Genomic DNA, 54,390 nt, shown 5'->3' on the forward strand with positions numbered 1-54,390 from the left:
GATTTCCGTCACGGGGATGTCCCACATGAAGGGGTTGTGGAAGGAGGGTGGGCTACAGGCCTAAGCGTAAACATGAACAATGGATGCCGGCTGTCCATGCGTAAATGCGTAATAGTGAGAGTGAGCGTATATCTCCATTCCAGTGGTATTTCCAGTGACCAGAGAGATGGCGAAACGCATGGAAAAGAAGAATTACACTGTTGAAGAAGTTATTGAAGAGTGTACGAGACGGGAAAGCGACTTTTCTGACGAGGATGTGTCGGATGCGCAAAGTTATGTGTCGTCTGTTGACTCGGTGGAGGAGGACATGTTCATTGAAGGAGAAGATATTGTCCATGACAAGTAAGTGTAACTTTTATACATGTTGCAGTTTTATAAATAGAATGTAGACGTTTCAAAGAATTAGTGAATACAGTGTTGTGTCCTTTGTTTTGTTTACCTGTGTGGGGGAGGTGTGCGCTTTTACTATTCCTCCAAAAGTAGTTGTGGAGGACTGATTTGTGAGGTGAACAATGAATACAGCTACAGTTGTTCTGTGAATGAATATCTGATATATACATACAACCATACATACATCTATAGTTATTTTGTTTTATATATATTTTGTGCATTTTTAGGCAAACACTGTGTTCTATTTCATTTACCTGTGTGGGTCCTTTGTTCTGTTTACCTGTGTGGGGGAGGTGTGTGCTTTTACTATTCCTCCAAAAGTAGTTGTGGAGGACTGATTTGTGAGGTGAACAATGAATACAGCTACAGTTGTTCTGTGAATGAATATCTGATATATACATACAACCATACATACATCTATAGTTATTTTGTTTTATATATATTTTTTGCATTTTAGGCAAACACTGTTCTATTTTGTTTACCTGTGTGGTGTGCACTTTTACTATTGATTTGTGAGGTGAACAATGAATGCAGATACAGTTGTTCTGTGAATGAAAACCTTATTTTTTGCATTTTAGGCAAACTGATTCAGATACAGAGTGGGAGCCAAGCACCAGAGCCAGAGCAGCCTCCTACTCCCAGTGTACAACATCACAAGCCAGTCTACATCTCTGGTGACAGTAAGACACCCATCAAGCTTTCTAGCTGTGCTTTGTAGCAGCCCGTGACTGTAACAGTGGCATACTGAGAACAACATGTGGCTGTGAAACCTGTGGAATTGTAAACATGTAAACAGTTTGCTGTAAGTAGTTTGGGTATTTGTTTAGATAAAGGTGTTGTTTTTGACCATATCTCTTGTTCTGAGTCTTTTCTTGTGATGCACAATTTCAGTTTCAGTAGAATAATGAGCATTCAATGTGTTTTTGCTTCACTAACATTATTTCAATCATACTAATAGTGAATCTGAATATGGAATGAGGTTCCTCTAAGTGGCACCTTTCATTAGAGCTCTCATTGATGTCTGTATGTTGAAGCATTCCAGAGTTATGCACTTTGGTGCCAAAGTGTCCATTTGGAGACTCCAAATGGCACTTTTTGGAGAGCGCCTGGGAATACCTACAGAAAAACCTGTCCCAAATGGTCATTTCTTGTCCAATTACTATCTACTTTTAACTGGGAATAGGTAAGACTTCAGCCTGTGTCACTATATTGTCATCTAATCAACATCACCATGCTCCAGTTGTCAAGCAGCCTTTTTTTACAAAAAAAATTTAGGCGAGCTACAAAATCTTTTTATTTCTCTGTGTTTAGACTTCTCTCACTGTTAACCATTTGCAATTGCAGTAAATCACACAGCTAAAATAAAAATTTCAGAGTGTTACCTTCACAATGAGACCAAGCTTTTGCACATACTCCTAAGGGCTGACAAACAGCTTGTAGTTTAATTTGGGTATGCCTTTGACAGGCGTTTCATCAACTATTGAGGGTGGTGTTAAAGGGTTTTAACCTTATCATCTTATCAGCTATTTAGGTTTACTTCTATTAAAAAACATGCACTATTTTGTAAGTTTGTATAACCGTAACAACTCAAGGCTTTCCTCAAGTTTGTGCCATTTTCTGGATGCCTTTTTTATACTATAACCCACAGAGCCCTACGATATTGTTTTTTTGACAGTTTTTCTCTGTAAGACAGTCTTTCATTCCTCTGAGTAATAACAGCTTGTCTTTTCTCTGTTGTGAGATGACATTTGCTTCCCATGATGACTGCTGAGTGTCTGCAGTCACTTTCACACACAAACACTGTTTGGTGCAGAATAATAAAGACAATGAATGTGCCACCGTGGCCTAATCCATATTCACTTTTTTGCACATGAACCTCAGCCTGCTACAAGAGACAACACAATACAACGCCTACTGTCTACAGGTCTATGTACTAAGATTTACTCTTGTATAAATGCGGAAATTAATAACAGATTGTAATCTTTGTCTTCAGGCTCAAACTTTAATGTTTACTCAATTTATTTGATAAGCAGAGAACACATCTCACACAAGTCTAGTTGCTTTTTTCTTTCATAAATTCACAATGATCTTGGACTGATAAACTTTACAAATGTTTTTTTTTTTTTAAGGATAGTCGAATGATTCTTGTCAACTGTACTTGGTCACTCAGAATATACTCAGGATTTAACAGTAAACAAAATCTAGTGTGTACTGTGTTTTACCAAAAAGCTGCTATATGTGTGAGTTTCAAAAACTCTGCTTCTGTACACCCACTGTGGTCACAGATGTATTCTGAACTTACAATTAGGGAAAATGTTAAAGTGTACTTCACTTCCAAATGCTGCAACAGCATCACTGTGGTTATCAGCAAGTCTGGCCTGTGGGAAAAGCATTACTGTTTGATGGTACTGCTGGAGTCTCTTCATTCTGTGCATGTGTGTTTAAGTTTACTGGAGTGTGTATGCCTGTGTGTATGTGAGGACCCATGGCCTGTGGGGCAGAGGGTTCTGTCAGGCTTGCGACTGAGTGATGAATGTGTGTGCAGTGAGGGGAACGAGGGGGCCAACTGCATTGACACTCCTCTTCTACACTGTGAGGGTGTGTGTGTGTGTGTCTGTATGTATGTGTGTACTTTGTGAGCGTAGGGATGTAGTTGTACTGATGCACAAGATGATGTACGGGCATGTGTATGTATCACCTATAAGTGTGTAGTTGTGCAAATGCATGTGTTGGATTTTAAAAGCACAGCGAGATAATACTTCTCTCTTTCTCATCTCCCTCATCCTCGCTCATCCTGACACCCCCCATGCCCTCTCCGTCACACTGCTGCCTCTCATCACAAACCTAATCGTCTCACCCCCTCGGCAAGTACGTGCTGTGCGAATTAAAGCGCCCCTGCCCTCTTTTTTGCTTTCTTTTTTCCCCTTTGTCTTCTTCCTCCTCCTCATCTTTTGCCTCCTCCTAATAATTTTCAGCTTTTGTATGGAATGGGTGTCTGACTTTAAGTGGCCACAGCGTTTCAATAATGTGTTTACTTATCTCCATTTAGCTATTGAGCTTCTGACATTTTCAATTTATGTTTACAAATTGCGAACATTAACATGTAAATGTGGAGGATGCCTCGCAGGGCTTCCGTTTTCATTGAAAAGGGGTCATGAAATAGGACAACAAACCAGTAATAGCATAGCTTGTTCCAAGCCATCTGTGTGCATCAGTGGTTGTTGTGTAGCACTATTCTGTTGCTAATGGGTCTAGATATTCATACAGAAAATTGCATGCGATGTAGTAGGTATAAAGGTCGTCGTTTATGTTCTCACTTGTTGATTGGGAAAGTGGGTTCCCCACACCATCGCACCGACAAACACACACAACAAAGCTAAACATATTACCCATTTGATTATAAAAAGTCATTAAATATTATCTTCTCTGAAGTAAGGATGTGTGATGGTTTCTGCAAAACATTGTTATCAGCAGATTGGCTTAAAACTCTAATTTTGGCACTAGACAGAAATGAGCAGAAAATGATGCTAACCACCATGAACCACCATGCAAAAGCACGCATTAAGAAGGACTTTGCAGGGCTGCAGCAGAAGGTTTTGTGACAGAACATAGTAGCAGAGGTGCTATTCCTCATCATCATTTCCCAGATTTTATCATAAGTGTAGGGGAGAAACTTGATTGATGATTGTGAATTACAGTACTGCTAGTGCAGTAGTGATTCTATGGGTGATTCTATGTAATAACCCTACAACAGACTCACCACCTGGGTGGGCTCCAGTCAGTATTGACAATTGTCCAAAAACATCTAATATGCTACATCCCAACTTTTGCGTCCCCCACAACTGTTATTCATATTTTTTGCTGTAACCGTTAGGGGTATCTCAACTACTACAGCCACCAAAATTGCAATTGTTCTTAATACACTGGAACTTCCCAAGCTCTACTCCATGCAGCTAAGCAGAAACACAAAAGCAAAGCGAAAGAGTGTATCATGAACCAGCTACTCAGCTCCTCTCTGAAGGCATTTCAATCAAGCAAGAAACCCTAATTCATTTTCTCCTTCAAGCCACAGTTGGTTTCAGTTGAAACCACAATTACATGGACAGACAGAGTGACTTAATTCTCATGAAAGAGAAATGAAAAAGCAAAGTCTATATTCAGGAGTTCAAACTGCGTTTGGTGCAAGCGTGGCTCTGTAGACTGTAACAGAGACTGCCTGTGGCTGGGGAGTAAGGCAGGAGTAATCTATAACTGAGAGGCTAGTAATGAGAAAGATGTGCCAGCCGTCTGCTCACTGTGATAAGATGAGGAAGTTCCCTCAGGGCCTAAAGCATCTCTGACCCAAACAACAACAAAGACAACAAACGGGTTACTGCCCAAACCATTTCCTTTTTTTTTTTTTTTTTTTTAAATTTACATTCCTTTCTTTCTTTTTTCTTCTCCTCCCTTCACCTCTTTGTCTGCAGTCTTCTTTCCCCTACTGTCTCTTCCTTTTCATCTCGTCTCTTCCTCTATCCTTCTCTCACTTTATATTCTTGCCTAAATCCAACTCCATACAAAGCCTGGCTGCCATGTAATCGGTTTCATCAGCGTTTTTTATTAGCTAAAGAAGAATACATGGTAATTAAGGGGAGTGTGGCCAAGCGTGACGGGGAGAGGCTTCACCCAACCGCTGATGTGGAACAAGAAGCAAAGAAAGAAAAAGAGACAGAGGGGAGAGAATGGGGTGTGTGGGGGCAAGGACAGAAAAAAAAGAAACACAGGAGAGAAAGGGCAAGAATGAAAACGAGAGAACAGAGAAAGAGAGAGATAGGGGTGGTTTGAATGGAGACAGGAAATGAAAGGCTGGAGCGTGTGGGTCACAATGATTTTGGTTGTACTCTCCAGCGTTGTGTGAAAGCACACGCCGTCGGAATGGAAATGAGACTAATGTTGTGTTAATGTGGTCCGAGCTACATTGCACCAGTATGAGGACCTTGGCTGCCATCAGCTGCCTAATCCCCTGTGTCCACTTAAATGGCCCATTCAGGACAAGTGCACCATGAGGGTGCTATCGGAACGATGACTCCATCGTTGTTTCACACTAGGTCGATCTTAATTTCTTCAGACTCGCTGAATGATATGTGTTAATGAAGTAGACAAGAGATGCTCTTCATTGTTGAGCAACTTGATGTTACACAAAAGCACTGTAAATGATCAAAATCTCGTCAGACTCTCATCGTATTGTTTTTGATTTTGCTGAAGCACCCTTGACACCTTTAAATGCAACAGAACATTTTGGTATCAGCAGATAAAAAGTGAATGCCATGAGTATCAGGAGCATCTTTACCGTTTTAATAGCCATTATGAAAAATGACCTGCACACTTCAATAAGTATAGCACCCAACCTCCCAAAGTTTCATTTGCACAGATCTTTTGTAATTTGTAGCAAAATGCTTGCGTGTGTGCACACAACAGCAGCACCCATTTCCCCAGTGCAGGATGTTCATTTTCTGTTGCAGCAGAAACCAGTGGACCAGAGAGACCCAACTCAGAGTATATTTCCTGAAACATGCCGACCGTTCTGCCGCCAAGCTGTGCTAACATTAATTTTCTGCTGAAACAGCCACTGGGCTGCGAGAGCAAGTTTGCCCAGAGCTGAAATATCAATTATACTGTTCTCCCTGGCAGAGAGTGCGAAGCTTTAATCTTCACACAACCAATCAAAATGTCGCCTGGACTGGACTGAAAGTGGGAATTGTTGGCCACGCTTAAAAAGGGCAGCAGTTTCAACCCATCTAGTTAATATTGACACAAAGGAGGTCTGTTGGTGGACCGTTTTGTTACCATATTTCTCAGCTACCCTATCACCATGCCACACAGAGACTTTCCAAAACACAAAATGTGTCTTCTAACCACTTCTAACCATCTGAGCAGGGTAATTGGGGTTGGAGCTTGTCGAGGCATGGATAGGTCACTAGTCACATTGACAAATGCTCCTATTTTGGACAATTTTGATTTAACCTAACCTTTATGTCTCTGGGATCGTACACATGAGGCTATTTTGCACAATTATAAACACATCCAAACAATTAATTTTCTCCTGATCAGTTCTAGGTGCTAACTTATAGGTAGCCTACCCAGATTCAAACCTGAAAGTTGACCTAAACTAGCCACTTTAAGAAGAGAAGCCTTTTAAACCCAACACGGACAGAAGTAAAAAAAAGAACACTTACTCTCTCTCACACACACACACACACACACAGAACCTCTCTACCACCACACAGGCATTATACACCAAACGTCCTCCCGATGCCTCTGTCTTCTTCACACAGCACTGGCCCCCACCGAGTGGCAGCAGCAGCAGCCTTACTGGCTGGCATGTGAAGACTGTAATTTTCCGCCACACTTCCCCTGCTGTTTGCTGGCTCTCTCCTTGGTACCGTGGAGATAGCAAGCGAGCGAGCGGTGAACAAGGTGCGGGCCTCGCCAGCTCTCCTGGCTCCCTGCGATTATTAATGCAGCAGCAGCCAGCGTGGCCACCAGGTTAAAGCAGCAATCAGTGCACACTAAATAAGATCATTCACAGCCTCTTTAAAGGCAGACAGACAGAGCGGCAGTCAGATACACACACACACAAACACACACTGGCTCACACATGGATGAAAGATGGAGCAGGTGAATAGAAGAAGGTACAGCATACATATGGAATGTAAATGTACAGACACATGCGCACAGGCGCTCACACACACACACTTTATTGAAAGCCTACATAAAGAAAAATGGGTGTGTGCATCCGTATCATAAAAAAATAGAACTTTTATTTATTTTTAAAATGTATTCCACACTTAAATACCCAGAGTTTTGTGACAAGCAGTTTTTAGTGTTGAAAGTGGAAGCACCACCCTCCACTGCCCAGGGGGTTGCTGGTTGGCAAAAAAATCTTTAAGGCCTTGCCAATTAGGACTTTTTTTCCCCCAAGAAATGTTGCTTAAGAAAACAAATGATGCATAATGCTGCTTCAGAGTATTCAAAATGTTGAGATTTATTGCTGCATAATTAGTATATCACTTCAGCCTGGCATGTTGTTGAAATGACATAATAATCTACATTTTTGACTTTTCTTTATAAAAGCTATACTGTACATGAATTACAAGTTATCCAAGAAATAGGGATGTCCCGAGCAGGTTTGTTTGCTCTCGAGTCCGAGTCATGTGTGTCCAGAGCGCCACACTAGGTGATTTCAGACACGCAGCAGCTCATCAAGTCCTCCAACCCAGGACCTCTCGCACCAAAAGCAACTGTCATACCCCTACACTACAAGACACAGAGCCACCCTGCACAGAAGGCGTTAACTTTGAGAGCCCTAATAAATATATATCTGAGTCCTGATCGGGAGGCAACATCCGATTCCGATCGAGTCTGAAATCACGTAATAGGGCCCGATTTCCGATCACGTGATCGGATCGGGACATCCCTACCAAGAAATACATCATATACACAGAAGATGCTATATGTCTTACTTACAAATACCAGAACAATGTACTGTTTACAGGTTTTATCAAAGATATGGCTTTAAAATGATAAACACTGACCACCAAAAAAACATCCATATGAATAAAACCATGTCTAAAACAACAATATAACAATTTTGGCTTCATTGTTTCTCTTGAAAGGCCTCTCCTGCTTCTAAAACTAACCAAAGTCCTTCAGGGAGGTGGTGCTTGTCAGGTGGTGCGTGCTATGAATGGAAATCAATGGAATGGGGGTTGAGGTGTAAATAGATTATTAACACTGTGTTCTGTTCCCATTTCACTGTATTACATACTTCTATGATTCCCAATAGATGACCTGAAGCACGATAGATTTTCTGATGTAAGCTCTGCAGAAATCCATTGGTAATTTCAACATGATCAATTATCCACTCAAGCTCATCACATTCTTGGTTTAGTTTGTTTTGTGTGGCTGTGTGCAACAATCCCAAACTACCATACTGCATACTCCAAGTCTTACCCAGACCCACCCACTGAGGTCTGTAACCACATATAAACCATGTTTCCCCACCAAACAGTTAGAACTGATGAAGCTGCTTGGATGAGCAGCGAAACGTCTTCTAGAAAACTCTACAAGTCCAGACGCCTTGCTTCAATCTTCTCTACGTATGATGACCTGGATGACTGAGAATCTTCATCAACATACTCCAAGTCTACATTTCCAAATCTGGTGATTAGTTTTTATTTAATTAAATTTAATTTAGTATAAACAATAACAGTCAAAATTAGTCATGATTTCACTGCCCAGACACTAAGGCAATGGACAGGAAAATTCAGCATGAAATAATTTAAGTTTCTGTTTTTAACAGTTTTATCTTTGTTTAATCTGAGTTTATAAATGTAGAGTATGTCATCAGATATAAGCAGAGTAGGCCAACTACCTAAATATGTTTAGTATGGAAAAATTTAAAACTACCTGTAGAAAGAAGGCACAATATGACACAGAAAGAAAGTCCTCTGCAATACGTTTCAGTTTTTGGCAAACACTGTGCTTCACAGACTAACTCTGATTTCCAGATAAAACTCTAACCTCTGAATTTGTGTGAACAAACCCAAAGCCCTTTCTAAGAAATCCTCTAAGCAACCAGGCATGCTGCGGTGTTTACACCCAACCCTGATGTTAAGTGAACAGATAGAAATAGAATACGCAGAGGAGGTGAAGTGTGGCAATTTTTCAGTACTCTGCACTTCTACAAATATGACGGGATTGAGCGATTGAAAGAGAGTAAAAAAAGCGTTTAGACAAAGAGCGATGTTGAGTGAAGAGATAGCATGAGCTGGATAGGTGGGGGGATAAAAAAGGCCTGTGATTGTGTTGAACCATCCATGGTGAGAGAGCGAGTGTTTTTCCTGCTTTGAGAGGGCGTAAGAGTAGTCGCTGGGCAGATAGATGGGAGGAAAACGTGCTGCTGTGGCACTGATAAAGTGACTGAGGACCACGGCTGCCACACTTGGACAATTCCAGACACAATCTTTTCCCTTCTTTTCTTCTCTTTTCTCTGCTGCCAACCCCTGTTGTTGCAGGCATAATAATGGCTGCTTCTGTCCCTTGTCCTGCTCTCTCTCCCTCTCTCTCTCTTATACACAAACACACACACAAAAGATGGATAAAAGTAGGAGGGGACCTGCTTTAAGATGTGTTGAAGCCCTGACAACCTTTCATTAAAGAGGCCAAATTAGAGGTTTGTAAACCCTCTCCTGCCGCATCCACCCAAGCTCATCCACCTCCACCTTATCCTTTGTGTCCCCAGCCTGCAGATTCTGTATCTCATGATTGCAACTTTTGGAGCTTGTGAAGTAGAAACATTTTCTGATATGTGCTTGCACATTATCACTGGGATGTAAAAAAGCCTTCTGACTGTGCACCACAAGCTCAGCTAAAGTGGGAGGGGGAAAAAAAAAAGACATTAGCACAAAGGTTCACAGTTGACGGCATGCAGATTTGCTGACGCCTGTAATAAAATAAGGCCAGCCGGGTGTGCAAGAGTTGACATTGCGTATAGGTGTACAGCCGGGCATCTGCATAAAGAGCCTATGCTTCTGCCAGCAGCCATCATGGCCTCGACAGATTAGAAATTGTGTATGTAAGGATTCACCGCAAATAATGAGAAATGAGTTTTAAATTGTAGCTCAGGCACAGTGAAAAAATGGGCCCTGTCAATATGTGGTGAGTGTGATGCAGAGAGAAGGAGGGAAGGAGTGAGAGAGTGAGTTAGAGGATTTAAGGGTGAGAGACACAGAGAGAGATGGGGACAGAGGGAGAGAGAGAATGAGGGATCAGGGGATGACTTTGTTTTGGTTTACTGCTTATTACCATCATAATCCTTTGTCCTGTTTTCCACTCTGCAGTCCGGGCACACCTCTCGCCTCGTCTCTGCGTTAGACACTGTGATTGCCTTGTATTTAAGAAGCCTTCTGTGAGCCTCTGTTCCGACAAATGCTTTTCCAATACCAATCACAGCTGAGTGCACCTCATTTGAATCTGTGAAAAGGGTTTTGATTCCATCAGCAGAATGCTCCTCCAAGCGCGGCACAGACCATTCAATAGTGTGGCAACGTGTGAAAGCCTCAGAATATTCTCACCTACTATAGGCATACACTGTAATGGGTTTGGGCGAGGGCTGCCGAGTCTCTTCAAACCGTGTTGTTCATTAATCCCCCTTTTATTCTCTACATAGGGCCTCATTAGCTGTTCTCCTTTACGGCATTTGGAAATTCTAAGCTGTGCTCTTTGCGAGTTTCAAATGTGTGCTGAAACAGAAACATTTCACTGATCGTAAACTTTGATGAGGAGTGAAAAAGGCTAATTTTAGTATTTGATAGTGTTTATGCCACCTGGTCACCCACTAATGTGTATGTATGTACATAAGTGTGTATTTCACTGAAACTTAGTGCTGGTGGTACACACACCAGCTGCTGATATCTCCACTGCAGCAGCTTGTTGACCTTCAAACTTATCAGTGCATATCTTTTGTCTGAGCAATTGCCTGCCTTTTGGTCTGTAAGGAGTTCGGATAATGCATCCAAATTAAAATCTTTTGTAAATCCCATTGCTTGATTGCTTGAGAGCCACTGAGAGTTGTTCAACATTAATGGTGAAGGACTTCCTGATTCCCAAAGTCATTTTCTCTTCATTATTCAGCTGTGTATTAGCACCTTTTGTTTTCCACACAGAGATAACACTCTGCTACAAAACTGCCTCATGCACTGTATGTCAAACAGGTCATGCATGTCTGCACATTATCTGCTTCAATGTGTCCACAAAGTTGGGTTTGTATCTATCATTATGTAGATTAGACTTATTACACATTCTAAAAGCATAAACAAGAATGGTGTTTATCAATATATGAAATCAATATTTTAAATTATATTCATGAAATTTCGATACCTTATTTCTTTATATGGCATATGGATATCAAGCAAACTTGAAACTTCACAGTAAACCCAGTGACTAAAGTCCTATGGATAACAATAATAATCATGCACTAGGATGTCATGTATACACTTTCAGCGACATGCTGCGTCGAGAAACAGGGACAAGCCGCCTGATATCAACGATACCCATAGTAGCTGCCTGCTGTCTTAGACTCAGCTGTTTAAAGATATTAATGTGGCATGCACATTGTGTCAGTGTGTAGTTACCAGGGTCATTTCCCTCGTGGGTGGCAAACACAACAGTCAGCATCTCCTTCTCCTATTGTGCATTTGCAGGGAAAAAAATAGCAAAAGGCTGGTTTGCAATAGACTGAACAAACAAACTGAAATAATTCAGTCATAACTTGTCTTCTTCTTCTCCTTCTTCCTACAAACTGCTGACGGCTAAACAGGAAAGTAAATGAATTGTCCATAGAGAGCCATTGTACTGTGATAACTAGAATTAGCTGGAATACTGTCATTTGAGTTCCTTGTGAATTTGAGCAGTCATGTTGTGTTTTGTGTCTTCCCACCAAGACTCCTGGAGTCCTTCAGAACAAAAGCATCAATGACTGTGATTATGCAATTAAACATCTGCATCCAAAAAGCATGCATTTATCTAATAAATAAATAGAATTTATAATTTTCTAAGTGGACTCGTCAAATAAAAAAACAGCTCTTTCCAAAACAGTCAATGTATCGGTTTATGTACTTCAGACCTATTTCAAAGGTTCCTGTTCAAAAGGGTACATTTTCTTCTAAACCCAACATATATGTTTCTTTTGTTTGTTTTACAGGTGACCTGCAGTTTTCAGCTTGATTTCTCCTTATAAAGTGTGACAAAAAGAAGCCACAGAATTAAAAAAAAAGGCAATTTAAGTTGCACACTGCTATATGTATTTATTTTGTAAAAGTACAAAAAATGTATTGAATTACAATCACAATGGTCTCCTTTCATAGAGATTAGTGGGTGAGAGTGTGGGTTAATCTGGGTATTCATGGTGTTATTTGTGAGCACGTTTCTCACATGTACTGAATAATGTTTTTTTTTTATACTGTATGAGGCAACCTTTAAGTTCATAAATGTGTTTTGTTTAGCTTGGGGAAAGGATTAAAGACAGGAAAATAATTAAGTTGTATCCAGATAATGTTTGCCTGTTTTACTACAAACTTCATGTGCAAATCTTTAAATGTATCTAATTAACACTTAGGTGTAAATTATGGGCTCCCTGTGATGTTCCCTTGTCATATGTCATATCAACTACTATCAGGTGTACAGTACTTTAAGAACCAGAGGCATAGACTGCTTGAGAAAATCCAGTGAAACAAAATGAAATGCCAGTGTGGTACAAATACAATCCGTCAACTGCATTAATTTTTCTGTTATATCAAACACAATTTCATGGTTGACATGGCGGAAGAGGATTAACACCCAATTTATATACCTTTAAAGGGAACAGACTGCTAATGCTGTAGCTTTTAATCCTCCCTGCACTCCAGGCACGGATGTGTTCAGTCTGCTAGTTTGCCTCCAAGTCTACCAGGCTGGCCTGGATAGCTGATGACTAAAGTAGTGACTGAGGGAGTGCAAAGGCTACAGGGAAATCAAGAGCTGTTGTACCCAGCAGCTAGGAGAGGGACTTGACAGTGTCAAAGGATTATGTACTGTGGGGCTAACAATACTAATGGCACTTCTTTTGCATTATGATAATTGCCAAGACAAAATTGCCACCTAATTTCTCCCTGTTTCTAATTATTGGGCTCTTCAATGCAAGCAGGCAGTGGGAGCAAAGCATTGGCAGGCAATTAAACTCCTGCAATTATGGTTCTATTGTAAAGCACAGCTTTACCAAGGATTTGTAGGGCAGAGAGTGATTGCTTTCCAATGCAATTAAATACAGAATAAAATTGGTGTAGACCTGTGAACAGATCTTTTAAAGTTCACTGCTGTGTTTCCTAACAGTCAGTCACCAGCCAGAAAACTGGAACCAAGTCTGTTCAGGAGGTCACTTCCCCAGTGAGCCACCCTATCGACTCTGTTACAGTATTGCTACTGCCTGCACATGTTTGCAATGAAACCACTCTCACAATCATTTGTGATTGGAACTGCAACTACTGCAACTATCACTTGTTTAAAACCACATAAAGCAAATCATTAAAAACACTTCAATCACAGTAAAACAACTCAACTTCAATCAAAGAGGAGTAGTTTAACCTTTTACAAACACTGAGGGAGGCTGTGTCTATTTAACAGGACTACTTTCTCACTACATACACTAGTATGTCTCCCATGTACAGTTATCCACTTCAATGCTGGCATCCAAGCTGACGTGGTTGTGATTCATTTTGTTTTTAATACAAAACAGGTGGCAACAAATAAGGGCAAAGTGTCAAAACATAAGATTGTTCCTGAGGAAGACAAATGTATAAAAATCATAATTTTTATGTGCATGTAACACAGCGGTTCCAATTTAAATGCATCATGAGTAAACATCAGAACTCACATACAAACAGAATGAAAAGACTGCAGCTTACACTTACACAAAACAACAACCATTTGCATAGATAGCATTTCTAGGGAGGCATGCTGGGAAGGATCAGGGCTCTTCTTCCTGTAGCGCATCGGTGTGAGCAGTGACCCGATACAAATGTGTGCACTAGGAAAGTTTAGAGCTATGAACTGTGGGATACAGAGGAGCATGGCCATCTGGAAACTCAGTGACAGGGAGGTGTTTATGAGAGACCAGAGGGAAGAAAGTGCCACAACCTACTTTGTCTCATTTTGTTGTACAGAAGCCACTGATGCAGTGCATTGTTAAAAGGCTGATTTGGGACCCGCATAGGAAAATTTGAAGTTAAATTGCGTTAAAGTAAAAGCTGTAAGGCCAATGCAGAAGGTACTAAATAAAACAGCATTATTGCACCAAAAATGTATCCCCAGTAAAAAACATTTTGCCTATCTCAAACAATGTACTAGAAAAGCAACCATTACAACTTCTACAGAGTAAAAAAAAAATTCAGATTAAACTCTGATAAACAGCAAAGCAAAACCTCCTTATGACTGCAAAGGTGCAGCATAGATGCACATTTACCATAACAGTCCAGGAAGATTTCAACACAATGTGATTATAAATTACGTAAAAAGCAACATCTGGTGGCGATGGTGAACAAAGAGCACCATCTACTTGGAAGAAAATATCCTGCGATGATGTTGTGATGCACTTAAGAAGATTATAATCGACAAAATTCACCATGACATATGTCAAAAAATACACAAGCTAAAGGCTTTAGAATGACCCTCTGTCCAACTGACCACTGACATACTACGTCTAACATATGGCTGTATGATCCTTTAACCAACGGCAGCATATTTAACCCTCTGACGCCCATTACTCAGTGGCTCTGAGTCGAGGCTTGGCTGCTCTGCAACAGTAAAAGATACAACTCTGAGACCCCTGTAAGAGGGCAATCAGTCAACGGGGTAAAATTATATTAACAGTGGTGTATGCATGGAATGTTTACATTAAAGGCTATGCAATCAAGAATTAAAATCAAGGGGGAAAATAGAAATATGTCGACTGAATGCACAGAGCACTTGATGCTTTTCATTCTCGGTATTGTGGCTTACGGTTTGTCTACAAACACACAGTAAGTAGCATTAAGATCCTAAATTTAAATATATCAACAAAATTAGCATCCTCTAAGGCATTCATTTGCTTTTTGTGTTTTCCCAACATGGCTAATTAATTCTTGACATAACTTATCAAAAACTTTTTTATCATGAAGTCCATTAACTTTTATCCTGAGGCCAGACGAAAAAGAAACACCAAACAAATACTATTTTCAGCCGCTGCTACCGATTTAAATTAGAGACAATGCTTTTAATCGAACTGTGTGCAATAATACACCTAAAAGCATAAAGCAACAGGGTTCAACTTTTCCCAATTCAATTAAATGAAAATACTCCCTCTTTTATCACTGTGGTACTTCAAAAGCATCGAAACAGCTGTTGGGTGGTGCGATAGCTTGGAAAAGCTGTTTAACCGATGATGATAAAGACACAATTTTCATTGACAGAGCCCATAAATCAAGAGCTGTTATTTGTAATTTGCCTACTATATAATAACACTTTTTTTTTCTTTCTACCATTCTATATTTCTACAGTCCTCTGTCCCCTTCTACCTTTGGCTTGGTCTGTTTCATGCCAGTCCCTCCTGTCTTTCATGTTCCTCTTTCCCAAACATCTTCAATGGAAGTTTCCGCTACTGTGTGACACACATCTGCATTGCAGTGCTAAGGGAAAGCAGCAGCTGGAGTTGTAAGGGGGTAAAAAAAAAAAGAGAACAAGGAGTCTGGCCTGTCTTTTGCAAATTAATGGATGCATGAGTGACAGGAAAACATCACTTCACGCATCATTTGGTATATTATACTACCATGCTTTTATATGTATTCTATTTTTTTTATCCTTGTGACACATACACATGCCCATTTAAGCATCCAAAAAAAATCTAATACAAACACAACCATTTGCACCTCAAAGTGCTGTCACAGAGAAATCACTGAGAGGGTCATCCACCCCCACCTCCCCGCGAGCCTCTGAGCCTCTCTGTTATTAATGGCGTCATCATTTTTCCTCTGCTCACTCTATTTCCCTTCTGATAGTGGGGCCTGCTTCATCGTGTTCTGCCATGTTTCTGTAATTGCTCCAACAGCCTGCCTTATGCTGAGCATATAGTTTTTTGTGTGTGTGTGTGTACGCTTGCCTTTCTAGTGGGTATGTGCGTGTTTTCAAGTGTGTGCATATGCATGTGTGTGTTGCTCCCCCTCCATCCCCACTAGGGCCGACTGTGAGTTTGTGGGGCAGAACCAAGCCGCGGGCGAGCTCCACACGGAGCAAAATGACAGCCTCCAGGCCACCATTGGTTGATGACCGTGAAAACACTTGCGGTTAACGTAAAGTGAGCAACCGGCTGTCACAGTGAGGCACCGCACATATATGCAGCACTGACAACAGAACAACAAGCTGCTGTACAACTAGACTCTGCAGTGCTGCAACAACAAAAGGACAGCCCTACAATTCATAACAGCAGTCATCTCCGACACTTGAAGTGCAAAGCAAAGAGGGAGAAGAGCAAGACATAACCACTACAATTTGTCACAGTCTTTGGGAATAAATGGTTTTTCTTTACTTATATTCTGGTGGGCAGGAAAGAAAGCTGAGGGTGGCTTCTGAACGAAGAAGGGACTGTGCAGGAGAGAATTCCTAGACTGTCACAGATGCCAGCCAAGGTCAGATAAAGTGAGGTATAAGTGCTTAGAGAGAGCTACAAGGGCAGAGGCCAGCACTGTGGAGGAGGTGTGAAGGAGTGAGTGACCGAGCACGAGCACCAGCTCTACCCATCATTAAATGAAGCCAGTTAAAGGAAAAGGCTCAGCTCAAAAAAAAGGTCAATACACGGCACTTCTGCAAAGCCCTGATGGTTTTATTTAGCCTTCCAGAGAACAGTCTTTAATGGAGACAAAAAATGTTGTGAATATGTAAGTCTGTACTCAGAAGCTGTATTGCTAAATCTAGCATTATTTTTAGCCAGCAAGCAGCTTCCAAAAGCTAAACTGAGAAGCAATAACTGATGTGCCAACATCATGTTGTAAAGATGGATGATTAGAAAGCTGCTTTTATCATCAATTTTAACCTCTGTGTGGTTAAATCAGACTTCTTTTACCCTCTGCCCTCTTGCATTTCTTTCTTCCCTCCTCTCACTCTCTTTGCACACACAGACACACACGTGCAAACACAGTTTATTATGCAGTAACATTACCAGATCCCCTTAGGCAGCTGTGCATCTCTCTATGACTGATGAGGGTAATTTCTCCCAAACAACAGAATGATCACTTTGGTGGTGAGTGCTACAGACCCTCCCTCCTCCCCCCTGTCTTCCCTGTCTCCCATCTTCTTTTTAGCTTACAAAGAAGGCAAGAAAAAGAGAGACATTTGTTACTATGTCTCCTGCAGTGTCTGGAATGGCTCCAGTGATAAACAGCTTGCCTTATACATATGAATTACACAAGTCAATCAATTCCAAGGAATCAACTAATCCATTGATCTCTCAGTGATGACTCATTATTATTTATTTTTCAAACTCAATAATAAAAGATGTTTGCAAGTTGGCAGTTGAATTTTGGGATAACGCAGGCTTTCCTTACTTTTTCCTTGATTACCAATATAAAATACTTGCCAAAGTGAATTATCCTCACAGTAAGAAGATTCATGGTGAGTTTATAGTGTCTGTGTACTACTGTGTGCACCATAAACCGAGCTGAGAGTAGTTAGGAGTTGTCTGTCTCTCTCTCTCAGCCTCTTAGGTTCAGCCTCAGTGGGCTGTCTTTACCTATTCTTCCATCTGTCAGTCACACACAAAAACAAATCCACCTGTCGGTCGGGAGACTGGGCTGAACAGGGCGATGCTACAGCTGTCTGGGCCTGACTCAGAGCGGGAGGGAGCAAGCCAGCGCCCTCCACTGGTGATAGAAAGCCCATTAAGGTGCTTATAACCCCACCTGTCAAGCCCATCTCTTCACCTGCACAGATCCACCAGACTAATGAAGACGGTCATCATTAATACAGCGCCTCGAACATAGAAGTCATGCTTCCATGCATTTTGTGGTCCTTGTGTCCTTGATCACAAGGGCTCTCCAGGCTTGTAACAATATAACAATCCATGCGTTAAGAGACAGCCATTCTTACTGCACCACTTGATTGCCTCAACAATGAAGCTATTAATGCTGCATTATGTAAATTGTAATGGTCACAAACATCTAATAGGATAAAGGCTAAGTACAGTGCAATTTTATGCTGCTGACTTTCAGCAGCTCTTTGAAGGATGTTTTCAATTATAACAGGGCTAATTTAATTCATTGTTTCGTAGCTGAAAATGCATTTTTAAAGGTTGACTGAGTCTCTATTTCAGAACTCAGGTTTAATCAGTCATGTACATTGAACACCGGAACGTCCTCTAAAGAGATTGACAAAGTTGCCGGGGATCTGCAATCTAGGTTTTAAAGGGACCTAGTAGCCCTACCCTTCTCTTTTCCTCAAATGGCAGGCTTCATTTGTGGAGGGGTGGGTGTTCGTCTAAAAGATGAAAAGACCTGCGCCTTTAAGAGGGCTGTCTCCCCTTTCCCTCATGCTCCCCCTCAACCGCACAGACACTCCTCCTGTGAGCATTTGTGAGGCAGCTCCTGTCCCTTATGTCTCTTTGTGAGGAACAGAACAGACTTCCCAGAGCATCACTGAAGACAAGGCAGAACTCTAGGGACAACACCCCAGTTGAAGACCTCTTTGCAACCCTGGCCTCAACTACAGCGGATGCCAAAATGGGTACCATAAGAGGAGACGCAGACCAACTCAGCCTGGAGTAAAACATCCAGAGGTTCAAACCACGAGGTGGAACTTAACTGCTGGACATTTCAAGAAGTCAATTTTGAAGTGAAGTCAACATGATCAGCAGATCAAAATCAACACCGCAGGATTGGATCGCTGAAAAAAAGGTGGAGTCTTGATTTGAGCTTTTAGTTTTTCTTAGGCAAAGTTTTGTTAAAGAAGAATCATCAAAGCACTCCTTATCTTTTGCAGCTGTTAAGGATAAAAAGAATCACATGAAATGCATACAAATGAAGGAAAGTGGATAATTTAGCTTTGTATTTTTAAATCCATCTCAAAAACACTTTCCAAATAGTCATTTATGGTATGAAATTGAGATGCTCTTAAAAGAACATCTTGAAAGGTCCCAGCAGTGCTCTTAATTCACCAGCCTGGCGTTTATCTTATTTCTCCAGCTCTTTCTGAGAGGGAGCATTAAAGACTTTGTTGATAGTGCTCTTGGGGAGCGTGTAATAATTCTTATATGAAGTCTTGAAACTTTACAGCTGTTGACTGGAGGGAGAGTGGCATGCCACATGCATTAAAAAATGTTAAGTCGTATTGCATGTGGAAGAATTGTGTGTCTGGACACACTGTAGCACTAAGGGACTGCAGAAATGTTCACAGGGTGTGGAGTAGTTAGTGGCCAGAACCAGTACCTGACCAGAGATGCTGTCAGGCCCCACCCAGGACTGGAGGTCAACAGACCCATCCAATTAGAGAACGTGGTAACCGCTGGTACGTGCTCTATATACCAAGGTCAAGCTTACAGCAATGCTGGCCAGCCAGCGGTGGTTAACAATGTTTCTAACACACTGAAACCAGTAACGCTACCAGTCGCTCCACCTGCACTCAAACTAGGACAAGAAGGATTCAAAAAAGTGTGCCGAACAGAAGAAGACAGCCCCTGTCCCTTCCCAGGACTGGCTTCTGGAGTGCTGGAGATGCGTGTGAAGGAGGGAAGCAAGATCCGCAACTTAATGGGATTTGCAATGGCACGGATGCAGGGAGAAAAAGGTGTGAGTGGTGGTGGGCTCAGGCAGGTGGTCTTCACGGGATCAGGTCGAGCAGTCACAAAGACCATCACCTGTGCGGAGATCATGAAACGAAAAGTGGGCTGTCTGCACCAGCTGACCAAACTGCGCTACAAAGTGGTGAAAGAGGTGTGGGAGAGCAGTGAAGGGGGGGCATCTGAGATGACAGTGCACAGGACTGTACCATCCATCAGCATCCTTCTTTCCAAAGATCCTCTGGATCCCCAGGAACCAGGCTATCAGCCTCCAGAGACTCTCGGTGCACTATGGGAGGAGAAGGAGGGTGCGGAACCTGCCTCGCAGACAGCATGTAAGAGACCTCTTGGACCTTTGCCATACAGCAGTTTCCCACACTGTAAGAGAGTGTGTATAGGGGAAGGAGTCTCAGTCATCCCCCCTCACTGACGGGCTAAACTGGTGTCACAGTGGAGAGGATTGAATCAGAGGAGTTCATTTGGCGCTGCACTCCACTCAAGCACAATGCTGAGACAATCAGAACATTCACTCAGACAGAACAGTGCTTCTCAGATGAAACTGACTACCAATTCGAGCATCCAAGGGTCAGTTTGACTTGAAGCTAAAGGCTTGCCTCCTACACACAGCATTTACAGGACGTCGGTCTTGCTACGTCCAACACGGTCTCTCATCCACAGACATGTGATGATGATGTGTGCAATGCGATCTTAAAGAGATTAATATCCCATATCTCATTGACGAAAAGCCATGAATTGCACACATTTCTGCTTTTATTAAACTATCCGCAACCTGTGGTCAAATCATTTATTGGCATTATGTTACAGTGCTTTTAAATATAGCCTTTCAAAACACACAACGCAGACTAAAAACTGCTTAAAGTCAGTAATGATATTACAAACACATAACATATTTTAGTCTTTTGATTATTAGCCCTCATGAAAACAAAATTAAATAAACAGTTTTTTTTCCAAAGGAAATGTTCTTTTGTATCTCATCATTCTTACTTGCACATCACTGAATTTGCAAAGCTCTGATTGAACAGAAAATCACAGTGTGCTGATCTTCTGATAAAAATAACGGCAGTGAAATTTGTCTGTAGAAAAAGCTGATTTAATGACAAAGCAGTTGATAAGGCACAGCTCCTAAACCAACCCAGTCTGACAGAAATGCCTCAGGCAGAAATACAGGCACAGATTATCATTAAGATAACAATATAACATCACACAACACAGTGGAGAAAAGGATTAAAACCAGGCTTGACAGAGCTTCACGCTAAACTCGTCCTTCAAAATATGAAACCACGGCAACAAGCTACACTTCTTTCCATTTCAGCCCATAGGCCTACCCACCCACCTTATCTATTGTAGTCTACACTCTCCTGTATTCTATTTCTCAAGCAAAACAATGTGCTGAAAATGCAGCCGAACAGGATCCAGGTTTTCAAAGGAACGCCATGCACTCGTAGTTGACAGACGTAACAAATGAAATAGGTGCAGACTTTTCCTCCCTCAATTTTCATACCATTTAGATACCTCTTTAGTTACAGAAGAGCTAGCTCTGAAGCTTAACTAGAAGCTGCAGACATCTATGGCAACTGGATCAAAATTCTACTCCAAGAGGGAATGCACAGTGATAGAGAAGAAGAAAAAAAAGCCGTCTTGCAGTATATGTATTGAATTTTAAGGATTAGAGAATTCTTTAAAAACTTGTGCTAAACCAGAATTATTCTATTCAGAACCCTTTTCTCCCCCATTTAATCAGCCATATGTTCCAAGGATAATAACTTTGACTTGTCTGAAGCTTTTACTGTTGATCTTAATGAAAATCTGCAAATGCAAATGTCGACCTCCTAAAGTTAATTAATCAAAGTGACTCTGAATAGGAGAGGCAATATTGTTACTTTGTAAAATAGGAAAATAAGAGGGAGAACTTCATGGCGGTTGCTTTCAATTCATCTTTCAAAATTACAAATAAAAACTGAAATATTTAATATAGTGGTCAGGCAGCACTTTAACAGTCTATGGCGGATGTAGTGATTAACCTCCCCCTCGATCCCATTAAATGAATCAGAGCACAGCAGAGCATCCAAAGTTGAATAAGAAATGCTGTGACTGCAATACAGCACATATGTTGCAAACTCAGTGTCCTCGAGACTGCTGGAAGGTTATCACTTTAGGTCGTTGTTATCACAGAGTTAACAGCTTTCACCCAAGAGCCTGTGGGACAGTCAGCCTGCGATTCAGGTCAAAAAGATAATGCAGCTATAAGTAAATTTCAAATCGACCTGCATCTGTTATCAAGCATTAAGAATTCTGGGCCAAGTGTGAAATGCAGCAGGGGTAATTAGGGATAACGGCAGAGCGTACCTGAGTGAGAGAACAGATAAAACACACTGACAAAAGCATTATCCCAGAGCTAAATCCAATGTGGCTGGCACGAAATAGCATGGTGGAGGAGTCAACAAAGTGTATTAGAAGAATGTGGACAAGGTTATTCACAAGCCGAGACTCTGTTTGCCAGTAATGTTTGTTTTCAAAGGTCCAGTCAAGGTAGATTTAGAGAATATAGAGGCCGCAGCATGAAATGCTCTGTTTGTGTTTAGGTAATGCTGCACGTATAGAATGGATAACATCAAACACTGAAAATGCAGACAACACTATTTTTTACATATTAAATACTACTGATCACTGAACAGTTATCAAGATATAAAATAAACAATAAAATGATGCCAAAACTGACTGATCATAGTTTTCTGCTATAGCTCACACAACAGTAACCTTCTGTTTACCAAAGCCTATAACTGCATGCAGTGCATGTGAATAAATTCATTTTGAAGTTAACATAATGAAAGTGTTGGCACTCTATTTTTTCTTTCTCCGCCGCTGCGGCAGATGAGAGTGAGGTCTCTGGGATGGCGTGGGAGTTCGCTATCTCCCAGCCTCCAGATGGCTCCGTCTTCTCTTATCTAGAAGAATGGGTGCTGCCTCAATTTTTCAACTCGCCTTATCTGGGAATCCTTTAAATTGAATATTTACTGGGCCTATGTTTTCTGCCTGTGTTAGCCCTCTAAAGCCGACATTCCTCTTGCTTGTCGAGACAGGCCAAAAGGTTTTTCTCACTCATACACTGCCTTTGTCTGCCTTGTCAAGTAATGGGACGGTGATTGATTATGTGATTGCTAGGAGAGAATGGAAGGTTAAGCAGTTAAGCAGGGAGCAGTGGAGACATATTAACGAATGGCCATTGAGGGAATATGTTGAACAATAGTGAAATGTACATTACCCGAAGTTGACATCAGGCACTGCCATTATTATGTCAAGGGTAAAACAGATTAAATTAATCATTTTCCAAACAGTCTATTGTTTCCTGCACAGTGTACACTAGAGGTTAAGAGAACACTTAAGCAGCCATTGAAAACATCTTATTGCCATTTGACTGGCTGTGGTCTATCTGCATAAACAAGCTGTGCCACAGCTACTCCCTAGTAAGTGTCTGGAAATGTCTTTTCAAAACCATTTTGTGAAATGCCTCCATGTTGGATTAATCAGTGCAGCTGAGGATGTAATTGCTGTGCTAAAGTCAAAGCTGTAACAGCAGATAATGAACACAGACTACAGAGCTGCCAGAATCCAGGGCAAAAGAAACAAGAACTTTGGAGACTAAAATGTCTTCAGCATTCTTTGTCATAGAAAATTAAGGCTCACACTAAATAAAGACTATTTTACAAAATAAACTTCACTTATGTGGTTACTATCATGGAAATGTTGTGGCCCGAGATAGCTGCATCTGGCTGTTGGTATTTAAAAGAAAACTAAAGTAACTTTGGACATTTGGGCATTATTTTTTTGCCTGATTTATCTTTTTGGAATCAGAGCTGCATATTTCCATTCTAGACATTGTTTGCATGATTTATTTTTCTGTGTGGTAGATGAGCTTAGAAAGCTGGAGAAAATCCTCCAGAGGACAGCAACTGAGTGCTGCTGCCCTCTAGTGGTAAAATAAATTCAAAGATGGCAGAAAAACACATGGTTCAAGAGTGCTATTACTGCTATTTCTGTCTGATATTCATGACCCTGTGCACTGGAGGATTTGCACATCAATGCTAAATGGTCACAGAATATACTGACATTATTTTTTGAACTCATTATATGTAATCATGTTTTATATGTGTGCATTTACAACAAGCCAAAGGGGGTATGCTATTTTTTGGGTCATTTAATAGCAATCTTAAGCCTGGCATGCTAAAACCTTGCAGAAATACCACCTTCATCAACTGCCCTGCTAATGAAAGGACACAGACATAATAAAGAACTAAACACCCGGAAAACCCACAATCAACAATCACATAATATACACAACACACTACTGAAGTGTTGTCCAGCACAGAAATTAGTTTACCACGTCCAGTAATGCCAAGTAAACTATGGCTGCAAGACGCACAACAGCACTATGGTGATTAAGCATTAACCCTCATGCATTGTTCGCAAACACTACCCTAATGTGCTGTTTGGGGACAAAAACGTCCCCTAACTTTAACGGTTTTAAAAATATATTAGATAAATATTTTTTTGAAATTTTTTTGCATAGACCTTTTAATTAACTTCAGTTCTAATCAACAGTAGTGAAAAAATCATTTTCCCCCAGGATTTTAACCCTTTAATCACCAATTTTATAAGGGGTGGTGCTGAAAATTGAAAAAAAAAACACACAAAATGGCTCATTTTTAATAGAAAAGGTGAATGTGGACTGGATTCTTTTTAACCTTTATTACAGTCTTGGTCATGTCAAACATCAGTAAAAAAATTGACTTGATTGCATTATTAGTTTTTGCACAGCACTGGATTTTCTTTTTTTCTCCCTAATGTGTTGTTCGGGGACAAAAACGTCCCCTAACTTTAACGGTTTTAAAAATATATTAGATAAATATATTTTTGAATTTTTTTTGCATAGACCTTTTAATTAACTTCAGTTCTAATCAACAGTAGTGAAAAAATCATTTTCCCCCAGGATTTTAACCCTTTAATCACCAATTTTATAAGGGGTGGTGCTGAAGATTGAAAAAAAAACACACAAAATGGCTCATTTTTAATAGAAAAGGTGAATGTGGACTGGATTCTTTTGAACCTTTATTACAGTCTTGGTCATGTCAAACATCAGTAAAAAAATTGACTTGATTGCATTATTAGTTTTTGCACAGCACTGGATTTTCTTTTTTTCTCCCTAATGTGTTGTTCGGGGACAAAAACGTCCCCTAACTTTAATGGTTTTAAAAATATATTAGATAAATATATTTTTGAATTTTTTTTGCATAGACCTTTTAATTAACTTCAGTTCTAATCAACAGTAGTGAAAAAATCATTTTCCCCCAGGATTTTAACCCTTTAATCACCAATTTTATAAGGGGTGGTGCTGAAGATTGAAAAAAAAACACACAAAATGGCTCATTTTTAATAGAAAAGGTGAATGTGGACTGGATTCTTTTGAACCTTTATTACAGTCTTGGTCATGTCAAACATCAGTAAAAAAATTGACTTTATTGCATTATTAGTTTTTGCACAGCACTGGATTTTCTTTTTTTCTCCCATTTTGTCCCATAGACTTACATTATAAACACACTTTTTTTGACTGCACAGCCATGGCACTACATAATCATGCATTCTTGATTGTTGGTGGTTTACCCTGTTGGTAGGAGGTAAAATTTGTGATTTTTACAGTTAACAACTTAATTACCATATTAACCCTTTACCTGCAGGCCTGTGCTCATGTAGTGTAGTTTCTGGCTTGTATATGGAGTTATAGGGAGTATTTTAGCACATAATTGTGTGTCTACACACTGTGTGTGTATGTTAGAGAGGAAGAGAGCCATTTGCACACTGATCTTGTTGTCTGTGAGTACACACAACCACAGAGTCTTCATAGTAAACAAAAACAAAGAAAGTGTTGCTATGCATGTGTGGCCCTTTGATGTCTACAGGTGCAGACTAAACAAAACAAAAAGGCAAGTGGTCTTACATGTGACCTTGTGGTCATTTGATGGTGAGAAGAGCAGAAAGCAACATGAAGAGAGGATTCACTTGTGCACAATCTCTGGAAATGATTGTGCAGCCTGGCTCTATGAAGGGCCAGGCTGTGAAGCTGTGAAGGCTGCACAAGTAGATCCGTCACTTGTTCACAAGCGAATCCTTCATTCGTTCACAAGTGAATCCTTCACTCATGCACAGGTGAATCCTCTCTTCATGCTGCTTGCTGCTCTTGTCACCATTAAATGACCAGGAGGATGCATGCAAGTCCACTAGTGTTTTTGTTTTGTTTAGTCTGAACCTCTCAGCATCAAAGGGCCCGGCACTTACTTTTAGGGCTGCAACAAATTTACTTTACTTTACTTTACTAAACTACTTTTAATACTAATTTTAGTAGGGGACTAAACTGTAGATTAGATTTGGTTAGTCAATGATTATTTATTATGTTATCAAGTTATCTATCTATGGTGTCTATTTAGTAACATGCACATGTACGTATGGTCGTGTGGAGCGCAACACACCATGGAAAAGGGGCACTTAGACTTCACTTAGAATAATTCAGTGATCTCAACTGAGACACTAACCTAAAAGTAAAGTCACTCTACTGGAGGACGTGTTTTCCGAAAGCTAAAAAAAAAAAAAAAACAGCTATTTTACCCATCCACAACTTCAGACGCCAGAACTCCTGGATGTTTTCATTTTACATGCTTATGCATCGCCGTTGTACGTCTGAATTAGGTACACTTCAGTTACTTAGTAACTTTATTTTCCTGACTTTCCTTCCCTGACAGTGTGCAAATGGCTCTCTTCCTCTCTAACATACACACACAGTGTGTAGACACACAATTATGTGCTAAAATACTCCCTATAACTCCATATACAAGCCAGAAACTACACTACATGAGCACAGGCCTGCAGGTAAAGGGTTAATATGGTAATTAAGTTGTTAACTGTAAAAATCACAAATGTTACCTCCTACCAACAGGGTAAACCACCAACAATCAAGAATGCATGATTATTTAGTGCCATGGCTGTGCAGTCAAAAAAAGTGTGTTTATAATGTAAGTCTATGGGACAAAATGGGAGAAAAAAAGAAAATCCAGTGCTGTGCAAAAACTAATAATGCAATAAAGTCAATTTTTTTACTGATGTTTGACATGACCAAGACTGTAATAAAGGTTAAAAAGAATCCAGTCCACATTCACCTTTTCTATTAAAAATGAGCCATTTTGTGTTTTTTTTTTTTCAATTTTCAGCACCACCCCTTATAAAATTGGTGATTAAAGGGTTAAAATCCTGGGGGAAAATGATTTTTTCACTACTGTTGATTAGAACTGAAGTTAATTAAAAGGTCTATGCAAAAAAATTTCAAAAAAATATTTATCTAATATATTTTTAAAACCGTTAAAGTTAGGGGACGTTTTTGTCCCCGAACAACACATTAGGGGGTAAAATTTGCCCACAGTGTACCGTTGACCTATGAAAAATTTTAAAATCATATTAACAAAATTTATGTAAAATTAAGCTTATTGAGGAAAAATGATTCAATTTGTCCACATATTGACAAAGTTATGGCCAAAATAAACAGAAAAATTTCTCTCAGAGGACAAAAATGTCCCGAACAACACATGAGGGTTAAGCTCCTCTGATCTCTTAATGTACAGACAGAACAAAATGATGAGCAGTTGATGTTCTGAGCTGGAACTAAACACCTCTTAGAATATCCTGTCGCCTTAAAGAAGAGGCAAACACACCACACCGCTGTGAGAGTTTGTGGATGGTAACCATATTACAATCTTCAAATCAGTGTCAAAGGTCACTGAAAAATAGACTGAACCAGTTTACTTGACTGACAACTCCTACAATAATACAAATCTCTCCTTATGACAATTAGTAATTCTGACAAACAAGAAACAATGGTGCTAGTATTTAGAAGAGCACACTGTTGATGCTCATAAATGATTAGTCAAGCGTATTTTAACCATTATATTTGTGACATGCCACACAGCCATCTGACCAACAATGATTACTTCATGCATTCACAATTATTCTACAAAGATATTTTTCTTTTTTTGCCCTAATCTGCTTTTTGTTGGCTAGTCTGACCTGTCTTGGTTTTTTTACCGCTTCCATTTTGCTTGAAAAACCACTATAAACAGGCTGTGGAAAAAAAGCCATCTCTGCACCCTTTTAGAAGAAAACCAACCCTGAAATGGGTTACATGATAGTGACCCAACCCCTGCACCCACACTTCCATGACATTTATTCAAACAAATACAGCAGGCAGCTATATGCTAATAAGAATTCGACTACTCTCCCTCATCAAACTCTAATCTCAGTTTACCGTGAGAGAATTTCATCTCTCTTATTGCCATTCACATTCCACACCAAGGTCGACATTATGACTAAATGATTTGGTTAATTTGAATTCAAACAGAGTCAGCTGGGGGTCCACTCCGCGCAGTGGGAGGATTGGTAGAGTAATATCAACACAGTTGTGATTACTCCATTGAAGCAGTAGGGTGCTCCAATCAGAGCCGAATCACTCTCCTCATTACAGACTACAAGGCCAAATCTCAGTGGGTGGACCGCAGAATCAGGCTTCACATCTTCCCACTGAAATTAATTGAAATTCATTTGTGGCGCCCTGATGCTCCCCATCAACACCAGGCACCCATTCACATTTGCACAGTTCACCCCAGTTTCATTAACTAGAAGCACATTTCAAGTTCAAAAGCATGTAAAAGCACAGGTTGTAGTCCTGTGACAAGGACTAATTGTTCCGTACCCTGCAGTTCACAGCAGCAGATGCACTTTCTGAGCATGCTTATTGTTAGTTATCTGACCAGGTACTGCTCCAGTAGAGGGGTGCCGATAGCCTCAGACATGCACGGCTGCAGTCTTGGACAGCAATAACAGAGCAGAACAGAAAGACACACGATACAAATAATCCTGCCATAATAATCTGCAAGGAGGCACCAGAATTATTCTTAAAGACTAGAAATAGTAAAGCACCTGTGTGTGCAACACACATCAGACTACTGAATACTGAAGTGATGGTAAGCATTGTCTTCTATACCTGTTACGTGTACGCTGCTGCTGACGGTGCACTTAAACAGATTATCTCTACAAAGAACTGTTCACATGAAACAGTGAGGGTTTTCTTCTCCTCTGAGCAAAACAAGCACAAAAACAGCAGCTAATGTTTCCACCATTTACATCACTGCTCTCGGAAAACCTGATTTGTTTTTCAACACTAACCCCAAACAAGTGGCACCAAACTTGTTTGTTACAGACAAATGTTGCAGTTAGCACACGCTGCGCCTCAATTTAATCAATATCAATATACTATCAAATATAAATGCACTGCTACCTTGGGGTTTGGCGTGGCAGACTTCAAACTTTTTTCCTTGAGGCTTGAATCAATGTATATTCCGTCTCCATCACGCCACCATTGAAGCCCCAGAGTCACCGTGTTGCTGTTCGTGTGAAGGTTTATATCCATAACGATGTCTTGTTAGTACATCAACGCCTCTACTTTATTATTTAGGCCAAGCTATATTAATTTCTTGTCTGTCCAGAGCAATGGCCGACTTTCAAATACGGTCACTTCCGGTTGCCATACTTGTGAAATGATCTTGGTCATTACCAGTTTATATTTTGGAAAGTAAACAAATTTACAGGGTAACAAAAAACATCAGCTACAACATTAAAAAAACAACAAAGATATACATGATGTTGACGGCAACAAACTTTCATGGTAGAACTACCTTTATTTGTCCAGCAGATGGCACCGTCAAATACTAAAACGGGCTTATACGTGTCCCTCGTAATCCAACCTTTAGAGCTGATAGATTTATTCATCAATACCGGGGATCATATCATTTAATCATTGGTTCACAAGCTTATAAACGCAAGGAGTGATTAAAAGAACGGGAAGGAAGCGTGGGTAGCAACGACAATATGAGCAAACCATTTGTCCCGACAGTACGTGAAGGCAGCACGCAGCACAGCTGCCAGTTTTGTATGGGCTTGTTCTACGTTTGTCTGGGTGGAGAGCTGGAAAGTTCGCACAGTTACAAACTGTGGCTTTAGTATGCAGCCGCTCAGCAAGGTGGTCAACAAATAACTATTTAGCGACCTGACTGGTAAGTCTTATATTAAGTCGTTGCTCGCTTTTTATAGAATCAAAGTGTCGTGCATGAGTTATTTGTTGTGCAGACAATTGTTATTATTTAGCAGTCAGTTGAGACACCCCTAAATTATATCACTGAAAACTGTAATTCTGTTAACAACCTATTTCTGTGTCGACATAACAATGAGAATCCCCTGTCACATTGATCTTATAGGATATGTTAGCCATGTCATCATAACGTGACATTTTATTGTTATGTTTAGTTGCAGGTCAAAGAGATCTCTATTTAATACTAATTGTAACTCTGTGCTGTGATAGTCTAAAATTAATTATATTAAAATCTGTTCTTTGCATGTGTGAGTGTAAACACCTCTATAATCCTACATTTTTACTGGTGTGTTTTCTTGTCTTTTAGAATATGCTTTCTGGAAAAAGTGCCTTGTGGTTGCAGTCCCTTAGGGCTCTGGTGGTATTCTTTTCTCTGTGTCAACCAATAAGTGGATACTCAGAAAGAGACAGAGCTCATGATTTGATGACCAGATATCCTCTTATTGATGGGTACACAGAAGTTATGTTGATGAAAGTAAATTATTAGAATCAAATTACAGAGCTTCTCCCTCTTGTCCGCCTCACTTTCCCTTTTTTTTCCCATTTATCAGTCATAATGACCTGGCTCTCCAGCTGAGGATCCTTCACAACAATCGCCTTAGCCAAATTGACCTCCACAATGTCAGTAAAGTGGCCACCGACATCTCCCGCCTCCAAGCAGGTCATGTGCAGACACAGGTACTGTAATTCAAGCGGCATGTGTTTTTAAGCAGCGACCTGTCCACTGTTCTCTTGTGTGACACCTCTGTCCCTTTGTCAGATGTTTGCAGTTTATGTGATGTGTGGGGCCCAGCAGAAGGATGCTGTGAGGCTGACTATGGAACAAATAGACGTGATCAGACGGATGTGCACTGAGTACCCAGACTTTGAGCTGGTCACAACTGTCCAGGGTATAGTACACCTCACTTATGATGGGACCTAAGACACAAAAAAAACAACTTTAATATTTGAATTTTGGAACATTTCACTTGTACATCTCCATTTGTATTTGCAGAGCTAAAGAATTCTGAGCTGAGGCGTAAAATTGCCTGTGTCATAAGTATCGAGGGAGGCCACTCTATTGACAGCAGCCTTCCAGCCCTGCGGATGTTTTACCAGCTTGGGGTCCGGTCCATGTCCCTCACACACAGTTGCAATACTCCCTGGTAAAGCATATTATAAATATGCAGGATATACACTTTCTATAAAAGGACATGTTCACTGTGCTTTTGAGTTTTTTTGACCAGCTTTTATGTTAATGAAATAATGAGCAAGTACATAAGAATGAACTACTGAGCCAGATTTTATTTAGAAAAGTGTTTGTGTACCTGGATGAAGGATTTCTGTTAAATTTCACTTTGCGTTTTTATGTTTATTTTTTCATAATATTTTGCCAGTGGTTGTAAATGTTTGCTCATGGTTGCTGTGGCTGACCTTTATAAATGTAAAACAGTCGGATGAAAGACACGCCTGTTCCACTACACTACATTATTTAGACACAAACAGCTGTACAATAGTGCATGTGTTGTTGTTTTTGGCAGTAACACTGTTATTTGTTCAATGCAGGGCAGAATCATCCTCGAAACTTTACAATGTCTTCCAAAGACAGAATAACAGCTTGACACAATTTGGGAAGGTAAGCCAGAACTTTAATAATATCAACACTTAGATGTGTTGGATTTGTGAATACGGTGAAATTACTGTTTACACATCTAGTGATTTGAAAGACCTGAGACACACGCTTAATGAATTAAGCTATGTAAATTTTGTTATCATGCATATGAAATGTTCAATGACTGGAAGCTGTAGACAGAGAGGCTCCCACATGTTGGACTTACACAAATACTTTAATGAGTATTAGTTTTCTTCAGCATTAGCTGTTGTACAGTGTAAACACCTCATTTTAAAGTCATAAAATCCTTTCTAATGCTTTTCCAATTCAGTTGGGCCTCTCAACAGCAGTGTGTGCATGAGTGTGTGTACCTGTAACCACCTCTTGTTGTCAGCAGAATTAACTTGCTTCCTTCCCATGATTCTGTGTCAGTTTAAACTGTTGTGAATGTGTCTTTGAGGCCGTGGTGGAGGAGATGAACAGACTGGGAATGATAGTGGACCTCTCCCATGCTTCTTGGGACACAGCCTTGGCCACACTGAAGCATTCCAAAGCTCCTGTTATTTTCAGCCATTCATCTTCTTACTTCATCTGTAACCACAGCCGCAATGTACCTGACTGGCTACTGCAGGAGCTGGTGAGAAAAATGATTCAAGAAGTGACTGACTAATTGTGATTGAATATTTATCTGATCATTCAAGTTAATCATTAATTGATTGTAAGTTGTAATGCTAAAAAAAGAACATGCATTATGTTTTTGTTGTGCATCCTTTCATGGATGATGCTACTGATGAATCCATGAAAGGATTTCCACCATTAAGAAGTGATTGCATTTCAGCCCACTAACAGCTGGGATAATTGATTCTGAATCCTGAGGGTTGCATTATTGACATTTTATTGTTCCATAATCATCATAATTTTACAGCCAAGTTTACTTCCCACCACTTTCCTCCATCACTTATCTTTGTAGTCACACAGTACAGAGTGCCATCTAATGCTGGATGAAGTTTCAGTAACAACTCAGCTGCAAGTGTGTAACTCTAAGCTCTGTATGCTGTTGTGCAGTGTTTCTAAAACTCAAAACATTTATTGGGCAGACAAAGTAAACATAGCCACTCTTAAAGCTTTTTAGCTTCTGAGCCAAATTATCTGGTTAGCATCAAAACTGCATGTTGACATTTATCCACCTTAATAAAAACCAGAGATCACATGTGTAATCTACTGTATGACTCAGTCAACTGAAGTCTGGCCCCATCGTGAGCAGCCATTTCTGATCTGTTTTTGTGTAAGCCACAGAGAAGGAGAAGTATAAGCTTGATGTTGTCAACATCTACTTCTATAAGTTATGAAACATATTCTGCATAGCTGTTTCTTCCAGTAATGTTTTTCACTGTATCTTATCTCTGCACTTTGGTGTGTGTGTGTGTTGTGTTCCAGAAAAAGAATAGAGGGTTGATCATGGTGAATCTCCATAGCAAATTCATTTCCTGCAGTGATGCAGAGGCTAATGTCTCTCATGTTGCTGGTGAGGCTTCTATCCTAAATCATCAAAATGAGTTTATATTTGTGATGGCTCAGTTCATATTTCATCTGTCATTTACAGATCACTTTGATCACATTAAGAAGGTGATCGGAGCAAAGTTTATAGGAGTTGGAGGGGACTTTGAGGGTGCTACAAGGTAAGAAATGCTCACTTGTAAACAGAGATAACTGAAAGTACTATATAAAAGGGAAATGTTGCTTGCACTCAGACAAGCTATTATATCTGCCTTACATGTTCTATGAGGGCTGAAGGAGACATTTTAGAAAACTGAGCACATATCTACAGCATAGCCCTCTCCTACATTTATATATTTAGTCCATCTGTCATGGAGCATTTTTTTACCTCAAGCAAGGTCCTCACTGTAAAAAGGTCACTGTGAAAATGATGACCACTTAGGTTGAGAGACACTCTCTTCTAAGTGTTCCTGGGTGATATGCCCAGGTAGTAGATGTTCTGACATCAGGCGTTGTAGATAATAATATTAAATTGCATGTTTGTATGTACCTTCAGTCATCTTCTATTTGCCCTATGGTCTGAATGAGCAGAATCTCTCGAGAGAAAACACAACTAATGCCAGTAGGTTACACACTTGTCTCTAGCATTCTCCAGAAAACAGATTTCAGAAGCTGTTGTTGAAGCAGATCAATTTTGAGCTTTTGTTTGCCTGTCATGATGTCAGCAATTTGGCTGTCCAGCTGTCAGCGGACTGAAAAAAAAATCTTAAAATCAATAATGTTACACTGCTAACAGGCATAAGAGGAGGGCTGCTGTGGTAGATTTTCTGCAGAATGGTGGATATTGAACTGTTTGCATTCAGGAAGGCTGCAGAAAAGTACTGAAAACATGTCAGAGTGATTGTTTGCAATAGTATACATAAAATAATCAGTGTATCACAATGTTTTTTTTTTTAACAGCTTTCCTCATGGGTTAGAGGATGTGTCCAAGTATCCCACCCTAATCCAGGAACTGCTGCGGAGAAACTGGACTGAGGATGAGCTGGCTGATGTCCTCCGTAGGAACTTCCTGCGAGTGTTTGAAGAGGTCGAGAGGGTAAGCTACAGAATCCTTTTGGATAAAACATCCCTCTCTAAAAATAGAATGGTACATAGAAATATTAGCAGTCCGTGTTGGCAAAGGCAGTGACTTTGCATTGGTAGAAAACTCACTCAATCTGTATTTTATGTGTCAAATATTTGACTATACCAAAACATGGGCACCAACCACCTTAGTTTTAACTGAAGAATTTCTGGCCTTTTTATTCCTTTTTACAACTTATTATTTTCCCTCAACATGTTCAACGATTTATTGGAATGAATACTAAAACATATGTAAAGCTTTTTCGCATTTCAGAAAATGCTCAACTATTAGCTTTCTTCCTTTTTCTTCTGTGTATCCTGTCAGGTGCGTGATAACTTAGTTTCGACCCATCCCAGTGAGGTCCATATCTCCTTAGAGGAGGTGCAGAACCCCTGCAGACTGGTCCTCAGACCTCCGAGTCCAAGAGGACTCCCGTCTGACCAGAGCTCCTCTTCCATGGTTGAACATGGATCACCAGGTCTGCTAATCCTGGCTACAGTTCTGCTGCTTCTCAGCTTATTTTTTGATTAAAAAAGGTTTTTTTAGAATCTCACTTCATTTGCTAAATTGACTTTGCCTTGCATAAAAGTGCCTTTTATGTATTATAAAGCAGGAGCAGGAGTTTGCTGTAGCCATTTTAGGTTGTTATGACATTGTATGTCACTAAAGATTAAGAAGAATGAATCACTTGTTTACAGTACAGCAAAAGCATTAAGTGTTTAATCTCCATAGCATACCTATTAAATATACAGAAAGCTTCAATTGGGTATATTCAATACTTATTTTGGTGCTGATTTTCATCATCATCATTATTATTATATTCAATATGATTTCTATGACAAAATACAATCACTTCTATCATTAAAACGCTTTCATTTTATTCAATCAGGATATTATGGAAGTGTACACTGTGCATTTTATTATCTTTTTTTTTTTTTACATATATTTGGCACATATAAATAGCTGAATCTAAATCATTAGTATAGTGTTGACTGAAAACAGCAGTGTCAAAATCTCCCTTATATATCAGACTCAGTACTGAGTGCCTACAAAGTTGGTAGAACCGGCTGGTCTTTGCAGCATGAAAGCCTGCCAGAGTAAGTTTCAATTAAAGAAGTAAACTGTGCTAAACTTTAATAAGCAAAAACACATTTTGTGTTGCTTGCAGTGAGTAGAATATGCTTTTTTTCTGAAATTGTGTGTGGTTTTGTGCTATCTTCAGAATACCTTAAAGTTGGAACCCTTGTAGGCTCTCAGTCCTGGGTTATTTAGTGACAATTGCAGTTACTGGAAAACTTAGAACAACAGTCAATGTTACCACCTTTGTCCGAAAAACAACAGGATGTATCTGATGTGTGTGTATGTATTCTCAGAAGTAGGTATGTATGTGTATCCCGAGTTTTAGCTCCAGGCAGGAATGGCTGATTAAGTCACAAATAATTTAAGTTCCCCTACAGATATGTACAGAATGTGATTTCACTGAGTGGCAACTGCAGGATAAAACAAAAACAAAGTTGGGTTTGATTTCATAAAAACCTTAAGGATTAAAACTTTTTTTTTTCACAAAGATAAGCTCTTCTGTAGAAAAAGTACACATGTAACACAAGTACAAGTGTAAGCCTTTTCTTAATACAAATATCTTTTAAAAAATTAAAAACATAAATTAAAACTATTTTCTTTTGTGCACCCAACACTGTGTACATTACTCAAAGTAACATTATGTCAAACCTCAGAGGGGAAAATGTTTGGAGAATAAATAAATAAATAGAAATGTGACTTTAAAATAATCAAACAGCTGTTTTAGATTAAAAATACTGGTCTAACAGCATTTGTAATACTCAGGACAACTCCGCCTGTCAAATTGACAGAGGAGCTATTTGTGACTGATAAATAATAAAAATACTTTGTGTTTGATAAAAGATTCTAAAAGAGATCTGTAACAGCTTTCATTTGTACAGAGAGGTATACATGTCCCAATATTCTACAAGAATAGAATAAAGCATTTTTGTACTCAAACGTCCATACAAAAAAAATGTCAAACTGGTGCATCTATTCAGAAATGTCTGGAAGCAAAGTGGGTGCTGCCTCCGGTCTACAGGTGGAATGAATTCTGATGAGGCCAGATCCCCTGCATAGCAGCTCTTATCATGAGTATATAGTGATGACCTCTCGCCCTCCGCCTCTCACCAGCAAAACTCTTTCCAAACCTTCAGTCAACACCTCCAGAAACTCCATATCTGATGTGCAAGTGAAGGCAGTAAAACCACAAAATGCTCACACACACACACACACACACAGCATCTATACTGCGGCCCCAAACACACTTTTAGGCCATAGTGGCAAAGGATACAATTCTCATCCCCGTCTGTGTTTCTTGGAGGTCCTGGCATGTTGAGCAGCACTAATCGAGCGTCATGGGATCTGTTGACTATTACCTCGTTCAGCTTTACAGCTGTATGCATCCGCCGCACATTAGACTGATCCCTGGAGTGCAGCAAGATAGGAGAGTTCATTTGAAAGAAACTTTATTTTGGAGTAGGCCTATTTCAAAATCCCACACAAGAACATACAGAGATAAAATGTTCCATATTTTACTGCTGAAGATAAAACAACTCACGGTTTGAGGCTCATAAGCTCTCTGAAGTTCTCCGGTGCATTGTTCCTGTTCCTCCTCTCAGCCTCACACTTCTCTCTGGTCCATGTCATCTGAACCTTCTCTGGAGGAGCTTCTACCACTTCCTCCTCCTCATCTGAGTATAGACTCCCCATACGCACCAAGGAATGCCTGTCCTTAACCAGCTGGGCCTGCAGAGGATTTTTATAAACAATTAATATAGTTTATAAATTGCAATTTTTTAACTTTTATTGTGGCACCACCAAAACAACAGCATACCTCTCTCTGTCGTTCTGCACTGGAAAGCCTCATTTGTCTTAACATTTGGGACCTCTGCTCCATCATTAATGTTCGCTCATAGGTGTAAGCTGAGATGTCGCTGTCATGCTGAAATCCCACAGAAAAAAAAATTACAAATCTATAGCAAATGTCAATTCAGGTCTAAATATTTGGAGCCAATCAGCATTTATAAACCCTCTAATTTTGTTGAAGCATCTATTTGGTGTCAGTGTACAGTAGCACTGGTGGCATCTCATTTCAGCTGACTTTTTCTCAAAACAGTAGTTGTGTAAGTAACCTCACCATCTCCACCACTTCTACCTCTGCCTCTATTCTCAGCTGATAAAGGAATGTGGCCAAATCTTTCTTCATCTGAATGCTGTTGTCATCCATTTGGGCCACAGTGAAGATGCGCATCTTGCATTTCCTCCAAACCTAAAATGCAAATAAAGCTTTGCAGTATTGCAGTGGATTTCCTTGAATGAACAAAAACCTGTTATCTAAAGGTTGTGTGCATTTTTAAATAAATCATTTGTTTATGAAAATAATTTGCATCCATTCTAGCCAGAGTCAAACTATGCTAGTCATCTCACCTTATGTTGTTTGAGTAGGAAAGGCAGCAGCATCAGCATGCCCCCATCATGGACAATCCACCACACGTCAATGTTGCCATCTGTGAAGCGTTCATGGTTGCTTGGATAGAAGGACACATTTTTGGGCACCATCAGGGCCAGGTGGGCAGCTGTGGTGCAGCGGACTGTGTCTGGGTAGAGATGACAATGTGCAGGCTCACACATTTACATAAATTACACATAATATACCTACTGCATACAAGGTAATGCAATTTAACAAGAGTACTGCATATGTCACTGCTTATTTCTCTCACAACAAGCCAAGAGAATCACATCTCAGAATGCATTTGAACATCCAAATAATAAATTCACATTATACTATAGCCTCAGTAAAGGGAGTGTAAATTAGCATTTAGGCATTAAAACACAATTATAACGGTGGTCATCAGTACAAATACAGCAACTGTTAATTGAAACTCTTACTGATGAAAGTCTTCCAGGCTCGAGGGTCCTCACTCTGCCTCCAGCCATATGGCCAGCCCATCACCACAGTGTTGTGTTTCATCCCCCCCAGGCCACAGGACTGGATCAGATGAACAATGCCCTCCCGCACTTTAGATGCCACTACAACTTGACAGAAACCTTTGACCCGCTCAATCTCCATCATATTCTTAATCGCCTGCAAGAGAAAAAGTGGGCAAACAGAACCCTTATTTTTAATCACAATATAAACAACATAAACACATATTAAAAAACGGCTCAACATTAAGTGAACTGAGGTAGAGTGATTAATCCCTCTATTATGCTGGCACATAAAGTACAAGGTTTCACTTGTTTATGTGTGGAAAAATTATGCAGGATATATTCTATCTCAACTGCCTCATTGACATGACCTTGTGCTGCTCACAACAAGCTGTTTGCTCCCTTTTATTAAAATGTCAAACATTTTAAACATAATAAGAAATCAAACTGTGGCAAAAGAAACTTGACATATGTTCAGCACATTAAACCTTGTCTGTGCTCCACTGTGCTTTTCACAGAATCACAAAAGCTGTTCATTTTTAACAATCAGGTGAGGCACAGTCAGCAGCGTTGAACAATAGAGTACAATACAGTATACATCATGCACCATGTTCTAGTATTTACCTGTTCAGCTGCCTGCATTTCCCCGTAGCTGTCCAGGAAGTTGCCCTGGATGACAGAGCCAACAATGGTCAGACCCTTTCCTGCCTTCAGCTGTGAGGCAAAGGTGAGCAGTCGAGGATATTTTACATGTAGGTCCTCATCTAGCTTCAACAGCACCAACAGCTGAGGTCTGCGGTGCACAGAGTCACAAAACCAGATCAGAATGGATATCCATAGGACATAATGTATAACTGGTGTTATTACAGAGAAAAACACATATTACTATTCAAATAACATATGGCTGCTGGTACTAGAATTTATAGTCAACTACTATTTCATTAACTACATCCAAACCTTACAGTAAATGGTAGTGTTTAGTTATGTATAACACCTAGAATACAACTCAATACAAGCATCATACTTTGCAGCTGACATGTCCTCATTATATGAACTGTACACAGCTGCTAGTAAATTTCACCTCATCATGTTTACGTCGTATGATATTCACATCACTCTTTATGACTGCACTTAGAGAGGAGCCATCTGTGTACCATACAATATGTCTACCAACAAACATAATAATGTCTATGAGCTAATGCATTTTAACAAACACACTAACTGGCAAGTACTAGAATCATAACAATGTCAATATTTGTTTGTGGGAACTTCCACGGTTGTTGATTTGTGGTGTATGCATTCTTCTCATGCCTGCACATAAACAAACAGGCAGCATGCTGCACATAAATGCAATCCACATGTGTTTGTGAAGAAACACGTCTGAAGTACCTCCAGTTCTTGGTGTGTGGGGGTCCAACCTCCAGTCTTAGCAGGGCATAGCGTGCAGCACTGAGAGACAGTCCTCTTATTCCATCCCCCCACTCCTTCTCTGCTCTGTTTTTGTCAGTGAAACATAAAGTGATACATTGTCTAGAGAGACATCCACTAGAAACAACCATCATTAACCACCTGAACATTCAGCATAGTTATTGTAAATGAGGATTTTGTTCTGCACATACCCCTGATACTCAATGTACTTGTAGATCATCCCAGCAATGCCCATTGCAACAATAGCATAGTACCAGGAGGAGATGAACATCAGAGCCAGACACATGCTCATGCCCAGGAATGACAAAGCCCTATGGGTGTAAAGCCCAAAATTACACATTTGCATTCCAATAACAGATGCGGTCTTGTGACAGAGAGCTAGTGAGGGACTCTAGACCAAAACAAAAACCCCTCACTCTGACATGTTACCAACTTAATATTGCACAGTGAGAGCACAAAATTCATTTACTGGGGGAAATAAACAGATTAAAGGGTTTAACATCCTTCAAATGAGTGAGTGAATATCAGAAAATACTGAACACGATATTTGAGCTTAACTCACCAGTGGTAGTATTTAAACCTTGGCCTCCAGTTGGGTGTGCGTAAAAGTGTCTGCACTGCACAGGCCAAGTTCACAAAGAGATAGCACATCAGGAAGAACCTGATGACAATATGCAACATAATCAAAGAAGTGATTAAACAGTCAGGAAAATCTGTTTATACAAAGGTGTTGATCAAAGGGGATAGGCCTGTTTGTTTTAGGATGAGTCAACATTGCAATAGACATTTAGTATGCATGTATGTTAGCTCACATGGAAAGGATAGGAGCCACCATATCCAGTGAGGCAATAAGGATCCCCAGCTCAGCTATGAGACCGGTGAGCAGCAGTGCCCATGTCGGCTCTCCATTGGTCTTTCCGTGACCAAACACCTTGAAAAAAGCAATGGAAATTACCATGTGTTACAGCTGTGTCATATTCAAATAAACTTGCAAGTCAAATATGACAAAATGCAAATATATACAGCACAGCATATTACAGTATATTAGAATAAGGCGGATATCCTTTTTATAGGTGGATGTTGTTCTGTTCAGTTCAAGTATGAGGTGTTTTTTAAATGCACTGTCTCACCCTAAGGAAAGGAATGATGTTGTCCTTGGCAATAGCTTGTAGAAGTCGTGGTGCTCCGGTGAGGGACTGCAGGCCAGCACCAACAGTAGAGAAGAAGGAACCAATGACAATAACCCATGGAGATGGCCAGGCAAGAGTCCCAACCACCAAGTTTTTTCTTACAGCATCCCCAAACCTGCAAATTCATTCTGACTGAGTATGACTGACATTTATGATCAAGTAAACTTTATGTCCATGGTGAAGCTTTGATAGTAGAACAGTGGTAACTCTGTAAATGAACTTACTTGTCTCTCAAGACGACGCCTTCAATACAAGACCCAAACAGGACCACAGAACTTAAATCTGAATACAACAGGTCAAGGAGCTAAAAGTGACAAGTGTTGTTAATTACAAACCTTCAGACTGTGTAGAAATTTAAAATGAGGATACAAACAAGGGATGTAGTGGTGATGGCTAAGATAGTTCCCACTGGTATAGACTTCTGGGCGTCTCGCAGATCACCAGATCTGTTGGAGCCTGCCATAATGCCTGCACAGAGGACAGTGAATGAAAACAAAGCAGAAACACATGTGCACACACAAACACACAAAATAGTTTAACAGTGCCCCCTGGTGGCTACATCAGAGAAAAGCATCCTTCTTTTATATCTTTTATCGACACACCAATTTTAACTCATGTCTATTCTACAAAATGAAAGGGTGGAAGGTGGTGAACTTGTATTTTAAGGCTTTGTACCACATTAAAATATGTAGAGATTTCATATTAATCACACTGATAGAATTCTATACGCTGTATAAAACCAGGCCTTCCTGCATAGCCATACCTGTGGCAGACGGGAAGAAGATTCCCACCAGAAGTGTAAAGGATGTGGCGATGTCTGCTGACACATACATCCCAAAGTGCTCGATTGCACTGTGGGCATCCACTGACTGTAGTCCTGCCTTCTCTAAGATCTCCCCTTTCTGCACGTAGTTGGCCCACATGTTTTCTATGAAAGAACACAGATGTTTGAATAATTACATTTTTAGACAGTATGAATTATTCATAAAGGACATTCGACACAGAACAAATACTGATTTGAGATTTGATTTTGGGAAACTAATTACACCATGCAGAGTGAAAAATTGTGCTCTATTTCTATTTCAGCCCTCCAATTCAGACAGATAACTGCCAATGAGCATGTCTGAAGCGGCACTTTGATAACGAGGAAGTAGATATTACTGACTACGACTTGTTCAAGTACATCAAGCTAAACCACAGGTCACCTGTTACAAATATGTGTTTCTGGCCAAACATAATGTATCTTTCAAAATAATACAGTGAAAGTGAAAAGCAAAGCTCTGTGGTGATCTCAGAGGATGGATGATAAGCCAGCAAACCACTGTAAAAACAAGTAGGTGATGGAGAAACAAAAAGTCTTTATGAAAAACAGTCATTGGTACAGTGTATGATACCACAGTGAATTAAACCGTGCGTAAAACTGTGCAATGTGGGCACTGGTAATATATCAACCCTGGGTATGTAGGGTAATAAGAAGCAGCAGCATTCCATCCTTCACAGATATGTTATACCCTCTGGTTTGTATGATGCAACAGGAAAAAGATGAGCCCAAACCCTGCATACAACTGTGGAGAACTACCAGAGGACTGCTGACTGCCAACCCCATTAAACATTTATTCCAAACCTGACACATTACATGAAGCTATTTGGACCACTGTCAGATCATGCTTGAATATTATAGGCTATCAGTTCTGAAACGGGTGAATGCTATCATCAACATATTCTGTTTGAAATCCAAAGGTTAAGCTGATATTATTTTTACCTCTAATAATTCCACTTCCCAGTCCAGGGATCCCCTGTATCTCGGTCACATTGTTCTGGATAAAGTAGTCATCACAATGAGCGCTGCTCATGTTCCCAGGCAGGCAGAACTGGTCCCACAGCTGACTGGGACCTGTGATGTTGCCTGTTGTCACAGTCTTGGCACACACGTCAAAGCGATCTCTCACCAAAGTCTTGTTGCCCAACATGCAGATTCTAGAGATTTAACAAAAGATGACATGATTAATAATCACTGATACTGACTGTCATCTTTGAAATACTGGACAAAGAAAAACAAAATTGTATAAATACAGGAAAAAAACATGTAGGGCTACATATACAAATCCATTATATTACCAATCTCTCTAAAACAGGCAACTATGTCTATATTTAAGTTTCCTATAATACATCATTTACAATAGGCACATGATTCTTATGTTATAGTCATTACAACTTACGGGAATTCTGGCGGATGAGTCATAGATTTGATCGCCCCAGCATAGATAGAGACGATTGAGATGATGACGCAGGCCAGGAAAAGTGAAGCCAACTTGTTGACATATTTGACACCTACAAAAACCACCACAGCCATCAGGCTGAGGCATAAAGAGCCGTAGACCCGCATATTGTTCAGCATGGCACTGTCACTCCCAAGGTGGTCTGCGGCATGAAAGATGGCTGCCTGGGGCAGCATATATTTCTAAAAGGGGAAAAAAACATGACAGAGCTACTGAACAGAGTTACTGCAACTACAATGAAGAAAACTGATGTAACAGGAACATTTTGAAACTATAACTGTGGGCTGGAATGTAACAGCAGAATATTTATATATTATATTATAAGAGACTGACCAGGAATATTTCAATGGCTCCCAGGATGTACATGGCAGAAGCAAAGGTGGTGCCCAAGTAGAAGCACAGCCCTACAGCTCCTCCAAACTCTGGGCCAAGAGAGCGGGAGATCATGAAGTATGCTCCTCCAGCTACAAAAGTTAAACAAATGTTACACAAAACCACTACAAAGCACTTCTATTTATACATACAATGAACACACCACAGTGAAATGTGTCCCTTTGCACTTTGGACACTGAAACAAAATATCTTTGGCAAAACAGACTACCATTATATTTATAAAACTGGTTGTGAAACATCAGGGTGGAGTGACTTGAAAGTGAACTGAACAGAGTTCCACGTTACCTGGAACAACACCATTGGTAGCAATGGCACTCATAGATATGGCTGTCAGCATCGTCTGTAAAAAAGATGAGAACGTGTGATGAACATGGAGAAAGATAATCATACAGTGTAGACAACTTGCCAACGTGAGGGTGTAATATTAACATGCACTGAATATAGTGATAATTCAAGCAGACCCCTGCTTCTATCATGCATGTTTAGCATGCGATTTGTATAATAGGGACATAGGGAAAATAAAACACTAGTAAAAAAAAACATTTTTTATTTAATATGAGTGTGTAATAGTATAGTATGTGTGCCATTTGTGTGCAGTGTGTGTGTGTGTGAGTACTAACACATGCGCAGCACATGAGGACGATCAGGAGGGACTGCATGATGCCAGCCATCCCAACGATCCATGTCAATCGGAGGAAAAGAATGACACCAAAGATGTTCTGAAGACACGGTAAGTAGACGCCCATCAGAGTTCCCATGTTAGGAGACTGAGACAGAGAGTGAGAGACAGATAGAGGGACACAAAGGGTAGAGTATTGGACATGGCATTTCAGGAAACAAGTGAGCTGATCATTATTATTGAGTGATGTACTTTTTTAAAGGTCATTCAATCATGTTATCAGCTCTTACACGGCCACAGTCGATTATACAAAGGCATAAGCAATCAATCAACAGGCTTTAATAACCTGGATAAAGAGAGCCAGAGGTGGAGTGTAATGTTTCCAAACCTTAAATGACTAAAGTGTACACATTATTAAAAAAAAACAGTGAGGCATAGTGTTCCCTTCCTGCTGCTGACCTTGGGGGTCTTCCTACGTGAGGTCTCAGCACTTTCTTCTTCTTCGTGCTCCTTGGCCCCCTGTGTGATGTTAGTGTAGTTGACCAGGCGACTAAGAAGAGAGGAAACCTTCGGCCTGATATCCAACTCTTCCTGTAAGAAAAGAGAAGGTGACAGTTGACTTCATCAACTGGTTTGAGTTTAGTATTTGACAGAATATTTGGGAAGTCAAAATCACAGACCTCAAACAAAGCCAGGTTTCTGTCATAGAAGTCATTCTTCTTGCTAGCAGCATCTGCACCGCTGAGAAAAGGGCTGTCCTCTTTATGATTCCCATGTCCTATTAAAAAGATGAATAAAGTGCTGTAACTAAGTAAGCAATATAAACAAAGTCGCCTTCTAAAAACAAACAATTATAATAAAGAGCCAACAAATAAATACATTTTTACACAGTCAATCTGACAGGAACATGATTTTATGGAAGCTTGTACAATCTTATAATTGCAATGTTAACCTATTAAAATGTTATTTAAGGGGGGTTAAATATAAACACAAGGAAGGTGAAAGATGAACAAGTGAAAAGCCTTAAATTTGTTTACTTGCCCCAAAAAATATGTATTCTGATTTAAGACTATGTGACAAAAAAACATATTCTCAATTTGCTTTAAAGATAAATCAAGATTATAATATGGATAAGACATAAAACTTATCTATTTCATAACTTGCAATAAAAGATTAAACTGTAAGCATTATTTAAAACATCTTAATCTCCAAATAGCACCAACTTCTTTTCATGCAGTGAAGCTGCAATCAAATAGCACCATAGAAAAACAAAGAAGAGTCCAGGTAATAAACAGGCATGTAATTGGATTTCACTCATTAATTTCTGCTTTCGAAGAAATGAATCAGAGCTGAGTACTACAGTGCCACAGGCAAAGTGGCAAACCGCTGTCACACATTCACACTCACAGGCATGCACATCCCTCATTACCCTGTGTTATTAGATCAACTTTAACAGTGACATCTTAGAAACAATCCTGCAACAAAAAGCCAGCTAACTCACCAAGTGGGCATAACATAGAACGTATTTTCAATTCTGTGGAGAACACCAGCTTTGTTGCACGTGAGTTTCAATGCATGTGTTCACTCACCTGTGTCCTGTGTCTCACTGCTGCTAATATCACTGTTGGTGAGCATAGTTATGCGCTGTGTGCAGTCTGCTGCAGAGCACTCTGTGCTCTAGGTTGGGGAAATGTCGATTACTATCCAGGACACCCGGTCACCCGGGGTGAATGCTCACTCAGGGGCCTGATCTAACACATGGTGTACGGTTAGGGGGGAGTGGAGCAAACAGCGGTAATTCACTGACTCTCTCACACACACACATGTGTAGGCACATGTGTTCCCATGAGAATATAAAGCCCCTGTGTTGGCTTGAAAGTATCACGGTGAAATAAAGCCTTACCTTATTCATATTCCAAAGCATTGCTTATAATCATGGACACACCTAGATGCTTTTTCAGTATTGTCTACTACACAATGCAAGGACCTCTGCTAATGAAAGATTTATTACTAACCACATTTCCTCACAGATTATCTCTGTGTACCTTAAAAATACACATTGCTGGACTGCAGTGATGCCTGGTAAGACATAAGGGTGAAAATAATCTCAATACTGTCCTCTAGTGTTGCCTTGATGTACTGTACGAGTTCGAAAGAACAGCAGAGAATGGTAGTGTCCTGCCTGTCTTTGCTCTGTGGGAAAGAGCTGCATACAGAAAAAAGTCAGCTCAGCTACAGGGAGATATTTCCCATTTTCACCTGTCAGGAACTGCTTCCATAACCAGTGCTGCCACAAACACTGTATGAGACTCCAATGCTGAGGCCTAAAATAGTTTTAAGCTTATACTCATTTCTTTTTTTGGACAGGCTACATGAAACTCTTTTTAACAATGGCCTGAGGCGACAGCAGGGGTCCCCTGTTAATAACCTCATGTTAAACGTCTAATTGAAAAGATTAAAGATTAACTGGCCTGTTATGCAGCCACACAAGAGAGTCTTGCTGTGAGCACAGAACAGCTTTAGAGCGACGTGTACTGGCATGTCATCTGTGTTCCCACCAAAAGCTCATACCCACAGCTAGAAGTCCAAAGGCTCTGTTTAAGGACTGACACATTTAGAGGAGAGAGCAGTGTAACTTCTACTTGAATTACAGTATTTAGAAACAATTATTTAGGAGGTCTACTTTAGCTTAATGTCAGACTGTCAACAACAACTTTAGAGAAGGCAGGACCACAGTCAATGGAAACTCACAGTGCCACAGTGACAGTAAACTGCAGTATACTGTGGAATACCTGGATTTACCTACTGCTGATACTCAGCAAGTGTTTGTGCCACAGTATAGTTTTGTTTTTGATGTACATTTATTTATAAATGCATTATGGCATACTACAGACACCATGACAACAAGCAAGTTTGTCCACAACTTCCTTTTAGTCGTACTTCAAACCCCCTGTAATATCCAACTACGACCTTTATTGAGGTTAAGGTTGAAAGCGCATCAACAAAATAATACGTCCATCTCCATCAATTTTACAATCTGCAGATAAAACACAACGAAATACAGAAACGCGGAGAAATACTTACAATATGGAGAAACTCTTAATGCGGAAATGTTGCCCCAGGGACTATAAAAAGTGAGGGACCGGCTGAGGCCCGCGAGTAAACAAGCAAACGGTGAATGACTAATGATGAGGATGTTAAATCTCAACTCCACGGCCAAGCAGCAAGCAGCATGCTCAGTGACTTCCACAGATACTAGTGTTAACACCAAGCGTGTCCCCGACAGGCCTGTCACCTTTCAAGGTCTCTGGACACATTGTTGTGAGTACATCGCATTTCTGTATCAGCTTGTTAGTGTTAATGCGCATGTGGCGTCAAAAGCAGTGAAAATGTAGTCTACATAAACATTCCTACAGCTGATAGGTAGTAAAAATATTTGGCCTATAAAACTAACAAGAATGTTGTTTTTATAACATGCAGTATAAGAAGCTCTTGCAGAACAACTGCCAAACAGAATATGTGTTTTTCTGTGCCCTTTTTAAAGCAGATTAGTCATGGAAAATAATATCGCTATCCATTAGCTTCTTAGTGTTGGGAGAAAAAGCCTTTGCTAAACTTCCTCTAATGAACGTTTAAGACTTAACACTGAAAGGCAGAGGAAGTCCCACAGCTTAGTCCAATTGATATGGAGTTAGTTGGCAAGGGACCGCTCTTTTTTCTGTGTTTGTTTTCTGATCTTTCTCACTTTGTGTGCTAAATGAATTCCAAGTCTTGCCAGATGTGGATGTAGATAGCCTCTTGCCGCAAAGCAGCAATTCACATAAACTTGTCCATTGTCTACCTTCCCTTGTATTCAGCTGATCATGTCTACATGATCTGTAAACTGCCCAATAATGAAGCCACAACTGTTTGTTCTCTGCCAACATAGGGGAAAACAATGAATGAACAACCAATCATAAGGCTGAATAATTTGACATGACGTATGTGTAGCTGTGTAGGAAGCTTCACCAAGATGATCTAATTATGCATAAAAAGAAGTTAGGGAAGTGAAACATCTGCCAAAAGCAAACAGTTGTGTACAGTTACCAGGTTAACATTATGTGACTTGGTGCATAGCTGTGGGAGCGCAGTATCACAACAGAGAGCATGATATTTTGTATGTTGTGATTTGCAATATAAAGGAGTGCACCTGTCCTTTAGTTCACTTCCTTCACTTTGCTCAATCACTGTTAAAACATCTTTGAGCTTATATCATACAAACATGGAAAATGCCTGAAAAATAGGTATTTATATCCATTAGGAGATATAGCCAAAGATTATCCATTAACTTTAATGGGCTACACTGTCATAAAGACCAAGGAAAACCAGTAGTAAGAAAACCAATCGGATATTTTGTATAGCAAGATAAAAAAAAAGGTTGAAAAACAACTTTAAGCGTCTTATTTTTCAAAAGCTATCCCTTTTCATGAGGTTGTTTGGATTCATTTTACGTTTCTCTCCTCCCTAGCCTGTGGCAAGAAACACTGTAAATCTGTTTCAGCAACAGGACCATGTTAACTGTAATGGCTGTGTTTCATGCAGAGTGGATTCTGAACAGGGATGTGGAATGCTAACCTGCTGAGCCTCACAGCAAAACATATTAACTTTGATGTGCACTAATGACGAGGAAAGGGTAGCAGCTCAGTCTTATTACCTCAGGGGGTAAAGGTGGGCGGGAGGGGGAGCATCATACAGCAGACGTCCAAAAGACACAAATAAGCTAAATGAGGCGGCTGTTGCATGTAGATCTAATGCATATTTTTTGCATCAAGTGAACTTGCACAATATCTTGTGAATTAGGACGTCGCCTGTTTATTTCCTTTCTTTATAGATCGTATGTGTAAATCATTTACCTAAATTTGCAATGGGCCTTGCCCTGCTCTCACTTTGATGTGAATGAGTAGATAGAACAAAGTGGGATGATGAGTGTAAGTGTGTCATTCTGTAGCTTTATAATAAAATGATTTGTCTTTTCTACTGAGACCTACGTTCACACCAAGATCAACAAACCTTCCTCCCAGAGATGTTAAAAATGGTTTCAGGCTCTGAAGTACAGCACTGCTACAATGTCCACAATGTCGTCCCACTCGGTCTCACTGTGCTGAGCAGAGCTGTGCTCACAGCCAGACTCTGCTCTGTCACTTCCTCCATGGCGTCTACGTCACACTATGGGTAACATTGCCAAGCACACCACTCCCATTGTGAAATCATCCAGTACATGTAACTACTTTTGGACTGTTTGACCACATGAATTACTTTCCCACCCAGTTTGACTGCATGGAAAGCAAAATATGGAGAAATATTTAAAATGCATATGTCTGAAATGACTTCATCTTTCTTAACAGCAGTCTTGATAAACAAAACACCTTTGCACACACAGAGTTGTTAGTGTCAATTCATTGGGGGGGGGGGTATAGACTCTTAAAACTTTATCAAGTCTTTGTATCTTACATCTTTCTTCTCCTCCTTTCACCTTGTCCATCATATAGTTGTCTTTAAAGCTGTCCTTTGTGTTTAATAGTTGTTGTTCTCCTCATACACCAGGAAGTTCTGCTTGGGTGGGTGAGCGAGAATTATGATGACAGGAGGAGGTTAAACGGCAACAGACTTCTTGGAAACTCATCCTAAAACCCTGTGGGTTATTGTAGGACATCTGCCCTTTTATTCCCCTATCAAAAGCATTTCAGGTAGCATAATATTAGACATTTATTACTTTTAACTGTTAACTTGTTTTTCAGCTGTTGTCAAGGGATGTAATGTTGCTCTAAAAGGGTGACTTCCATGCATTCTTTGTATAAGCCAGAAGCTAGGTCACCATGTGCTGAGATTCCTTCTTGTTATGCTTCTTTTAGTCCTCTGGAGCTCTTGGCTCACTGAAGCATGGGTCATTTTACCCATGACACTGCTTCTTTGGAAGTTGATGCATCCACACATCACTAATTTATGCACAAACACACAGGCTGTTCATTCACTGGAGTCAGGAGTAGTAGTTCACAAACACCTACACACTAAATGTAATACTGTATACCATAAATGGATGGCCAGTCAGTGTGAGGGCTTGTGCCCAGCTCAGCCTTCCAGGCCTTTATTGAAGAGTGTGTTCATTTTTAAAGTCCCACCCATGCCCCTCTTTAACTTTAAAAAGAAAGAAAAATATGCAGATGGTACAATTTCTCAGCCCACACAAACCAGCACAGCTCTCTCATAATCCTGCCCAGCAGCTACAAGCTCCTCACTCTTGTTCTCATCTACCCTCCTCCACCCATCTACACTGTCAGAGACAGGCCCCAACTCTTTCTCTGATGATACAGTGTTGAAACAAGTGAATGATAGTGAGACACACAGAGGCAGAGAAGCGAATAAGGGAGAAATTTGTTCCTGTGTTGTTGAGCAGCCACTCTCTGTGAAAGGAAATCCTCCCCTGGCACAAAGAGAGTTCCATCTTTTGTGCGGGGAAGCACTTGAGGCCTTTTCTTGTAGTACTTAGCCCAGCTGGCACAACCCCACCCCCGCAGTGTCTTTCCCCCACGGTTCTCACCCCTTGTCATTGTTTTCATTTTGTTACTCATCTTTTCCCGGGTTTGTGTTAAGAGTGCTCTGTCAGGAAGGAAAATTCCCCCAAAACAATAAAATAGATATTTTTTTTCTTCTTCTATTTTTTTGAATCTAAACTGAGCTGTCAAAAACAGACCCGTAGGCTACAGAATACTGCTTTTTTTGCTGTGGAGAATTGCCATGGTAACCATTCAACCAGCTGTTCATGTGGCTCTGGACAAAGCAAACTTTTTCCATGCAGTGCTAGGAGAAGTATTACTTTTAGAGCTTAGTTTTCAGCTGCAAGTCTTCCAAATAGATTCCTCTGTGTCCAAGCTAAAAGATGAAGTGCTGTGCAAAAGCTGTGAGGCTTACCATCAGAGCTGACAGTATCTTGATGATCAGGGTCCTGTCCAGTATCCCTGTAATCAACCCAGTTAATCCCCTCTAGGCTGTCGTAGTTGGACTGCGCTTGATCCTTTACTGGTACCACTGTGAAGTGAGGCATGTTTTCATCACTCTCCTCTGCGTCTCCAGCTCAAACTCAACATAGCAAGCTAGCTGTTAGCCAGCCTCAGCTCAACTCCCACTAATGGCAACTACATTCCACTACACTGCGCTCACTTCCTCTGGGGGATATTATCATATTCTCCACCCACAGGCCAGCCTCTCCTTTTTTTTCTGTGAGAACTGAAAGGGTAACGGAGGTCTCTGGGATGTGTCTGGAAAGACACTCACACAGAGACACCCCAGGGAGAAGGAAAGACATGTGGGGCCAAGCTCTTGTTGAAGAATTACCGTTGTCATGCGTGACTCATGAAGAGGGAGAGAGTTTAGGTAACCATGTTCTGCTGTCATAATGTTAGAAAACAGAGTGGCCCTTGTCTGTTCAAGGTTCACATAGGCAGTCCATTGTGTGCTCCAGCCTTTCCCAAAACACACAGACAGTGGCAGACGTGGCAGTCTGGAAAATAATCAATGATGGTGAAGTGGAAGCACAAAGTGGAAAAAAAAATGGAAAGAGAAGATGAGGAAAAAAAGTTTGTCAAAGAAAAAATTACAGGCCCCCACATGGTAAACAGGTGAACAGTTAGATAACATACCTTTGGACATAGTTTTATGTATAGCTTTGCCAACAGCATTTACAAAATAATTCTCTCAAAGACAGTAATTGTTGTTAAATGAATTGTGATGGCCGGCAGCTGTTGAATCTATGACAGCTCAGCAGTGAATTGGAATAACATGAGTAGAGAGGCAGGGTAAAGTTTACCCTCTACTTTCTAAGAATAGTAGCTATTCTCCAGCCATAAAAAGCAGCTGATTAAAGACACAGCTGAAAGGCTGTTATTAGAGAGTCCATTGAAGACAGGTTCACATCTTGTTGCCTTTGGGTTACACAGACCTTGTAAATTGCTGGTCCTTTGTATTTTTTAAATGTTTTAGAAACAAATGCAGAAGAGTTAGTGTAAATTTCCTCATTGTTGAGGTATAGGAGACATATACATATGTATAAATTATTGCACTTTTGGATCTGCACACTTGTTGTTCACAAACCTTTTTTAATACAGACTGGTAAATAAAGAGAACGTTTATTAAATTATACTGGCATTAACAAAAATAGATCCAGTGACTCCAAACTGAAGTAGCACATTCTATGGAACTTGGTGTCCATGTATTTGAAATAGGATTAGTGTCTAACATCAGATACCTGTAAACATTCTAACCTTGTCTGTCTATCAGATGTAAAAATGTTAGTGTATATAGAATAGCTTTTCTTTTGACGTGTGATTTTATCACATGCTAAAGCAGAATCGTTCAAACTTGTACACTAAGTTTTATAAATGAAACCTGTAAATCTGTTAACCTTTGATGTTGTAAAGCCTTTTACAGCCATCACCCACAATAAAACTACCCTCCTCTCTGTTTTCTCTAGACTGATTGGTACTTGACATGAGAAGTAATTTCTTTTCCTGACTCACTTTCTGCATTCACACACTCCTCACCAATGCATTGCTGCTGTGTATGAGTAGTATGAGTTGAAGTCAGTAAACAGCAGGCAGGGCATTTAGAATAGAATAGAAATACTTTATCATCCCAAGCTGGGAAATTGAGCTCAAATTTCTTTGTTCCAATACAGCCAATCATTCTTGGGAAAAGTGTGAGTTGGAGACATAGGTCCCAGGAAGCCTGAAGCCCACAGGGGTCATCTTGTCAACAGGAAAGGACTGGAGGAGCTGGTGCCAAACCATGGGTAGCTTAGCATACTTTGGTGGCACATTAATTCTGTGACTACACCATTTCTGAGGCTTTCTCGTATACCATACCGAAGTTATGGTATGTATGGTAATTTTTAAAAACACCCTTAAAAATGATTAATCAGGTGTAAAGATGGTACCTACAAGATGGTCTACAAAGTTCTCAACTGCTGTTTGGCTGCTCCAGCCACTGTTTGGCTGTGTCATAGCACATCTGTGATGCTACAAGATGTACATTTCCTAGATTGCTTTCCCTGAATTGCAATTACATTTAATCCTCACTAGAGGGCAGTCTTTGAATACCTTAAACATCCTAGAAAGTCTTAATCTTTCCTTTATCTACATTTACATTCATCGCCTTCTGTGTGACTTGCCATATACACAATAACAGAACTAAGTGCATGTTATATATATATATATATAATTACATATAATTGCAAATATTACAGAACAGATTGAACATAAAGTTTGACCAGAAAGTTATCAGTTAATGTTTTCAAATATTAGCCTGCTTATATGTAGGGGACATCAGACATGTTAAAATATTTTTCAGTATCAGAGAAGAAATATTGAGTGTTAAATAAAGATTTGCATTGCAAATTGTGGGATGGGGCCATGCTATCGGTAATGCCAACTGACTGTGGAAAATGTGATGTACAATATTCACCTTTGTCACAGATTTTATTGAATATATGATTTCCCACAGTCACCCTACCCATTAGAAATCCTCAAGATAAAGAGCAGCTATTGTCTGAATGAGGGGATTACTCTGAATTTTGAATGAATGGTTCTTGGCTGCATGGCTAACTCTAATTGGTTGTGAAAGCTAAGCACCCCTTGTCTTTCTACCAATGACACTGATTAGGATTTTCTAATACTGTGCCTGTGGGAACTTAAGTCAATCCAATTACGTTTGGTTGCCATGATTAGCTTGACGCGGCCCCAGGGTCCCTTCCACTTTGTCTCTAGAACTGAAGATCTAGATAAAGCCTGGCTGCTCTGGTGACTGACATGTTGGCTATGGTTCTACATTGTCCCCTAAGCAGCTTTACCTGTCTCTATGGCTAGGCTAAGAGCAACTTCTGGAGTGGTTTTAGTCTGCTTGGACAGGAGAAGGTGTTCTTTCTGCCAAACAAAGTTTTGGGACTGTTTTTATTAGTTTTGACCTGATGGCATACAATTGGAACTAGAAAAACTTAAGTGATGATCAGATTTCCCTGGACACAAGATCGTAGTGCAGTTCTATTCTTGTCAGGTATCATTCTTGCGGCTCTCCACCCTGTGGTTCCCGGTCCTTGCACCAGCCCAGAAGTCTCAAGGAAGATTCATAGTTTTTCTCATAGTTCTCCATACCAGGGGTCCTTACCCCTGTCATGGCGCTTTATCCTTCTGTAGATTTACTTGGTTCTCCTGCCCAGTTCTCAGG

At 40.2% G+C, this 54,390-nt stretch overlaps 3 protein-coding genes across 3 annotated transcripts; 2 read left to right on the forward strand and 1 right to left on the reverse strand.

The window, feature by feature from the left end:
- The first annotated feature begins 19,373 nt into the window (after positions 1-19,373).
- LOC114433743 (ribonuclease P protein subunit p25-like protein) lies at positions 19,374-20,300 on the forward strand. Its single transcript, XM_028402406.1, has one exon. It carries the CDS (start codon positions 19,374-19,376, stop codon positions 20,193-20,195), a length of 822 nt encoding a protein of 273 aa, XP_028258207.1. The 3' UTR covers positions 20,196-20,300.
- A 9,518-nt stretch (positions 20,301-29,818) lies between these two features.
- Positions 29,819-35,044, forward strand: dpep2 (dipeptidase 2). The gene is made up of 11 exons (XM_028401345.1): positions 29,819-29,934; positions 30,337-30,479; positions 30,581-30,707; positions 30,790-30,919; positions 31,024-31,174; positions 31,575-31,644; positions 32,081-32,257; positions 33,058-33,145; positions 33,224-33,299; positions 34,078-34,213; positions 34,565-35,044. Exons 2-11 carry the CDS (start codon positions 30,340-30,342, stop codon positions 34,769-34,771), a joined length of 1,302 nt encoding a protein of 433 aa, XP_028257146.1. The 5' UTR covers positions 29,819-29,934; positions 30,337-30,339; the 3' UTR covers positions 34,772-35,044.
- Positions 35,045-35,101: 57 nt separating this feature from the next.
- On the reverse strand, positions 35,102-51,327 carry slc12a4 (solute carrier family 12 member 4). Its single transcript, XM_028401344.1, has 24 exons — positions 51,085-51,327; positions 44,817-44,914; positions 44,596-44,727; positions 44,138-44,284; positions 43,803-43,857; positions 43,458-43,588; positions 43,065-43,306; positions 42,608-42,822; positions 41,609-41,773; positions 41,215-41,313; positions 41,070-41,127; positions 40,786-40,960; positions 40,468-40,586; positions 40,218-40,316; positions 39,847-39,966; positions 39,617-39,721; positions 38,852-39,020; positions 38,189-38,384; positions 37,727-37,896; positions 37,437-37,568; positions 37,134-37,241; positions 36,858-37,045; positions 36,591-36,724; positions 35,102-36,477 (listed from the first exon to the last, which is right to left on the reverse strand). The coding sequence occupies exons 1-24, from the start codon at positions 51,215-51,217 to the stop codon at positions 36,386-36,388; spliced, it is 3,282 nt and encodes a 1,093-aa protein (XP_028257145.1). The 5' UTR covers positions 51,218-51,327; the 3' UTR covers positions 35,102-36,385.
- Between the last annotated feature and the right edge of the window lie 3,063 nt (positions 51,328-54,390).

Source organism: Parambassis ranga, chromosome 3 (assembly GCF_900634625.1).
Source record: "Parambassis ranga chromosome 3, fParRan2.1, whole genome shotgun sequence".
Taxonomy (NCBI): Eukaryota; Metazoa; Chordata; class Actinopteri; family Ambassidae; genus Parambassis; species Parambassis ranga.

Bases quoted from the DNA above. Each gene is read 5' to 3' on its own strand.
- LOC114433743 (XM_028402406.1), top strand. From the start codon at position 19,374: ATGTTCACAGGGTGTGGAGTAGTTAGTGGCCAGAACCAGTACCTGACC.
- dpep2 (XM_028401345.1), top strand. From the start codon at position 30,340: ATGCTTTCTGGAAAAAGTGCCTTGTGGTTGCAGTCCCTTAGGGCTCTG. The intron at 32,258-33,057 runs GTGAGAAAAATG...GTTGTGTTCCAG, and splicing joins ACTGGCTACTGCAGGAGCTG to AAAAAGAATAGAGGGTTGAT. The intron at 34,214-34,564 runs GTAAGCTACAGA...GTATCCTGTCAG, and splicing joins TGTTTGAAGAGGTCGAGAGG to GTGCGTGATAACTTAGTTTC.
- slc12a4 (XM_028401344.1), bottom strand. From the start codon at position 51,217: ATGCCTCACTTCACAGTGGTACCAGTAAAGGATCAAGCGCAGTCCAAC. The intron at 44,285-44,595 runs GTCAGCAGCAGG...TCTCTGTCTCAG, and splicing joins CACGTAGGAAGACCCCCAAG to TCTCCTAACATGGGAACTCT. The intron at 41,314-41,608 runs GTATGGCTATGC...TCCTCTGTGCAG, and splicing joins CTTCTTCCCGTCTGCCACAG to GCATTATGGCAGGCTCCAAC.